The following is a 72,089-nucleotide window of genomic DNA, read 5'->3' as shown; positions in this document are numbered from 1 at the left end:
AACATGGATGAACCCTGAAGACATAATGCTGAGCGAAATAAGCCAGGCACAAAAAGAGAAATATTATATGCTACCACTAATATGAACTTTGAAAAATGTAAAACAAATGGTTTATAATGTAGAATGTAGGGGAACTAGCAGTAGAGAGCAATTAAGGAAGGGGGAACAATAATCCAAGAAGAACAGATAAGCTATTTAACGTTCTGGGGATGCCCAGGAATGACTATGGTCTGTTAATTTCTGATGGATGTAGTAGGAACAAGTTCACTGAAATGTTGCTATATTATGTAACTTTCTTGGGGTAAAGTAGGAACATGTTGGAAGTTTATGGTTCATACTTCTGTGTCTCCAAAATACCTAGCAAAGTAACCAGCACGTATCAGGGTGTTAATAGATACTTGAAATGGACAGAAAGCAAGTGCATAGACATGTGCATTGAAAAAAGTAAATTATCACCCACAGAAATCTGGAACTCTGTGGAATCTTTCAGTTTCCTTTTCCTGGAATTCTTGGTAAAATAAACACTAGAAAATCTATAAACACCTGCCAGCTTTCATACAATTCAAGTAAAAATACCAGGAAAACAGTCAGAATTTGGATGACAACTCTCATATTTATGTGGTTGCCAAAAGGCATACCTGACACCAGCACAGAGATGAACCCCCACTTATCAAACACATGCAGAGCATCCTCAAAGAAAAAGGGAAAAAGTTACCTGAAAATAAACATATGGATACCTATTGAGGGTGTAAACCTCGGAGTCAAATAACTTCAAGCGGCAGAGAGATTCCAAACGAGCGAGCCGAGAGAATCACTCTGTGTGGGCACTCTTACGCACACTTTAGACAACCTTTTTAGGTTCTAAAGAATTGGGTGTAGCTGGTGGTGATACCTGAAAGCTATCAAACGACAACCCAGAACCCATTGAATCTCTGAAGACAGTTGTATAAAAATGTAGCTTATGAGGGGTTCACAGTGGGATTGGGATGCCATAATGACCAAACTCCAACTTTGTCCTAGTTTATGGAATGGATGTGTAGAAAAGTAGGGGAAGGAACAAACAGACAAAGGGTACCCAGTGTTCTTTTTTACTTCAAGTTGCTCTTTTTCACTCATAATTATTATTTGATTCTTGTTATGTTTGTGTGTGTGCTAATGAAGGTGGTCAGGGATTGATTTGGTTGATGAATGTACAACTATGTAAGGCTACGTAAACAGATCGAAAGTACAATTTGTGTGATATGACTGTGCGTTGTAGGTGAATACTATCTCAATAAATGATGATTAAAAAATAAAATGTGAGCGTGACAAAGAACATCACAGAACTTCCCAGAGATTTTCCCTGTGATAGGTGGCAATGGACAGTTATGTCCTTTAAAAAGCCTTTGGTTCATGGTAGGGGTATGAGTCTCACTTTGGTTGCCAGAATGATTCAAACCCAAATGTGAAATGCATAAAAACAATGGCAACTTCCCAAATCTTCATCTCTGCCTTTTGTTAGATCACCCTTTAGAATTCAATAACTCTGTTATTCAATAACTTTACAGCATCCTAAACATACAATGGAGAAACATGGTGTATATTCTTGAATATATAAGCCATAAGAGAAGAGGAAAGTAGTGCTTCTTATACAGCTATCCTTGGGCCATCATCTTGATGATGCCTTAATTTGGACATTTTCATGGCCTTATGACTGTAAGCTTCTAAGATAATAAATCCACATTGTTAAAAGCTAGCCCATTTCTGTTATATTGCATTTCAGCAGCCTGGAAGACTAAAACACTAATCAAAATATAGTTGAGCCAACCTCCTACGTAAGTTCATGAGCTACAAAAACATGAGAAAGTGCTAAAGGTAATCAGAAAAATGATACACAAACAAAAGAAGGAGGTAGAAATTTTAAAAAAGGACCAAATTTAAATTCTGGAGATTAAAAGTACAATAATTTAAATTAAAAATTCAATAGAAGGGTTCAACAGCAGATTTGAACAGGCAGAGGAGAGAATCAGCAAAGTTGAAGGTAGACTAGCTGAAATTATTCCATCTAAAGAACAGAAAGAAAAAGGAATGAAAAAAGTGAGCACAGCCTAAGGGGCTTGTGGTAAAACATGAAGCATACACATTATGCGAGTCCTAGCAGGAGAAGAAAAAGAGAAAGGGACAGAAAGAATATTTGAAGAAGTAATTGTTCAAAACTTCCTAAATTTGTTGAAAGATATGAGTATGCACACCCAAGAAGATTGATGAAATCCAAATAGGATGAACTCAAAAAGATATGTAACAGGACACATTATAGTCAAACCTTCTAATACGAAAGACAAAGAAAATCCTAAAAGCAGCAAGAGAGACATGACTCAACACCTATAAGTGACACTCAGGAAGATTGTGTCAATTTCTTAAGAAATTGAGGCAAGAATGCAATGGGGTGACATATTAACAGTGCCAAAAGAAAAAACCTGCCAACCAAGAATTCTATATCTGGCAAAACTGTCATTCAAATATGTGAGGGAAATCAAGACATTGCCAGATAAATGAAAGCTGAGGGAGGGCAGGACAAGATGGTGAGGTAAGGAATCTAGTTACTCATCTAGGGCAGCTGGTAAATAGCCAGGAACTGAATGGAACAGCCACTTCAGCGACTTCTGTGATCAGTCACACATCATACACCAATGTGGAATAGGTGGAAAGGCTGAGATTGCAGCAAAAGACTGTAAGTTTCCCTGGCAAGGGGATGGTACCCTCCCCCCCTCCCAGGCATGGCAGACTGTCTTAGAGCTGGTTCCCCAAGGGAAAAAGAAACAATCTGTGCTGGGAGCAAAGAGGGCTCAACCCAGCACCAATTGCAGAATTAATTAAAAATTTGAACTGCTGAATAAAAACTCCAAGCACAGAAAAACCAGGATCAGGCACAAGGGAACCAGAAAGAATCCAACTGGCAGAGAGGAGGCAGGGCTGACAGTACAAAAAAAAGAAAGAAAGAAAGAAAGAAAGAAAGAAAGAAAGAAAGAAAGAAAAAGAAAACAGAGGTTTTTGGAGTTGGAGGTATTCAAAATACTGGAAAAGGACTGGGATCCAAGAAAAGGGGGCACATGGAGATGGGTACCAAGTTGGACTCTGACTTCCAAACTTGGGGAGCTAGGGTCCAGCTCTGAAAATGGTTGTTTTGTTTTTCTTGATCTCTGATCTTTATCTTTTTACTTTTCAATAGACCATCAGAGCTCCTGTTTCAGCACTACACCATGAAAGGGCAGAATTAAGAATTAAAGGTGTCTGAGAGTAACTATTCAGGTGAAAGAGATAATAGCTTAAACAGCATATCTTTAAATAGCCCATAACAGGACTGAGAAAACTTGGGGGCTGGAGAAAGGATTTGAAAAGGTTTTTCTTTCTTCTTTCTTTTTTCTTTCCTTTTTTCTTTTTTCTTTTTTTTTCTTTTGAAATAACTGTTCTAAGTAGCTCATTACAGAGAGCCTCAGATATTTGCAATTTGCCCCCAGATCCAGGCAAGAGTGGAGATAAGATAGGTCTGAGAGACAAAGCAATGAATTTAGTGGGAGAGGAAATTCCCTAAAGGACATAACTTCCCCAAGACAAGGGGAGTGAGGCCCATTTCAAGTGGTGGCCCTCCTTGAGGGAACCCAGACCCCAAGAGCAGGAAAATAGAAACCAGCTTGAATCAGCCATGCCCCTGGCAGGGACAGGGTCTGAAGAGAATTAAAGGCACCTGTGGCACCTCTTTACACCATTGGAAAGTTTCAGACCGACAAGTGCCACCTGATGGACAGGATAAGAAAAGCACTGAGTCTAGAGGCTTCACAGGAGGGTCTCAAAACCTGTGGGGTCTCATTCTCAGGATAATTTCACACCCTCTTCCTGAGACCTGGGCCTCTCTGTACTGGGAAAATCTGATTCAAGTTGATCATATCTGGGGAGACCCTCTCACAAAAAAGTTACATAGAGGCAGGGCAAGAACCAGAAAACCAAGAGATGAAAAATTCTGATCAACTGAACAGAAGCTTGGTTAGAGGTTTAGAATAAGTTGAACTGCATGCCAAAGAACAGATAGAGAACAAAGCCAACCAGATAGACACAGAATAGATACAGAACAAAACCAAAACCCTAGGTAAAAGAGGGAAAACGAACTCCAAAATAAACTAATCAAGAAAATCAGTGCCTAGACAGCTAAAAATAGTGAGCCATACTAGGAAACATTAAAATATAGACTGGCCTAAGGAATGAACTAACATTTTGACTGAGATATGGGAATTGAAGCAACTAATTAATAATCAAAATAGAGCCTAAATCAATTCAAAAATCAAATCAATGAACTCAGCAGAGAGATGGCAAAAGAAATGAAAGATATAAAGAAGAATTTAGGTGAAAATAAAGAAGAACTTAGGCGAACATAAAGAAGAACTTGAAAGTTTGAAAAAACAAATAGCAGAACTTATGGGAATGAAAGGCACAGTAGAAGAGATGAAAAACAAAGGAGACATACAAGACCAGATTTGAAGAGGCAGAAGAAAGGATAAGTGAACTAGAAGACAGGACATCTGAAATCCTACACACATAGGAAAAGATAGGGAAAAGAATGGAAAAATATGAGCAGGATCTTTGGGAACTGAATGACAACATGAAACACACTAATATATGTGTTATGGGTTTCCCAGAAGGAGAAGAGAAGGGAAAGGGGGCAGAAAGAACAATAGAAGAAATACTCACTGAAAATTTCCCAATTCTTATGAAAGACAGAAAATTACAGATTCAAGAAATGTAGCTTACCCCAAACATAATAGATCCCAATAGACCCACTCCAAGACACTTACTGAACATATTGTCCAATGTCAAAGACAGAGAATTCTGAAAGCAGCAACAGAAAAGCAATCCATCACATACAAGGGAAGCGCAATAAAACCATGTACAGATTTCTCCACAGAAACGATGGAGGCAAGAAGGGAGTGGTATGATATATTTAAGATACTGAAAGAAAACAAATGCCAGACAAGAATTCTATATCTGGCAAAACTGTCTTTCAAAAATGAGGGAGAGATTAAAATATTTTCAAACAGACACTGAGAGATTTTCTGAGTAAGAGACCTGCACTTCAGGGAATACTAAAGGGAGTGCTATAGGCTGATAGGAAAAGATAGGAGAGGAAGAGGTTTGGAGAACAGTGTAGAAATGAAGACTATAGGGAAGGGTAAAAGATATGACATACAAAAACCAAAAGAAAAAATTGTAGAAGAAAATACTTCCCTTACAGTAATAACACTAAATGTTAATGGATTAAACTCCCCAATAAGAAGACATAGGTTGGCATAATGGATTAAAAACAAGACCCATCTATATGCTGTCTATGAGAAACTCACTGTTCCAGTTTGCTAATGCTGCCAGAATGCAAAACACCAGAAATGGATTGGCTTTTATAAAAGGAGGTTTATTTGGTTACACATTACAGTCTTAAGGCCATTAAGTGTCCAAGTGAAAGCATCAACAATCAGATACCTTCACTGGAGTCTGGAAAACCTCTGTTAGCTGGGAAGACAAGTGGTTGACATCTGCTCTGGAGTTCTGGTTTCAAAATGGCTTTCTCCAAGGACATTCCTCTCTAGGCTGCAGCAGTGAGCTCCTTCTATCTGAGTTTCTTATAGAGGACTACAGTGATTTAATTAAGAGCCACCCTGAATAGACATGGTCATATCTCCATGGAAATTATCCAATCAAACATTTCACTCACAGTTGATTGAGTCACATCTCCATGGAAACATTCAATCAAGGGATTCCAACCTAATCAACACTAATACATCTTCCCCCACAGGATTGCATCAAAGAACATGGCAGTTTGGGTGACATAATGCATCCAAACTGGCACACTCACTTAACACACAAGGACAAAAATAGGCTGAAAGTGAAAGGTTGGAAAAGATATTTCACACAAACAATGACAAGAAAAAAAATGGGAGTAGCTATATTAATATCAGACAATTTAGACTTCAAGTGTAAAATGATTAACAGAGACAAAGAAGGGCACTATTAATAAAAGAGACAATTCATCAAGAAAACATAACATTAATAAATATTTATGCACTAAGCCACAGTGCCCCAAAGTACATGAGGCAAACACTGACAACACTAAAGGGAGAAGTAGATACCTTTACAATAATGGATTGAACACCTAGAGAGAAGATCAATAAGGAAACAGTGATGTTGAATTATATGACAGATGAATTAGACTTGACAGACATTTGTAGAACACTACACCCCGCAACAGCAGTATACAAATTTTTCTCAAGTGCTCATGGATCATTCTCTAGGATAGACCATAAGTTGGGTCACAAAGCAAGTCTCGACAATTTTTTAAAAATTGATATTATACAAAACACCTTCTTGGATCATAATAAGGAAAGATCTAAACAGAGAAAACTACAAGAAACTGCTAAAAGAAATGAAACAGGACCTTTAAAAAATGGAAGAACATACCATGTTCATGGATTGGAAGGCAAAATATAGTTAAGATGTCAATTCTACCTAAACTAGAATTCTATTGAATTCTAGATTCAATGCTATACAAATTAAAATCCCAAGAACTTACTTTGCATAAATAGAAAAACCAATAACCAAATTTGTCTTGAAGGGCAGGGTGCTCTGAATAGCCAAAAATATCTTGAGAAAGAGGAACGAAAGGGGAGGTCCCACACTACATGACTTTAAAACACATTACAAATCTACAGTGGTCAAAACAGCATGCTATTGGCATAAAGATAGCTATACTGACCAATGGAATCAAATTGAGTGTTCAGAAATACACCCTCTCATCTCTGGACAATTGATCTTTGATAAGGCAATTGAGCCAAAGAAACTGGGATAGAGCAGCACCTTCAATAAATGGTGTTTTGAGAACTGGATATCCATATCCAAAAGAATGAAAGAGGACTCCTATTTCACACCTTATACAAAAATTAGCCCAAAATGGATCATAGAGCTAAATATTAGTGCTAAGACTATAAGACCTTTAGAGGAAAATGTAGGGAAATACCTTCAAGATCTTGTGATAGGAGGTGGTTTCCTAGACCTTACACCCAAAGCACAAGCAAAGAAGAAATAGATAAATGGGATCTGCTCAAAATCAAACACTTTTGTACATCAAAGGACTTTGTCAGAAAAGTAAAAAAGAAGCCTACACAATGGGAGACAATATTTGGAAACTACATATCAGATAAGGGTTTAGTATCAAGAATATATAAAAAGATCCTACAACTCAACAACAGAAAGACAAACAACCCAATTAAAAAATGGGCAAAAGACATGGACAGACACTTTTCTGAAGACGAAATATAAATGACCAAAAAACATGAAAAAATGCTCAACTTCACTGGCTATTAGGGAAATGCAAATCAAAACCACAATGACCACCTACTAGAGTGGCTATTATCAATAAAACAGAAAATTACAAGTGCTGGAGAGAATGTGGAGAAAGAGGCACTTACTCACTGTTGGTGGGAATGTAGAATAGTGCAGTCACTCTGGAAGTCAATGTGGCTTTTCCTTAGGGAGCTAAGTATAGAATTGCCATATGATCCAGCAATTCCATTGCTAGGTATATACTCAGAGGAACTGAAAGCTAAGACATGAACAGACATTTGTAAATTGGTGTTTATAGAAGCATTATTCATGATTGCCAAGAGATGGAAACAGCCCAAATGTCCATCAACAAACAAGTGGATAAACAAACTGTGGCATATACACACAATGGATTATGCAGCTGTAAGACAGAACAAAGTCACAGAACATATAATAACATGGATGAACCTTGAGGCTGTTATGTTGAGCAAAGTTAGCCAGAAATAAAAGGACTGTATACTGTATGGTCTCACTAATATGAACTAATATTAATGAGCAAACTTTGAGAGTCAAAAACTGAAAACAAAGGTTATCATCAGATAGAGGGTAGAGATTGGGCATTTCATGCTGAAGGAGTATAGAATGTTCAACAGGATTGATTATATAGATCCAGAAATCAAAATCATAATACTGTGTGATGGTAGCACAATATTGTAAGTACACTGAACAAATACGTCTGTGAGCAAAGCTGAAAGACGGGTGCTAGGGGCAAATATAACACCAAAAGGAAAGACTGATGATAAAGACAGGGACTGTATAACTTACTGAAATCTACAGTGGTCAATGATGGTGACTAAATGTACAAATATAAAAATGTTGTTACATGTGGGAGAACAAATGAATGTCAACCTTGCAAGGTGTTGAAAATGGCATGGTATTGGGGAAAAATATAATCAAAACAAACTGGGGTCTATGGTGAAGAGTAACATTGTAATATGTTTCCATTAAATGTAACAAAGGCAATATACCAAAGTTAAATGTCTATGAGGGGGGATATAATGGAGGGGTATGGGATTTTTGGTAGTGGAGTTGTTGTCTGATATTATTATTATATTATATTGAATGGTATTTTAATTTCTTAATCTGTTTTATTATTCTTTAAAAATTTTTTGAAGTAATGAATATGTTCAAGTGCTGACTGTGGTGATGAATGCACAACTATATGATGATGCTGTGAACAATTGATTTTGCACTGTGGATGATTGTATGGTATGTGAATATATCTCTAAAATAAAAAACAAAAATGGCAGCAGGCCTCCATAGATACTGGTAGAGTTACAAATACTGCATCCCCTTAATGCTCACTTTAAAATGAAACCTATGCTAACATGACCACAGACATAGGGGACTGGTGGTTTGATGGGTTGAGCCCTCTACCATAAGTTTTACCCTTGGGAAGACGGTTGCTGCAAAGGAGAGGCTAGGCCTCCCTATGGTTGTGCCTAAGAGCCTCCTCCCGAATGCCTCTTTGTTGCTCAGATGTGGCCCTCTCTCTCTGGCTAAGCCAACTTGAAAGGTGAAATCACTGCCCTCCCCCCTACGTGGGATCAGACACCCAGGGGAGTGAATCTCCCTGGCAACGTGGAATACGACTCCCGGGGAGGAATGTAGACCCGGCATCGTGGGATGGAGAACATCTTCTTGACCAAAAGGGGGATGTGAAAGGAAATGAAATAAGCTTCAGTGGCAGAGAGATTCCAAAACGAGCCGAGAGATCACTCTGGTGGGCACTCTTACGCACACTTTAGACAACCTTTTTTAGGTTCTAAAGAATTGGGGTAGCTGGTGGTGGATACCTGAAACTATTAAACTACAACCCAGAACCCATGAATCTCGAAGACAGTTGTATAAAAATGTAGCTTATGAGGGGTGACAGTGGGATTGGGAATGCCATAAGGACCACACTCCACTTTGTCTAGTTTATGGATGGATGTGTAGAAAAGTAGGGGAAGGAAACAAACAGACAAAGGTACCCAGTGTTCTTTTTTACTTCAATTGCTCTTTTTCACTCTAATTATTATTCTTGTTATTTTTGTGTGTGTGCTAATGAAGGTGTCAGGGATTGATTTAGGTGATGAATGTACAACTATGTAATGGTACTGTAAACAACCGAAAGTACAATTTGTTTTGTATGACTGCGTGGTATGTGAATATATCTCAATAAAATGATGATTTAAAAAAAAAAAATGTCTATGAGGGGGGATATAATGGAGGGGTATGGGATTTTTGGTAGTGGAGTTGTTGTCTGATATTATTATATTATATTGAATGGTATTTTAATTTCTTAATCTGTTTTATTATTCTTTAAAAATTTTTTGAAGTAATGAATATGTTCAAGTGCTGACTGTGGTGATGAATGCACAACTATATGATGATGCTGTGAACAATTGATTTTGCACTGTGGATGATTGTATGGTATGTGAATATATCTCTATAAAATTGCAGGAAAAATATAAACAGAGGGATACAAGTGCTGGAGAAAACATGGAGAGAGAGATGTACCTATTTACTGTTGGTGGGGAAGTAGAATGGTGTAACCTATCTGGAGCAGAGTGTGGTGGTTCCACAAGAAACTAAGTATGTGGGTGCCATAAGGTCCTGCAACCTCACTGTGGGGTATTTACTTGGAAGATCTGAGAGCAGGGACAAAAATGAACATTTGCACACTGGTGGTTATTGGGGCAGTACTCATGATTTGCAATGGATGTTGGTGGCCTAAGGGTACATCGACTGATGAACAGAGTGGTGAACTGTAGTGTATGCATGCAATAGAATATTGAGCAGCTACAAGAAGGAATGAATCTGTGGGACACACAACTAGGTGAACGGATCTTGAGGACAGCATTTTGAGTGAAGTATGCTAGAAATGAAAAGACAAACTTTATATTGCCTCACTAATATGGACTAACTATAATGTGTAAGCTCTGAGAATTGAATCTTTGAGCAAAGCTTATCAGTGGAATGCTTATTGTAATGGTTCCTAGATTGTAAGCTCTTAAGCAGCAGTCACATCTATTCCTGAGTTGCAATGGTTATCTCTAAATTCTGAAATGCTGAGCTCTTTGTGTAGAACCTGGTCAGTTTCTGGAACTTTGGGTATCTGTGTGACACCTGGAACTTAGAGCTAGAGCTCAACAGCCATGAATGTCAGTATTACCTCGTACAGCAACTGTTAAAAAGGCTGAAAAAGAGTGCATACTTCATTAGAGATATGAATGAAGCACATGTGATTAGGACTAAGGCAAATCAGGCCAAAGGGTAAAGGATGATACTGACTGTGTTTTAAAACTTCAACTTTCGTGTGAGACCAAGGGAAGAGATGTTTATTTGGTGCAGGATCTATATTTTCTGCAGCACACTAAACAATTTAACTTGTACAGTCAGTTTATTCAAACACCATAATTACATGGAACTTTGAATAAGAAGTGAAATCTGATAGGTTTGTACAGGCTAGTGTGAAATTCTGATACATCCCAAGGTAATTTGGTCAGAGAATGAGTATATATTTACAGCACCCCCCTGCTGGGGAACTGGGGGAAAATATAGAAATGTTGGACTTCCCCACGTGGGTTATTACTGATATTCTCACAAACACTGAGGACCAGCAATTTGGTAGGATGAGCTCTCAATCTTGGGGCATGCCTTTGTGAAGCTTTTTGTTGCAAAGGAGAGGCTGAGCCTACTTATAATTGTGCCTAAGATTCTACCCCAGAGAACCTCTTTGTTGCTCAGATGTGGTCTCTCTCTCTCTCTCTCTCTCTCTCTCTCTCTCTCTCTTTCTCTGTGTGTGTGTGTGTGTGTAAGCCCACACAGCAGAAGTCACTTCCCCCCCTCTATGGGACATGACTCCCAAGGGTATAAATCTCCCTGGCAACATGAGACATGACTCCCAAGGATGAGCCTGGACCCGGCATCATGGGATTGAGAAAATCTTCTTGACCAAAAACAGGAAGTGAAATGAAACAAAACAAAGTTTCAGTGGCTGAGAGATTTCAAATGGAGTCAAGAGGTCACTCTGGAGGTTATTCTTATGTGCTATATAGATACCCCTTTTTAGTTTTTAGTGTATTGGAATAGCTAGAAGGAAAAACCTGAAGCTGTCAGACTGCAACCCAGTGGCCCTGATTCTTGAAAATTATTGCATAATTATGTGGCTTACGTGGTGTGACTGTGTGACTGTGAGGATCTCATGGCTCACAGTGTATGGACAAGTGAGTAGAAAAATGGGGACCAAAACTAAATGAAAAATAGGATGGGATGGGGGGATGGAATGTTTTGGGTGTTCCTTTTTACTTTTATTATTTATTTATTTTTTTGGAGTAAGGTTGATTCTGGTGATGAGTGCACAACTCTGTGATGGTGCTGTGAATGGTTGATGGTACACTGTGAATGATTGTAGGGTATGTGAATGTATCTCAATAAAACTATTTAAAAAGACAGAGGAAGTCATTTATCACTAAAACTGCCCTACAAGAAATACCAGGAAGAGAGGAAAGGACACTAAACAGTAACTTGAAGTCATATGAAGAAATAAAGATCCATGATAAAGGTAACTACATGGGTAAATACAATCACCAGTATTGTTGCATTCTTGGTTTGTAAATTTACTTTTCATTTCACACATGATCGAAAGTACAATGTAAGAACTACTACACTACCACTGAAAGTCCAACCCCTCCCCCACCAATATTCTCTTTCCACACCATGGGGTAACCCAGCTCCAATATGCCTAGGCCTGTACCCTTGAGCATGCATTGAGGTTCTCTTTCAGAGATCCTATAAAGGATCTGAGTTAGTACTCTTCCTCCCACCCCCTTTCCCTTCAGTTTTATGTTGAAATTTATGGGATTTGAGGAAACAATCTCTCATTAATTTATGCATTCATTCACTATTCCATTATTTCACAAATATTTATTTAGTGCCAGCTATGTGTCAGGCACTCTTCTAGCACTGGGATATATACCTGATGAGTTAGCTATATTTCCTGAACAAATTTCAGTTCTTTTCATGTAATGGCATACATAGAAAATTATCAATTTGTATTACACAGAAGGGTAAACTGGAGGGGGTAGGAACTTGCACTTGAAAAAATAGTATATCTTCCTTATGTTATAAAATCCTTATAATAAAGTCAAATACTGAAAATAAACAAAATCACAATAAAATCAAAACAGATAATTTTAATATTGAATTTGAAAGAACACTGAAATATACTCTTCTCAGTATTTTAGCATAAACTTTGAGCCTTTTAAAATCACGTTTTATGTTTGAAACAATTATAAAAAATGATTTTCAAGTCACTTTAATGATATTTTCCAAATTCCTGATGGGCACTGTGTTGGTTTGAATGTGTTATGTCCCCCAAAATGCCATTATCTTTGATGTAATCTTGTGTGGCCGAGGTATCAGTGTTGATTAGATTGTAATTCTTTGAGTATTTCTGTGGGGATGAGCCCCACCCAACCGTGGGTGATGACTCTGATTGGATAATTTACATGGACGTGTTACCCCACCCATTCAGGGTGGATCTAAATTAAATCACTGAAGCCATATAAATGATCTGACAAATAGAAGGAACTCAGTGCAGCTAAGAGTGACATTTTGAAGAGGAGCTACAGCCAAGATGGATACTTTGAAGAATGCATAGAAGCTGAGAGAGTAGCTGCAGATGAGAGACAGTTTGAAGATGGCTGTTGAAAGAAGATTCTTTCTCTGGAGGAGCTAAGAGAGGACAAACACCCCAAGAGCAACTAAGAGTGACATTTTTGAGGAACTGCAGCCTAGAGAGGAATATCCTGGGAGAAAGCCATATTGAAACCAGAACTTTGGAGCAGACACCAGTCACATGCCTTCCCAGCTAACAGAGATTTTCAGACACCATTGACCATCTTCCAGTGAAGGTACCTGATTACTGACATGTTACCTTGGACACTTTATGGCCTTAAGACTGTAACTGTGTGTGCCAGTTTGAATGTATTGTGTCCCCCAAAAGCCATTACCTTTGATGTAATCTTGTGTGGGCAGACGTTATCAGTTTTGATTAGATTTCCTTGAGTGTTTCTTTGGAGATGCACCCCACCCAGTTGTGGGTGATAACTCTGATGAGATATTTCCATGGAGGTGTGGCCCCACCCATTCAGGGTGGGCCTTGATCAGTGGAGCCCTGTAAATAAGCTGACAGGCAGAGGGAACTCAGTGCAGCTGAGAGTGAACTTTTGAAGAGGAGCTACAGCCAAGAGAGACACTTTGAAGAAAGCACAGGAGCTGCAGATGAGAGACAGTTTGAAGATGGCCATTGAAAGCAGACTCCTGCTCTGGAAAAGCTAAAAGAGGACAAATACCCCAAGTGCAAATAAGAGTAACATTTTTGGAACTGCAGCCTAGAGAGGAAAGTCCTGGAAGAAAGCCATTTTGAAACTGTACTTTGGAGCAGACACCAGCCACCTGCCTTCCAGCTAACAGAGGTTTTCTGTTGACATCATTGGCCATCCTCCAGTGAAGGTACCCAATTCCTGATGTGTTACCTTGGACACTTTATGGCCTTAAGACTGTAACTGTGTAACCAAATAAACCCCCTTTATAAAAGCCAATCCATTTCTGGTGTTTTGCATTCTGGCAGCATTAGCAAACTAGAACACTGTGTAACCAAATAAACCCCCTTTTATAAAAGCCAGTCCATTTCTGGTGTTTTGCATTCCAGCAACATCAGCAAACTAGAGCAGGCAGTAATGAAGAGAACCATTTTTTTTTCACAATTAAGTTATAAAATTTACCAACATTTCATAAACATTAAAAAATGAGCAACAGTTGTAACTGCATATAAAATTCTAACAACTCTTATCTTTCACTAATGCAATGCTAAATTTTCTTGTGTTTGCAAATGATTTTGAATCCTCTCAATACTTTTCTTATGCAAAATTTCAAAATAATGATGATGCTATAATTTGCAGAATGGATAGACTTTTTTAAAGAAGCCACCCTGCAGCTAGCTTGTACACCCTAAAAGGGAACATCAGTCTGAAATGGGCAGAAATATTGATATTTGTGGTCTGTGATTCCAGTAGTGTCCATGAGCTGCACCACCAGGAACCCTATGTGCTGGTTTTGTATATATTATGTTCCCCACAAAAAGCCATATTCTTTCATGCAGTCTTGTGGACACAGATGTATTAATGTGGATTAGGTTGGAACCTATTGGTTCAGTGTTTCCAATTGTAGGTGATAGCTCTGATTAGATAATTTTCATGGAGACATGGCCATGTTCATTCAGTATGGGCCTTGATTAGTTTCCTAGAGCCTTATATAAGCTCAGACATAAGGAACTCAGTGTTGTAGCTAAGACAGACATTTTGAAGATGGCTGTTGGAAGCTGACGCAGACATTTTGGAGAATGCCATTTTGAAATGCAACCTTGGAGCAAGCAGACACCAGCCATGTGCATTCCCAGCTAACAGAGTTTTTCCAAACACCATTGGCCATCCTCCAGTGAAGGTACCCAATTGTCAATGCATTGACTTGGACACTTTATGGCCTTAAAGACTGTAAATGTGTAACCAAATAAAGCCCCTTTTGTAAAAGCCAATCTAATTCTGGTGTTTTACATTCTGGCAGCATTAGCAAACCAGAACATCCTACTTGATACCAAACTTCTGCAAGATCTCAGCCCCAGAATAAGAAATCACTTTCACTAATGTGTACCTTCTTACTTTTCCTTTTGGCTTTGATATCTGACTTTGTCTCCCAATTCCAAGGCTTGTAATCTTTCTACAGTCCCCAGTATACAAACACAGAGTAGAGATAAAGTGACAGTACTCAGCATCAATTTCAGGGAAAACAAAATAAACCAACAAAAATATTTTCATCTCACACTTCTTAACTTTTTATGAGATCAGAATTACCCTGTTATCAATGTCATATGAAAACACAAGAAGAAAAGAAAATTACAGACCAATATTCCTTATGAATAAAGATGCAAAAATCCTAAACAAAATACTAGCAACCTGAATCCAACAGCATATTAAAAGGATTATGCACCATGACCAAGTAGGTTTCAACCAAGAATGCAACGGTGGTTCAACATAAGAAAATCAACCAATGTAATACACCACATTAATAGAATGAAGGGAAAAATCCACATGATCATCATAAAAGAAGAAACAGATAAATTTCATCAAACTCAAACCTTTTGTACATCAAAAGACATTATTGAGAAAGTGGGAAGACTGCCTACAGATGAGAGAAAATAGTTGCAAATTACGTATCTGATAAGAATATATAAAGAATATATAAATCTAGAATATATAAAGAACCCCTAAAACTCAACAACAAAAAGACAAACACATCCATTTAAAAATGGGCAAAGGAATGTGAATAGACATTGCTCCAAAGAAGATACATAAATGGCCAATGAGTACATGAACATCTTTAGTCATAAGGGAAATGTAAATCAAAACTGCAATGGGGAGAACCTAAGATGGCAGCTAGGTGAGACAGGGCAAAAGAAACACCTCTGTGAAAAATACTAGATAAAAGCCAGAAAGTGACCCAGAACACCAGTTCCAGCAATGCACCAGCCGGCCAAGGTCTGTTAAATCCACAGGGAGCATGCATTTCCACAGGGAGCATGCATTTGATGAAACTGGGAGTCTGCATTCTGAAACGAGTGAGTAAGCTGACTGAAAGTCCTGCAGCCATGCTGCAGTGTGGGGAAACCACGGGTTGGCGTTTGGAGATGGACTAGTTCTTTATAAAAACAAACAAACAAACAAAAAACCCAGGAGTGGCTGCAGATACAGCAGTGAGAACTGCACAGTGAAGCACTGCAGGAGTGAGCTGTAGCCAATGCCTCAATGTCTGGCATGGAGGATAGCCCTCCCCATACCCACTGCTGATTTTCTCAGGGACAGTGGGACAGAAGGGAGCCAAAAGGAGAAAGAAACTGCACCCCTTGCAGACATCTCCCTGGCAGCCTGGGGATGCTTCCACCCGGGGTTGGACCCACAGCCCAGAGCCGTGCCAAGAAACCCAGTGTAACAGGGAGTCTTTCCTGCAGCACCATGCACATGCCACAATATCAGCCGTGGACACCTTTAGTGCACCCACAGCTGGGAAGGTGGAGCTGTGCAAAAAGGGGGAAATTAACATGCCCCATTCAACTATCTTTAAAGCAGGCTGGGAATGTCCTGCACAGCCCAGTGGCCCAGAGCTTCCCTGGAGGCTGGCATGCACTTGTGATGTGGAAAAGCCTTCCCTCAGCAGAGCTCCTGGAAGAGCACAGTAGGGATAGGGGATCTGCTTGGAAAACCCAAGGTTCCTATGCCGATACCAAGGACTTGTGGGTCAGTGGCAGAGACCAATCTGTGGCAAGACTGAAATGAAGACTTAGACTCATGTAACAGCCTTAAATCTCTGGGAACACATGGGAGGTTTGATTATTAAAGCTGCCCTGCCTCCCTAAACACCCAGACACATGCCCCACATTCAGGGCAGACAGGACCAACGACACACCCATACTTAGTGCACCAATTGAACCCCACAAGAATCAGAGCCCCACACACCACAAAGACAAAGTTGGGGAGAACTGACTTGAGGGGAATAGGTGACTCGTGGATGCCATCTGCTGGCTAGAGAAAGTTTAGAAATCAGTATTTTTTTATATCCAGAAAGAACCCTATCAACTAAAGCAAATGCCTAGAGGCCAAAAACAACAAAAAATCTTAAAGCATATGATAAAACCAGATGATATGGAGAACCCAAACCCAAACACCTAAATCAAATTATCAGAAAAGACACTGTACTAGGCACAACTAATCAAAGACATAAAATCACACAATGAGAGCATGGCACAAGACATAAAGAACATGAAGAAGAGCATGGCACAGGATATAAAGGACATAAAGAAGACCCTAGAAGAGCATAAAGAAGAAATTGCAAGAGTAAATAGAAGTTCTAATGGAGATAAAAGGTACTGTTAAATGTTGCTATATTAGGTAACTTTCTTGGGGTAGAGTAGGAACATGTTGGAAGTAAAGCAGTTATCTTAGGTTAATTGTCTTTTTCTTATTCCCTTGTTATGGTCTCTTTGAAATGTTCTTTTATTGTATTTTTTTAAAATTAATTTTTTATTTTTTTATTTTTCTTACAGTTGATTTAAAAAAAAAAGTTAAAAAAAAAAAACAAGGAAAAAAATATGTAGATCCCCCTTGAGGAGCCTGTGGAGAATTCAGGGGTTTTGGCCTACCCCACCTCCATGGTTGCTAACATGATTACAGACATAGGGGACTGGTGGTTTGAGGGGTTGAGCCCTCTGCCACAGGATTTACCCTTGGGAAGACTGTTGCTGCAAAGGAGAGGCTAGGCCTCCCTATAATTGTGCCTAAGAGCCTCATCCCAAATGCCTCTTTGTTGCTCAGATGTGTCCCTCTCTCTCTACCTAAGCCAACTTGAAAGGTGAAATCACTGCCCTCCCCACTACGTGGGATCAGACACTCAAGGGAGTGAATCTCCCTGGCAATGTGGAATATGACACCCGAGGAGGAATATAGACCTGGCATCGTGGGATGGAGAACATCTTCTTGATCAAAAGGGGGATGTGAAAGGTAATGAAATAAGTTTCAGTGGCACAGAGATTCCAAAAAGAGCCGAGAGGTCACTCTGGTGGGCACTCTTACGCACAATTTAGACAACCCTTTTTAGGTTCTAAAGAATTGGGGTAGCTGGTGGTAGATAGCTGAAACTATCAAACTACAACCCAGAACCCATGAATCCCAAAGACAATTGTATAAAAATGTAGCTTATGAGGGGTGACAATGGGATTGGGAAAGCCATAAGGACCACACTTCCCTTTGTCTAGTTTATGGATGGATGAGTAAAGAAATAGGGGAAGGAAACAAACAGACAAAGGTACCCAGTGTTCTTTTTTACTTTAATTACTCTTTTTCACTTTAATTATTATTCTTGTTACTTTTGTGTGTGTGCTAATGAAGGTGTCAGGGATTGATTTAGGTGATGAATGTACAACTATGCAATGATACCATGAACAATCAAATGTATGATTTGTTTTGTATGACTGCATGGTATGTGGATATATCTCAGTAAAATGAAGATTTTTTAAAAAAAAGATACTGTTGGCCAAATTAAAGACTCTGGATACTCATAATACAAGATTAGAGGAAGTTGAACAACAACTCAGCCTCTTTGAGGACCACAGAACGGAAAATGAAAGAACAAAAGAAAGAATGGAGAAACAATTGAAAAAATCAAAATGGATCTCAGGGATACGATAGATAAAATAAAACATCCAAATTTAAGACTCATTGGTGTCCCAGAAGGGGAAAAGAAGGGTAAAGGTCTAGAAAGAGTATTCAAAGAAATTGTTGGGGAAAACTTCCCAAACCTTCTACACAATATAAATACACAAAGCGTAAATGCCCAGTGAACTTCAAATAGAATAAATCCAAATAAACCCACTCCAAGACATATTCTGATCACACTGTCAAATACTGAAGAGAAAGAGCAAGTTCTGAAAGCAGCAAGAGAAAAGCAATTTACCACAGACAAAGGAAACAACATAAGACTAAGTAGTGACTACTCTGCAGCCACCATGGAGGTGAGAAGGCAGTGGCATGACATATATAAAATTCTGAGAGAGAAAAATTTCCAACCAAGAATACTTTATCCAGCAAAACTCTCCCTCAAATTTGAGGGAGAGCTTAAATTTTTCACAGACAAACAAATGCTGAGAGATTTTGCTAATAAAAGACCTGCCCTACTTCAGATACTAAAGGGTGCCCTACCAACAGAGAAACAAAGAAAGGAGAGATATAGAGAAATTTAACAGACATATATAGAACATTACATCCCAAATCACCAGGACATACATTCTTCTATAGTAATCATGGATCTTTCTCCACAATAGACCATATGCTGGGATGTAAAACAAGCCTCAATAAATTTTTTTAAAAATTGAGTTTATTCAAAGAACATTCTCTGACCATGATGGAATACAAATAGAAGTCAATAACTATCAGAGACTTAGAAAATTTACAAACAACTGAGGGGCAAAAATGAGGGGGAGATGAAAACATTCCAGGATAATCAAAAGCTGAGGGACTTCATCACCAGTAGATCAGTCCTATAAGATATGCTAAAGGGAATTGAGCAGGCAGAAAGGAAGAGACACTAAACAATTGACTGAAATTACATGAAAAAAATAGAGATTTCCAGTAAAGATCACGTCATAAATATAAATACCAATACTACTGTATTTTTGATTTGTAACTCCACTATTTACTTCCTACAGGATATAAAATGCATAAACAGAAATGGTAAATCAGTGGTTTGGGACTTAATGTAAAATATGTAATTTTTGACAAGAACTACCTAAAGGTGAGGGAATGGAGTACTACAGGAACATAGTTTATGTGTCCTATTGAAGTTACGTTGGTATCAAAGAAAAACAAGATTGTTATAGATTTAAGAGGTTAAATTTAAGCCCCACAGTAAATACAAAGAAAGCATCAGAGAATATGACCATAGAGATGTAAAGTAGAGTATGGGTTATGAGAAGTGGGGAAGGGAAAATGGGGAGTTAAGAAATGAGTGTAGGGTTTCTTTTTGGGGTGAAGGGAAATTTCTAGTAATGGATGGTGGGAAGGTGATAGCATTGCACCATTCTAAATGTGATTAATCCCACTAATGGAATGCTAGGGAGGGGGTGGAGTGGGAAGATTTAGGCTGCATGTATGTTTCCACAATTGAGAAAAAAAGACAGTCTAAATAGGTAATGGCAGTTATATGCCAAGGATGATCCTGGATGGGATCTGAGGATGGAGGAGAGGAGGCTCAAAGGAACACAGTTGGGACATAAGAAATGAAAAAAAGGAAATATGGAATGTAAGCTTTGTATCAATGTTGAATTTCTTGAACTTCTTAGCTGCACTTAATGGGATTGCATAAAAGAATGTTATTGTTCATGGGAAATGTATATGTGAATTATATGGTTTGTTCAAGGATGTGTGCAGCTTGCTCTCATATGTTCAGAAGACAGAGCAATAGATGATGGATGATAGGGAAGGAGGGAGAGCAGGAGGGAAAGAAAGAAATGGTGTGACAGGATGTTAAAGTTGGTGGATCGGGGTATCAGGGGAGAGGTGACAGGGTATGCTGGAGTTCTGTGTATGGGGTTTGTATTGTTTTTGCAACTGTTCCTGTAAGGTTGATTTTATTTCAAAATAAAATTAATTTAAAAAAGAATACAGGTTATCAGCAGATGGAAAGAGGGTGGAGATTGGGCATTTGATGCTGAAGGAGTACAGAATATTCAACAGGACTGATTGTAAAGATCCAGAAATGGATAGCCCAATACTACCTGATGGTAGCACAATATTGTAAGTATAATGAACAAAGCTGAGTTGGGTATGGTTGAAAGAGGAAGGCTAGGGACATGTATGACAACAGAAGGATAAATAGAGAATAAAAGCTGAGATTATAACTTAGCGAAACCAAGAGTGGAAAATAATGGTGATTAAATGTACAAATGTAAGGAAGTTTTTCCATGAGGAAGAACAAATGAATGTCTCCATTGCAAGATGTTGAGAATGGGATGGTATTTGGAAAAAATACAATCAATGCAAACTAGGGTCTATAGTTAACACTAACAGTGTAATATTCTTCCATTAATTGTAATGAAGGCAATATACCAAAATTAAATGTTAATAAGAGGGGGATATAAGGAAGGTGTATAGGAATCTTGTTGTGGTGGTGGTTCTCTCCTTTTTATTAAAATTTTTTTTCCTCTTCTTTCTTTGCAAAAGAAATGAAAATGTTCTAAAACAGATTGTGGTAGTGAAGGCATAACTATGTGATTATACTGGGAGCCATTGATCAATCACTTAGCATGGATTGTATGATGTGTGAATAAAACACAGACGCAGGCTTGTGGAAGACAGCAGTTAGGAGAGACAGGGCAAAAAAACAAAACAAAACAAAACAAAAAACTCCACGATAAAACACTTGATAAAAGGCAGAAAGTGACCCAGAACACCAGTTCCAGTGATGCAACAGCTGGACAAGATCTGCTAAATCCACAGGGACCATGCACTTGGTGAAACCAGGAGTCTGCATTCTGAAAAATGTGAGTAAGCCTGCTGAACAACCAGCAGCCATGCTGCAGTCTGGGGAAGCTGTGGGTTGGTGGTTGGAGTCAGGCTAGTTTTAAAAACCCAAAAGTGGCTGCAGATATGACAGCAAGACCTGCACAATGAAGCACAGCAGGAACTGCAACCCCACAACTGGTTGGCTCTCCTCAGCATCTGGCATGAATGATAGCTTTTTGCGCACCCACTGCTAATTGTCTCAGAGTGATGAAGGCAGAGGTAAGCCAAAAGGTGAAAATAACCATACCCCTTATAGCAGTCTTCCTGGCAGGCTGAGAATGCTCCTACCTGTGGCCAGAGCTGCAGCACAGAGCTGTGCCAAAAAACCCAGTGTGATGCAAAGTGTTTCCAGCAACACGTGCACATGCCACAATATCTGCCATGGACGATAACCTTTCATGCTCCCACAGCTAATTGTCCCAGAGCTGGGAAGGTGGAGCTGTGCAAAAAGGGGGAAATTAACACACCTCATACAGCCATGCTTTCAGCAGGCTGGGAATGCCCCTACATGGCACTGTGACTCAAAACTTTCCTTGGGGGGTGGCACTCTTCTGTGACATAGCACAGCCTTCCTTCAGCAGAGGCCCTAGGAGGGCACAGATTGGAAGAGGGACCCACTCAGAAGTCCCAGGGACCACATGCCAATAGCAAGGACTTGTAGGTCAGCCGCAGAGACAAACTGTGGTGAGACTAAACTGAAGGTTTAGACTCTTTCAACAGCTGTATATCTCCAGGAACACCTGGGAGGTTTGATTATTAAAGCCACCCTCCCTCCCTAATGGCTCAGACACAAGCCCCACATTCAGGGCAGGCAGCACCAACTACACATGCAAACTTGGTGCACCAATTGGACCCCCACAAGATTCAGACCCCCACTCACCACAAAGACAAAGTTGGAGAGAACTGGCTTGAGGGGAATAGGTGGCTTGCCAATGCCACCTGCTGGTTAGTTAGAGAAAATGTACAACATAAAGTTGTAGATCTGACAAATTAGAGGCAAGTGTTTCAATAATCCTACATATCCTAAAAAAACCCTATCAAGAGAAGCAAATGCCAAGAGACCAAAAACAACAGAAAATTTTAAAGCATATGAAAATACCAGACAATACGGATAACCCAAATCCAAACACCTAAATCAAAAGATCAGAGGAGACACAGTAATTGGAGCAACTGATCAAAGAACTAAAGACAAACAACAAGAGCATGGCACAGGATATAAAGGACATGAAGAAGACCCTAGAAGAGCATAAAGAAGAAATTGCAAGAGTAAATAAAAAAATAGATGATCTTATGGAAATAAAAGAAACTGTCAATGAAATTAAAAAGATTCTGAATACTCATCATACAAGACTAGAGGAAGCTGAACAGTGAATCAGCAACCTCGAGGGTGACAGAATGGAAAATGAAAGAACAAAAGAAAGAACGGGGGGAGGGGGGACAAAAAATTGAAATGGACCTCAGGGATATGGTAGATAAAATAAAACACCCAGAGGCGGGGCAAGATGGCAGACTGGTGAGCTGTATGTTTTAGTTACTCCTCCAGGAAAGTAGGTAAAAAGCCAGGAACTGCGTGGACTGGACACCACAGAGCAATCTGTCTTTGGGCATACTTCATACAACACTCATGAAAACGTGGAACTGCTGAGACCAGCGAAATCTGTAAGTTTTTGCGGCCAGGGGACCCGCGCCCCTCCCTGCCAGGCTCAGTCCCGGGGGAGGAGGGGCTGTCAGCTCCAGGAAGGAGAAGGGAGAATTGCAGTGGCTGCTCTTATCAGAAACTCATTCTACTGATTCAAACTCCAACCATAGATAGACTGAGACCAGACACCAGAGACTCTGAGAGCAGCCAGCCCAGCAGAGAGGAGACAGGCATAGAAAAAAAACAACACGAAAAACTCCAAAATAAAAGCAGAGGATTTTTGGAGTTCTGGTGAACACAGAAAGGGGAAGGGCGGAGATCAGGCCTTGAGGCGCATATGCAAATCCCGAAGCAAGGCTGATCTCTCTGCCCTGTGCACCTTTCCTTAATGGCCCTGGTTGCTTTGTCTATTAGCATTTCAATAACCCATTAGATCTCTGAGGAGGGCCGTTTTTTTTTTTTTTTGTTTTTTTTTGTTTTTTTTTTAAATCCTTTTTGCTTTTTCTAAAACAATTACTCTAAGAAGCTCAATACAGAAAGCTTCAAAGAATTGAAATTTGGGCACGTCAAGTCAAGAGCAGAACTAAGAGAGCTCTGAGACAAAAGGCAATAATCCAGTGGCTGAGAAAATTCACTAAACAACACAACTTCCCAAGAAAAGGGGGGTGTCCGCTCACAGCCACCATCCTGGTGGACAGGAAACACTCCTGCCCATTGCCAGCCCCATAGCCCAGAGCTGCCCCAGACAACCCAGTGTGACGGAAGTGCTTCAAATAACAGGCACACACCACAAAACTGGGCGTGGACATTAGCCTTCCCTGCAACCTCAGCTGAATGTCCCAGAGCTGGGAAGGGGGAGCAGTGTGAATTAACAGAGCCCCATTCAGCCATCATTTGAGCAGACTGGGAGCCTCCCAACACAGCCCAGCAGCCCAGAACTGCCCTGGGGGGACGGCACTCACCTGTGACATAGCACAGTCATCCCTCAACAGAGGACCCGGGGTGCACAGCCTGGAAGAGGGGCCCACTTGCAAGTCTCAGGAGCCATACGCCAATACCAAAGACTTGTGGGTCAGTGGCAGAGACAAACTGTGGCAGGACTGAACTGAAGGATTAGACTATTGCAGTAGCTTTAAAACTCTAGGATCATTAGGGAGATTTGATTGTTAGGGCCACCCCCCCTCCCCGACTGCCCAGAAACACGCCCCACATACAGGGCAGGCAACACCAACTACACACGCAAGCTTGGTACACCAATTGGGCCCCACAAGACTCACTCCCCCACTCACCAAAAAGGCTAAGCAGGGGAGAACTGGCTTGTGGAGAACAGGTGGCTCGTGGACGCCACCTGCTGGTTAGTTAGAGAAAGTGTGCTCCACGAAGCTGTAGATCTGATAAATTAGAGATAAGGACTTCAACTGGTCTACAAACCCTAAAAGAACCCTATCAAGTTCAGCAAATGCCACGAGGCCAAAAACAACAGAAAATTATAAAGCATATGAAAAAACCAGACGATATGGATAACCCAAGCCCAAGCACCCAAATCAAAAGACCAGAAGAGACACACCTAGAGCAGCTACTCAAAGAACTAAAGATGAACAATGAGACCATAGTACAGGATATGAAGGAAATCAAGAAGACCCTAGAAGAGCATAAAGAAGACATTGCAAGACTAAATAAAAAAATGGATGATCTTATGGAAATTAAAGAAACTGTTGACCAAATTAAAAAGATTCTGGACACTCATAGTACAAGACTAGAGGAAGTTGAACAACGAATCAGTGACCTGGAAGATGACAGAATGGAAAATGAAAGCATAAAAGAAAGAATGGGGAAAAAAATTGAAAAACTCGAAATGGACCTCAGGGATATGATAGATAATATGAAACGTCCGAATATAAGACTCATTGGTGTCCCAGAAGGGGAAGAAAAGGGTAAAGGTCTAGGAAGAGTATTCAAAGAAATTGTTGGGGAAAACTTCCCAAATCTTCTAAACAACATAAATACACAAATCATAAATGCTCAGCGAACTCCAAATAGAATAAATCCAAAAAAACCCACTCCGAGACATATACTGATCACACTGTCAAACATAGAAGAGAAGGAGCAAGTTCTGAAAGCAGCAAGAGAAAAGCAATTCACCACATACAAAGGAAACAGCATAAGACTAAGTAGTGACTACTCAGCAGCCACCATGGAGGCGAGAAGGCAGTGGCACGATATATTTAAAATTCTGAGTGAGAGGAATTTCCAGCCAAGAATACTTTATCCAGCAAAGCTCTCCTTCAAATTTGAGGGAGAGCTTAAATTTTTCACAGACAAAGAAATGCTGAGAGAATTTGCTAACAAGAGACCTGCCCTACTGGAGATACTAAAGGGAGCCCTACAGACAGAGAAACAAAGACAGGACAGAGAGACTTGGAGAAAGGTTCAGTACTAAAGAGATTCGGTATGGGTACAATAAAGGATATTAATAGAGAGAGGGAAAAATATGGCAAACATAATCCAAAGGATAAGATGGCCGATTCAAGAAATGCCTTCACGGTTTTAACGTTGAATATAAATGGATTAAACTCCCCAATTAAAAGATATAGATTCGCAGAATGGATCAAAAAAAATGAACCATCAATATGTTGCATACAAGAGACTCATCTTAGACACAGGGACACAAAGAAACTGAAAGTGAAAGGATGGAAAAAAATATTTCATGCAAGCTACAGCCAAAAGAAAGCAGGTGTAGCAATATTAATCTCAGATAAAATAGACTTCAAATGCAGGGATGTTTTGAGAGACAAAGAAGGCCACTACATACTAATAAAAGGGGCAATTCAGCAAGAAGAAATAACAATCGTAAATGTCTATGCACCCAATCAAGGTGCCACAAAATACATGAGAGAAACATTGGCAAAACTAAAGGAAGCAATTGATGTTTCCACAATAATTGTGGGAGACTTCAACACATCACTCTCTCCTATAGATAGATCAACTAGACAGAAGACCAATAAGGAAATTGAAAACCTAAACAATCTGATAAATGAATTAGATTTAACAGACATCTACAGGACATTACATCCCAAATCACCAGGATACACATACTTTTCTAGTGCTCACGGAACTTTCTCCAGAATAGATCATATGCTGGGACATAAAACAAGCCTCAATAAATTTAAAAAGATTGAAATTATTCAAAGCACATTCTCTGACCACAATGGAATACAATTAGAAGTCAATAACCATCAGAGACTTAGAAAATTCACAAATACCTGGAGGTTAAACAACACACTCCTAAACAATCAGTGGGTTAAAGAAGAAATAGCAAGAGAAATTGCTAAATATATAGAGACGAATGAAAATGAGAACACAACATACCAAAACCTATGGGATGCAGCAAAAGCAGTGCTAAGGGGGAAATTTATAGCACTAAATGCATATATTAAAAAGGAAGAAAGAGCCAAAATCAAAGAACTAATGGATCAACTGAAGAAGCTAGAAAATGAACAGCAAACCAATCCTAAACCAAGTACAAGAAAAGAAATAACAAGGATTAAAGCAGAAATAAATGACATAGAGAACAAAAAAACAATAGAAAGGATAGATATCACCAAAAGTTGGTTCTTTGAGAAGATCAACAAGATTGACAAGCCCCTAGCTAGACTGACAAAATCAAAAAGAGAGAAGACCCATATAAACAAAATAATGAATGAAAAAGGTGACATAACTGCAGATCCTGAAGAAATTAAAAAAATTATAAGAGGATATTATGAACAACTGTATGGCAACAAACTGGACAATGTAGAAGAAATGGACAATTTCCTGGAAACATATGAACAACCTAGACTGACCAGAGAAGAAATAGAAGACCTCAACCAACCCATCACAAGCAAAGAGATCCAATCAGTCATCAAAAATCTTCCCACAAATAAATGCCCAGGGCCAGATGGCTTCACAGGGGAATGCTACCAAACTTTCCAGAAAGAACTGACACCAATCTTACTCAAACTCTTTCAAAACATTGAAAAAAATGGAACACTACCTAACTCATTTTATGAAGCTAACATCAATCTAATACCAAAACCAGGCAAAGATGCCACAAAAAAGGAAAACTACCGGCCAATCTCCCTAATGAATATAGATGCAAAAATCCTCAACAAAATACTTGCAAATCGAATCCAAAGACACATTAAAAAAATCATACACCATGACCAAGTGGGGTTCATTCCAGGCATGCAAGGATGGTTCAACATAAGAAAAACAATCAATGTATTACAACACATTAAAAACTCGAAAGGGAAAAATCAATTGATCATCTCAATAGATGCTGAAAAAGCATTTGACAAAATCCAACATCCCTTTTTGATAAAAACACTTCAAAAGGTAGGAATTGAAGGAAACTTCCTCAACATGATAAAGAGCATATATGAAAAACCCACAGCCAGCATAGTACTCAATGGTGAGAGACTGAAAGCCTTTCATCTAAGATCAGGAACAAGACAAGGATGCCCGCTGTCACCACTGTTATTCAACATTGTGCTGGAAGTGCTAGCCAGGGCAATCCGGCAAGACAAAGAAATAAAAGGCATCCAAATTGGAAAAGAAGAAGTAAAACTGTCATTGTTTGCAGATGATATGATCTTATATCTAGAAAACCCTGAGAAATCAACGATACACCTACTAGAGCTAATAAACAAATTTAGCAAAGTAGCGGGATACAAGATTAATGCACATAAGTCAGTAATGTTTCTATATGCTAGAAATGAACAAACTGAAGAGACACTCAAGAAAAAGATACCATTTTCAATAGCAACTAAAAAAAATCAAGTACCTAGGAATAAACTTAACCAAAGATGTAAAAGACCTATACAAAGAAAACTACATAACTCTACTAAAAGAAATAGAAGGGGACCTTAAAAGATGGAAAAATATTCCATGTTCATGGATAGGAAGGCTAAATGTCATTAAGATGTCAATTCTACCCAAACTCATCTACAGATTCAATGCAATCCCAATCAAAATTCCAACAACCTACTTTGCAGACTTGGAAAAGCTAGTTATCAAATTTATTTGGAAAGGGAAGATGCCTCGAATTGCTAAAGACACTCTAAAAAAGAAAAACGAAGTGGGAGGACTTACACTCCCTGACTTTGAAGCTTATTATAAAGCCACAGTTGCCAAAACAGCATGGTACTGGCACAAAGATAGACATATAGATCAATGGAATCGAATTGAGAATTCAGAGATAGACCCTCAGATCTATGGCCGACTGATCTTTGATAAGGCCCCTAAAGTCACCGAACTGAGCCATAATGGTCTTTTCAACAAATGGGGCTGGGAGAGTTGGATATCCATATCCAAAAGAATGAAAGAGGACCCCTACCTCACCCCCTACACAAAAATTAACTCAAAATGGACCAAAGATCTCAATATAAAAGAAAGTACCATAAAACTCCTAGAAGATAATGTAGGAAAACATCTTCAAGACCTTGTATTAGGAGGCCACTTCCTAGACTTTACACCCAAAGCACAAGCAACAAAAGAGAAAATAGATAAATGGGAACTCCTCAAGCTTAGAAGTTTCTGCACCTCAAAGGAATTTCTCAAAAAGGTAAAGAGGCAGCCAACTCAATGGGAAAAAATTTTTGGAAACCATGTATCTGACAAAAGACTGATATCTTGCATATACAAAGAAATCCTACAACTCAATGACAATAGTACAGACAGCCCAATTATAAAATGGGCAAAAGATATGAAAAGGCAGTTCTCTGAAGAGGAAATACAAATGGCCAAGAAACACATGAAAAAATGTTCAGCTTCACTAGCTATTAGAGAGATGCAAATTAAGACCACAATGAGATACCATCTAACACCGGTTAGAATGGCTGCCATTAAACAAACAGGAAACTACAAATGCTGGAGGGGATGTGGAGAAATTGGAACTCTTATTCATTGTTGGTGGGACTGTATAATGGTTCAGCCACTCTGGAAGTCAGTCTGGCAGTTCCTTAGAAAACTAGATACAGAGCTACCATTCGATCCAGCGATTGCACTTCTCGGTATATACCCGGAAGATCGGAAAGCAGTGACACGAACAGATATCTGCACGCCAATGTTCATAGCAGCATTATTCACAATTGCCAAGAGATGGAAACAACCCAAATGTCCTTCAACAGATGAGTGGATAAATAAAATGTGGTATATACACACGATGGAATACTACGCGGCAGTAAGAAGGAACGATCTGGTGAAACATATGACAACATGGATGAACCTTGAAGACATAATGCTGAGCGAAATAAGCCAGGCACAAAAAGAGAAATATTATATGCTACCACTAATGTGAACTTTGAAAAATGTAAAACAAATGGTTTATAATGTAGAATGTAGGGGAACTAGCAGTAGAGAGCAATTAAGGAAGGGGGAACAATAATCCAAGAAGAACAGATAAGCTATTTAACGTTCTGGGGATGCCCAGAAATGACTATGGTCTGTTAATTTCTGATGGATGTAGTAGGAACAAGTTCACTGAAATGTTGCTATAGTATGTAACTTTCTTGGGGTAAAGTAGGAACATGTTGGAAGTTAAGCAGTTATCTTAGGTTAGTTGTCTTTTTCTTACTCCCTTGCTATGGTCTCTTTGAAATGTTTTTTTATTGTATGTTTGTTTTCTTTTTAACTCTTTTTTTCATACAGTTGATTTGAAAAAAGAAGGGAAAGTTAAAAAAAAAAAAAAAAGAAAAGAAAAAAGACAAACAAGGAAAAAAAAAAAAAAGATATAGTGCCCCCTTGAGGAGCCTGTGGAGAATGCAGAGGTATTCGCCTACCCCACCTCCGTGGTTGCTAACATGACCACAGACATAGGGGACTGGTGGTTTGATGGGTTGAGCCCTCTACCATAAGTTTTACCCTTGGGAAGACGGTTGCTGCAAAGGAGAGGCTAGGCCTCCCTGTATTTGTGCCTAAGAGTCTCCTCCTGAATGCCTCTTTGTTGCTCAGATGTGGCCCTCTCTCTCTGGCTAAGCCAACTTGAAAGGTGAAATCACTGCCCTCCCCCCTACGTGGGATCAGACACCCAGGGAAGTGAATCTCCCTGGCAACGTGGAATACGACTCCCGGGGAGGAATGTAGACCCGGCATCGTGGGATGGAGAACATCTTCTTGACCAAAAGGGGGATGTGAAAGGAAATGAAATAAGCTTCAGTGGCAGAGAGATTCCAAAACGAGCCGAGAGATCACTCTGGTGGGCACTCTTACGCACACTTTAGACAACCTTTTTTAGGTTCTAAAGAATTGGGGTAGCTGGTGGTGGATACCTGAAACTATTAAACTACAACCCAGAACCCATGAATCTCGAAGACAGTTGTATAAAAATGTAGCTTATGAGGGGTGACAGTGGGATTGGGAATGCCATAAGGACCAAACTCCACTTTGTCTAGTTTATGGATGGATGTGTAGAAAAGTAGGGGAAGCAAACAAACAGACAAAGGTACCTAGTGTTCTTTTTTACTTCAATTGCTCTTTTTCACTCTAATTATTATTCTTGTTATTTTTGTGTGTGTGCTAATGAAGGTGTCAGGGATTGATTTAGGTGATGAATGTACAACTATGTAATGGTACTGTAAACAATCGAAAGTACAATTTGTTTTGTAGGACTGCGTGGTATGTGAATATACCTTGAATTGCTAAAAACACTCTAAAAAAGAAAACAAAGTGGGAGGACTTACACTCCCTGACTTTGAAACTTATTATAAGGCTAGAGTAGTCAAAACAGCATGTTACTGGCACAAAGATAGATATATTGATCAATGGAATCAAATTGAGAATTTGGAGATAGACCCCCAGATCTACAGCCGACTGATCTTTGATAAGGCCCCCAAAGCCACTGAACTGGTCCATAACAGTGTTTTCAACAAATGAGGCTGGGAGAGTTGGATATCCATATCCAAAAGAACGAAAGAGGACCTCTTCCTCACACCCTACGCAAAAATTAACTCAAAGTGGATCAATGACCTCAATATATAAGACAGTACCATAAAACTCCTAGAAAATAATGTAGGGAGACATCTTCAAGACCTTGTTTTAGGAGGTCACTTCCTAGACCTTACACCCAAAGCACAAGCAACAAAAGAAAAAACAGATAAATGGGAATTCCTCAAACTTAGAAGTTTCTGTACCTCAAAGGAATTTGTCAAAAAGGTGAAGAGGCAGCCAACTCAATGGGGAAAAATATTTGGTAACTATGTGTCTGACAAAAAACTGATATCTTGCATATCTAAAGAAATCCTACAACTCAATGACAATAGTACAGACAGACCAATTATAAAATGGGCAAAAGATATGAAGAGATAGTTCTCTGAAGGGGAAATACAAATGGCCAAGAAACACATGAAAAAAATGTTCAGATTCATGAGCTATTAGAGAGATGCCAATTAAGACTGCAACAATGTGCCATGTCACACCAATTAGAATGGCTGCCATTAAACAAACAGGAAACTACAAATGCTGGAGAAGATGTGGAGAAATCAGAACTCTTATTCATTGTTGGTTGGACTGTATAATGGTTCAGCCACTCTGGAAGTCAATCTGGCAGTTCCTTAGAAAACTAGATATAGAGCTACCATTCGACCCAGCAATTGCACTTCTCGGTACATACCCGGAAGATCTGAAAGCAGTGACACAAACAGATATCTTCACGCCAATGTTCATAGCAGCATTATTCACAATTGCCAAGAGATGGAAAAAACCCAAATGTCCTTCGACAATGGAATACTAAGCGACGGTAAGAAGGAACAATGTCATGAAACATATGACAACATGGACGAAACTTGGAGACATAATGCCGAGTGAAATAAGCCATGTACAAAAAGAGAAATATTACATACTACCACTAATGTGAACATTGAAAAATGTAAAATAAATGGTTTATAACTTGGAATGTAGGGGACCTAGCGATAGAGAGCAATTAGTGAAGGGGGAATGATAACCCAATGAGAACAGATAAGCTATTGCGGGTAAATTTAATGTTCTGGGAATGTCCAGGAATGGCTATGGTTTGTTAATTTCTGGTGGGTATGGCAGGAACAACTTCACAGAAATGTTTCTATATTAGGTTACTTTCTTAGGGTAGAGTAGGAATATGTTGGAAGTAAAGTAGCTATTTTAGGTTAGTTATCTTTTTCTTATTCCCTCTTTTTGGTATGTTTGAAATGATTTTTTATTGTATGTTTTTTAAAAAAATTTTTTTTGATATAGTTAATAGTTAATTAAAAAAAATAAAACAATGAAAAAATATGCAGAGCCCCCCCCTGAGGAGCTGGGGGAGAATGCAGGGATGTTGGGCTTCCCCACCTCAATGGTCACTGATGTGCTCACAGACATTGGGGACTGGTGGTTTCATGGGCTGAGCCCGCTATCACAGGACTTGCCCTTGGGAAGACTATTACTGCAAAGGAGAGGCTAGACTTGCTTATAATTGTGCCTAAGTGTCTCTTCCTGAATGCCTCTTTGTTGCACAGATGTGGCCCTCTCTCTCTAGCTAAGCCAACTTGGCAGGTGAAATCACTGCCCTCCCCCTACATGGGATCTGACACCCAGGGGTGTAAATCTCCCTGGCAATGTGCTACATGACTCCCAGGGAGGAACCTAGACCCAGCATCATGGGATGGAGAATATCTTCTTGACCAAAAGGGGGATGTGAAATTAAATGAAATAAGTTTCAGTGGCTGAGAGATTCCAAAAGGAGCCAAGAGGTCACTCTGGTGGGCACTCTTATGTACAATATAGACAACCCTTTTTAGGTTCTAATGAATTGGAATAGCTAGCAGTAAATACCTGAAACTATCAAACTACAACTCAGAACCCTTGAATCTTGAAGACGATTGTATAACACTTTAGGTTATAAAGGGTGACAATGTGATTGGGAAAGCCATGTGGCTCACACTCCCCTTTGTCCAGTGTATGGATGGATGAGTAGAAAAACAGGGGCAAAAAAAAAAAAAAAAGGCACTCAGTGTTCTTTTTCACTTTAATTGTTCTTTTCCATTTTAATTTTTATTCTTATTACTTTTGTGTGTGTGGTAATGAAAATGTTCCAAAATTAATTTTGGTGATGAATGCACAACTATATAATGGTAATGTGAACAATTGATTATACACTTTGTATGACTGCATGATTTGTGAATATATCTCAATAAAATTGAATTTAAAAAAGGAAAAAATAAACAGAGAGCTACAAGAGCTGGAGAAGATGTGGAGAGATATACACCTATTTACTGTGAGTAGGGAAGTAGACTGGCACAGCCCCTCTGGATGACAGTGTGATGGTTCCACAGGAGCCTGAGTATAGGGCTGCCATATGATCCTTCAACCCCATTATGTGGTGTATACTTGGAAGAACTGAAAGCAGGGACACAAATAGACATTTGCACTGATGTTTATTGTGGCGTTATTCACGATCTGCAGTCAATCAAGGTGGCCTAAGGGTACCTTGATTGATGAATGGTGGGGTGATCTGTGGTGTATACATACAACTGAATATTGATTTGTGCAAGAAAGACTGAAGTTCTGAGGCATGCAACTAGGTGAATGAATCTTAAGGACATTATGCTGAGTGAAATAAGCCAAAAACAAAGGGACAAATATTACAAGTCCTCACTAATATAAGCTAACTATAATGAGCAAATGCTGAGAATTGAATTCAAGAGCATAGGTTATCTGGGGATAGAATGGGGGCATAGATTGGGCAATCAATGATTAAGGAGTATAGAATGTTCCATAAGGCTTATTGTAAAGGTTCTTAGATTGTAAGCTCTTACAGCAGTCACATCTATTCCTGAGTTTTAACTGTTATTTCTAAATTCTGAAATGCTGAGCTCTTTGTTTATAAGTTGGTAGTTCCCTAGAAATTTGGATAATTGTGTGACACCTGAGACTCAGAGTTAGAATTCTGCAGCCCTGAAAGTCAGCATTACTCCATACAGCAACTGATAAAAGAAAAACAGATCAGACTTCAACTAGAGATATAAATGAAATGGATTTGGTTAGAACTAAAGTAAATTAGAATACAGGGTGAAGGATGATATTGACTATATTTTGAAACTCCAACTTCTGTGTGAGACCAAAGGAAGACAGCTTTATTTGGTACAAAATTTTTGTTTTCTATAGCATACTATCTAATTTAACCAGTCTGGTCAGTTTACTTAAACAATGTAATTACATGGAAACTAGAAGAGAGAATGAGATCTTCTTATTCTGTACAGGCAAATTTAATACACCAAAATATCCCAGAATATTTTGGGCAGAAAATAAAAAAGTATTTGCAAAGTCCCCTTGAGGGACTGGGGAAAAATGTGGAACTATTAAACTTCCCCACCTGGGGAATTCCTGCTATTCTTTTAAGCAATAGTGGCTCCCAGTTTAATAAGCCAAGCCCTCGATCTAGAGGCTTGCCCTTATGAAACTTATCTCTTCAGTGGCAAAGCTAAGCCTACTTATAATTATGCCTGAGTCACCCCCAGAGAAATTCTTTTGTTGCTCAGCTGTGGCCTGTATCTCAAAGCCATCTCTGTAAATAAACCCACTACCCTCCTCCCTAAGTGGGACATGACTCCCAGGGATGAGCCTGGCCCTTGCATTGTGGGATGGAGAATGCCTTCTTGACCAAAAGGAGAAAAACACAAAAAGTTTCAAAATAAAGTTTCAGTAGCTAAGAGATTTCAAATAGAGTCGAGAGGTCATTCCGGAGGTTTCTTATGCATTATATTGATATTCCTTTTTACTTTTTAGTGTATTAGAATAGTTAGAAGGAAATACCTGAATCTGTTGAATGGTAATGCAGTAGACTTGATTCTTGGTGATGACTGTGTAACTATACAGCTTTTATCGTGTGACTGTGTGATTGTGACAATGTTATGACTGACATGACCTGGATCCAGTGTATGGGCAGATGAGTAATAAAATAAAGGCAAAAAAATAAATTAGAAAAAAAGAAGAAGATACTTGTACACCAAGGTTCATAGCATCATTATTCACAATAACCAAAAAATGGAAACAATGCAAGTGTCCATCAACAGTTGAATGGTACACAAAATGTGGTATATATATACACAATGAAATAATATTCGTCCATCAGAAGAAATGAAGTTCTAATATATGCTACAACATGGACAAACTTTGAAAATATTATGCTTATTGAAATAAGCCAGACACAAAAGATAAATATTGTATTATTCCACTTATATGAAGTATCTAGAATAGGCAAATTCATAGGGACAGAAAGAGGTTAACAGAGACTGAGGGGAAGAGGGAATGGGGAGTTATTACTTAATGGATAAAAGGTTTCTGTGTAGGGGAATGAAAAAGTTTTAGAAATATATAGGGGTGATGGTTGCACAACATCATGAATGTATTTAATGCCATTGAACCATATGCTTAAAAATAGTTAAAATGGCAAATTTGATGTTGTGTATGCTTTACCACAATAAAATTTTTTTAAAAAATGAACTTTTTTTAAAAGCATGTTTATCTCATTCAATATTCTAAACTAAATGCATTTTTTAATGTGGACTTAATGGATGGTGATTGTGAGATTTTAAGGCATGAGTCCATGCAATCAGTAATTATAAGCAAAAACATTTGCACTCTCCTGCCAATTAGAACTGAACAAGTGACTCAAGGATGCTAGTTAAGCAATAGGTTGCATCTCTCAGCCTTAACAGTTTCACACTCTGCTTCTCTGTTGCCTTAAACATGTAAGCACAGGGAATACTAACAAGTGGGAAAGCCATATATTTGCTACAATTATTAGATGAAAGAGCTGTAAGAGTTGTATTTGGAAACCGTGCCTTCTCAGATCTTATTTCTTCACACCCTCTTGGCACTCTGCAGATAACTGAAGAGACCTTGATTTGGCTGCCTTTTTTTTTTTTTTTTTTTCAGCTATCACCATTACTTAATATCTTCACTTGGATGTCTAATAAGCAACATAAATCTAACTTGTTCAGAATTGGATTGGTATTCCCTTTCCACCACATAAAATAAAAATCCCTGCTTCTACCACCTACACTCTTATCTATCTCAGTAAATAGCAAATCCATCCTTCCAAGTGCTAAGACAAAACAAAAACAAAACAAACAAAACCCTGAGAATTGTTTTGACTGTTAACAAATCCTTGTCATGTTTATCTCAAAAGATATTAAGCATCTTATTACCTGTCACTGTCTCCATTGCCAGAGTAATCCTATTAAAATGTAAAGCAGTTCCTGTCACTCCTCTGCTTAAAACCCTCCAGGGATTATACATTACTGAGGAAAAGGGAATGGACAATACTGGGGTAAGGCAAACTGTCTGTCAAAAGGACTACTCATGTACTAACTAAAAAGGTATAAAATTCAAATATTGGCTTAAAAGATCATGGAATTTTATGGGAAAATCTGGGGGAAAACTCCTATATAGGGTCTGCAAACCCCTGACCCCACCATGGAATTAATTTTCCCTTCTCTTGGAAAGCACAAATCTTTAAGAGACAATGACTGTAATCTATTCTCAAACAATCCAGGTCTGGGTGCCTCTCCCCTGACATAGGCTGAATATTTGCAAGAGAGATGAGAACCAAGAATATGAACATCTGCAACCTCCCTGTTTAAGGCCTCTTTGTGGAAATTTGTCCCCAGACATCTTCAATTTTATCAAATGAAGGTTGTGGTTGGACGTCATCAGGAAGTCACAATTTCTGCCCTTGGAAGATAGAAAAGTGTCCCTAACAGGGTCCCCCAACCTTTTGCTCCGGCAGTCACCTGTTTATCTCCGCAAGGGTAAGCAATAGTTGCAAGTTAAATCCTCTGCCACTGCCACCACCACCCTCCACTAAAAAAGACACACCAGCATCTTGGCGTTCTGCGATCTCCACTTTGTAGTAACCAAAAAGAGCAAGAGCTCCTTCTCCCAGGGAGGGTGAAAACCCAAGTTTGGTGGTCTGCATGACAGAGAACAAAGATGTGGTTTCTCTTTCCAGAGTTAAGAGTAGTGACCATGAAATCTATTTTGCTCATCTGTTCTGTCCCAGCTTCCTGGCTCCTGACCCGAGGCCTGAATGCCTGGGCCTCTGAGGAGTATGAGGGGACGGAGTGCTCTGAGTACACAGGAATTAGGGGTTCCTCGAGCACCAGCCTGGGTTCAGACCCCAGGGAAGGGCCTTTGCCAACATCGCCTTCCTCGGCCACCAGTCACAACAGCCGCCCCGTTGAGGACAGCGAGCCTACAACTACTCAAGGGAAAAGGGACTTCTCTGGGAGATGCAGAGATAGAGGCCCCAAAATAAGGGACAGCAGGAACCTATCCAATCTAAATGATAGCCTTCTTTTCAGGCACTCAGAATTAGGGGACGAAGACGCCACTCAGTCTGGGGAGCGTACTTGGGGAGACTATATCTGCGTTAGGTTTCAAGGAACAGAAAGGAACATGGAGACAAGTTTTTACCTAGGCTTCCTGGAGACTTGACTCCCCTCGTAGCTCCACAACCTAAAAGTATCAAACAAACTCAAAGTCTAGCAAATAATTGAATTTGCGACACGCGGGGGTGACAGGGCTTTTCCTTTTTCACCACCACCACTACCTCCAAGCGATCAGGGGTCAAAAAGTTTATTGGTCCGTTCCATTAATAGTTTTTGAGCGCTGCTTGGTGCCAGGTCCAGCGCTTGAGCAGAGGCTGACGCTACCCTTGTGTTTCGGGAGCTCTTACATTCTTGATCGCAAGAGATTCGTTTCCCGGGAGAATAGTTCGTTCTGGGAAAGATCTTTCCCTTTAGTTCCCTGAGTGAGAGGAGCGGTTCGGGTTAGGTGAGGGTAAATTCGAATCCTCCTGGAGCCGAGGAGCGAGGGAAGAACGAAACTGGCTCTTTCTCGAACTTTCCCCTGGGCGTTATTTGGTGATACTGTACTTGGAATGGAGAATAACCCTAAAGAAAGGTTAGGAAGAATGACTAGGAAATGTGGACATTCTAAGTGTTGCAACTTGGTAGTGTGGCCGAGCGGTCTAAGGCGCTGGATTTAGGCTCCAGTCTTTTCGGGGAAGTGGGTTCGAATCCCACCACTGCCATTGAGGTTTTGTTTCCGCATGCTCATTTGTACGTTAGGTCAACACTGTGAATTTGGGAATGAGACCAGTAGGTGAATAACTCAGCCTACCAACAGAGATCTCACTATTCGGTTGGATTCACGAGCCGCTAAAGCCTAGATGTTGATTAGCTCGTCTGAATTTTCGCCTTGAAGGCCTCAAAAGGGCAGTATTAGAGAGACTCCTAAGCTTTGGAAGTGCAGGGTTTGCTGGGTGAGAGTGAGGTTAGGGGCAGGGCGGACACAGTGAGTGAGCCTAAACGTCAATTCGAAGAAATTCAGGCATCTGAAAGTGACTCTGTGGTTTCCGCTAATGACTGCGCTTCGAATATCCACTGTGTTTTCTGCGGGATATTGTCTCCTATTGTTTCACCTCCCTCCCCTTCCTCGGGGTTCACCATAAGGACAAGTATAGGGAGATGGGTAATCAGAACGAATCACCAAGGGAAGCTCAGGGAGACGATGTTAAAGAAGATGTCATCCTCAGGCTTGAGACAGCCAAGGCCTTGACTTGTATCTAGCTTGTAAAAGTTAAACTTTTGAGCTCTTAAAGGGACATTATCACTTTTTGACCCTCCTGCTCCATACAAGTATCAGGAGGGTGCGTTCCACAGGATTTGCTCGTCCACCACATTCAGGTTTGAACCAAAACATTTTCCTTTCCTTATAGCGTTGGGAAGGAATTACCGGTTCATTTCTGTAGACGGTGAAGAAACGACTGGCCAGTGTCCCAAAGAAGTCAACCTCGGCGTTAGTGACATTTTGAACCGGATAATTCTTTGCTGTGGGGGAGCTGTCCTGAGCATTGTAGGATGGTAAGCAGCATCCCTAGCTTTTACCCGTTAGATGCCAGTAGTATCTCTCCTTCATAGTCGTGACAAATATGTCTCCAGACATCGCGAAATGTCCCTTAGGGAGGCGAAGTCATCCTTGAAGACTGATGTGTGTGTATGTGTGTGTATGTGTATGTATGCGTGTGTAACTGTTGTTTCTCAATACGTGTCTTGTCTTTTCAGTCTTTTGTGTCTTTCAAAGGGCAAAAGTTTTGATATTTGATGAAATACAGTTAGTGATATTTTTCTTTTGTGGATCATGTTTTTACTGTATCTAAGAAATCCGTCTCCAACACAAGTTAACAGACTTTTTCCTAAAAATTTTATAATTTTGAGTTGTACATTTAGATTCATGAATTGTTGTGATTTACTTTTTGTATATGACATGAAGTAAGAATGGAAATTCAAAAATTTTTCTAACATAATTTATTGAAAAGACTAACTTTTGCTACTGAATTGCCTTTGAAACTTTGTCAACAATCATTCAACCATATATGGGTAGTTCTGTCTCTGTGCTCCTGTTCTTTAGATCTATTTTTTTTAAATATCTTAATGGAAATATTTTTTATTTCGTGATTGTAACAGCTTTATAATAAGTTAAAGTCAAGTACAGTAAGTTCTCCAACTTTGTTCGTCTTTTCAAAGTTATTTTGGGTATGCTATGTCTTTGAATTTCCACGTGAATTTTGGAATCGGCTTGTCAATTTCTACAAAAAGAAACCTGTTTGAATTTTTATTGGGATTGTATTGAATCTATGAATCAATTTAAGGATAACCGATATCTTAACAACATTGAGTCTTCCAATTTATAAACATGAAATACTTCTCCCTGTATTTAAGTTTTCTTTCATTTCCCTCAGCAATTTTTTTCCAGTGGACAAGTCTTGCACAAACTTTACCCCTAACTATTCCATATTTATTAATTATATTGTAAATTGAATTGCTTTTTTAAATTTCAAGTTCTGGCTGTTCATTACCAGCAAATGAAAATACAATTAATTTTTAATACTAATCTTATACCCTGCAACTTTGCTAAACTCCCTTATTGGTTCTTGAAGCTTTCTGCAGATTACATAAGACCTTCTAAATAGACTTTCATACTTTTGAGAATAAAAGACAGCTTTAGTCCTTCCTTTATACCTGGATGTATTTTATTCCATTTTCTTGCATTATTGAATGGGCAAAAATCCCCCATACAATGTTGAATAAAAGTGGTGAAAGTGGATATCCTTGCTTGCTTCTAATTTTAAAGAAAAGCATTCAGTCTTTCATTAGGTGTTACATTAGCTGGAAGTTTTTCATGGCTGCCCTTTATCAGGTTGAAGAAGTCTCATTCTCTTCTAATTTGCTGGGAGTTTGTATCAGGAAAGAATATCAAATTTTATCAAATATTTTGTTAGCATCTTTTGATATGATCATGTGATTTTTTCATATGATCATGATGAAAATGTGATGTTAACATGATGAATTACATAAGTGATTTTGAATATTAAACCAACTTTATTTTCCTGGGACAGATCACATGATCCTACTATATTATTGTATACATTGTTGGATTCAACTTCTTACATTTTGTTAAGATTTTTTTTTTACTTCTATGTTCTTGAAAGATATTGGTTGGTAGTTTCCTTCACTTGTAGTACTTTTGTCTGTTTTTGTTTTGTTTTTTTCTGATTAGTATTTTATTCTGTATAGTATTTGAACACAAGGAGTTGATGCCATGAAAAATTAAGTTTGTTTAGATGGAATATAAGACATTTAATTTCAGAATGCCTAAAATTTAAATTCTGATCTACTCCAGAGAGAATTATGTAGATCTTCAAGTAGCCTAAGCCCAGAGACTTAGGTACTTTCTGGTCTAATTTGCAAATACTTTTTATTCTCTGCCCAAATTACTCTGGGTTGTATCAGAGCTTCATGCTAACCCTGTACAAACCTCTAACCTAGTGTTTCTCTAAATTAGAGTCCTAGGACTCTACCTGAATTATGGAACAACTTTTTAATGTTACAAAAGAAGAGGAAGAAGAAGTTGGGTTTGGGGAGAGACCCTGATCATCAATATTACAGATTTATTTTATATTACTTTCTATTTCAGTTTTCACTCACAACACTTGGGAAGCCATGTCAGCACCCTCCACACACACACACGCACACATTTTACCAATTTTGTGATTAACAAACAAAAGAAAGTCTAATTGGAATTAGAACTGTCTCATCCATCTCTGTAGTTAGAAACATGCCATTAATACCCAATGCCACTGTTTTCCACTAACTCATATGTAATTTACAATAAAATATTTTAAGTTTCCTGTTATGTTTAAGTTGCATCAAATTAAGGTTAAGCATAAGTGTCAAATTTTAGGAGCAGAAAATTACATGAACAAGCACTGTTAGTGATAGATGCTTTTTGAAATCCATTAATTAATTAATCTATTAATTACTGATTTTTTAAAAAATGTTTATGGGAACATATTTAAATGCCACTTAGAAAATCCTTAACTTAAGGTCAAGCCATTGATTTATTTAAATATAGGTATATCCTGACCTATATCATGAGAGTTTCCATGGAAGATCACCACTGGTCAAATTGTGCCAAATAAATTTAGTAGTTATATGATTGACCTAACCAGTATCATTAAGAATTGACTAGGGAGTGAGATCTTGTTGGTTTATACACGTTAGCATGAAGCCCTGATACAACCCAGAGTAATTTGGGCAGAGTATAAAAAGTGTTTGCAAAGCCCCCTTGAGGGACTTGGGGAATATGTGGAAATATTAAACTTTCCCAGCTGGGGAATTCCTGACATTCTCACAAGCATTGGGGGCTACCAGTTTAGTAGACCAAGATCTCAATATTGGGGCTTGCCTTTATGAAGCTTGTTACTGCAAAAGAGAGGCTAAGCCTACTCATAATTGTACCTGAGAGTCACCCCCACAGAGCCTCTTTTGCTGCTCAGATGTGGCCTGTCTCTCTAAGCCAACTCAGCAGGTAAACTCACTGCCTTCCCCCCAGAGTAGGACGTGACACCTAAGGGTGTGAATCTCCCTGGCAGCATGGGACATGACTCCCAGGGATGAGCCTGGACCCTGCATCATGGGATTGAGAAAAACTTCTTGACCAAAAAGGGGAGGAGAAATGAAATAAAATAAAGTTTCAGTGGCTTTGAGATTTCAAATGGAGTTGAGAGGTCGTTCTGGAGGTAATTCTTATCCATTATATAGATAGCCCTTCTTAGTTTTTAGTTTATTAGAATAGTTAGAGGGAACTTGCAGAAACTGTTGAATTGCAATCCAGTATCCTTGATTCTTGAAGACAATTGCATAACTATATAGCTTATATGGTATGACCATGTGATTGTGAAAACCTTATGGCTCACACTCCCTTTACCCAGTTTATGGATAAATGAGTGGAAAAATGGGGACAAAAAGTAAATGAATGATAGGGGGGAGGATGGGTAGGATGTGCTGGGTCTTCTTTTACTTTTATTTTTATTCTTATCTTTATTTTTATATTTTGGAGTAATAAAAATGTTCAACAATTGATTGTGGTGATGAATGCACAACTATATGACAGGACTGTGAACAACTGTGTTTACACTTTGGATGTTTATATGGTATGTGAATATATTTCAATAAAATTTAAAAAAAAAGAAAAAGAAAAAATGGAAGGGAAAACCCAAGACATTGCAGGCGAATATTTTCACTTTCACAGGAATTTAGAGTAAAAGTTCAAGGTAATTTTTTTTGCCATTCACAGCAAAATAATATAGAATAAACATCAAATTAATTCAGCTTATAATGAGAGAACATTGTGAAATGGTTGATTTATCTAGGTCTTTAATCTGAGTAATATTAAGAAGATATCATCTGTAGCATGTATACTATATACTGAACACCATACTAGACATGTTACTCCTTTAATCTTCAAAGCAACTCTGCTGCAAGGTAGGTATTTTTGTTATTCCCATTTTTCAGATTAGTAAACTAAATTCACATAGGTAAAAATTGCTGGGATTTGAATCAACATGTGTCTGATTCCAGAGCCCTTCCACTTTCCACTGCATCATGTAAAACAAATGTCAGCAGTCTCTATTGATTAACTTAGATTCACTTGGGGAACAATTGTTCCCCCAAAGGTGAGATTTGTAAAAGGCACAGGCTCTTTTCAATGAAACTTTTTCCTCCTTATCAATTAAGTTTCCTAAAATTAACTGTATGTTTTTAAATCATCTTTAATGAAAACATGCTAGTTAAATAGGAAAATGAAAAAGCATCTACAAGTCAGATATGACTGAATGCATTTAATGCTTTTATTTGTGAAAACGTTATTATTCCAAATTTAAAAAATGTGAAGATGTTATTTCCTCCCTGATGGTTAACAAGTTTGAGGATTGATAACCAAGGATAATTGGTAACCATAAAATATCTCAATAATACTCATGAATTACTCCGTGTGAAACGAAAAATAGCTGCATGAAATGAAGCAAATATATTGAGCTATTAGAGTTCTTCAAACAAATACACATTAACCTAGCAATCAAATGCAACAGTAAATGAAATGCAAATATGTTATTAGAGTAAAACCTCCAGGAGTTTGGATAAACCAGGAGAAGGACAATGAACTCACACTCTTTCATAACCCTATCGTTCTACTCAAGTGCATGCACACACACACATATAAGCAAATGCATGAGCATGCAGAAACACACCCCCACACTTCCACCCTTGTAACACATGGGTGCAGTACCCAGTTGGAGCTGTTCTATCTAGTTATAGCTACTCCATTCACACCCAAGGCCTGATTACCTCCTGCCTCCTTCTCATGCCATTAGCACTCCACAGGTACCCTCCCCTCCCCAACCTTCCTACCCCATGCCTAGGTCTCTTAAATACCTGGGGAATACAGGGTATCCCAGGAGGTCTTGAGGTCTGCAGATTGCATTACCTTCATGCCAGGTTATGGAGAAAGGGCAGAAATGGAAAACAACAAAGGATTCAGATCATGCTGAGGGCTTCTGATCACACAGAGGATAGAAACGGAGAATTTCTATAGCCAGCTTCCTGTCATCTCCAGAATACCTTAAGGGCAGTGGCCTTGACAGATGGTAGGCCCCCAGTTAACCTGGATCATCTTTTCAGTAGAGGGCATACGAGATAGTTGACCACTATAGTCAAAGACCAGCTGCATTAGGAGAAAGGGGTTCTGCCTTGGGGCCTATAAAGGAAATAAGAGGAGAGGTTGGGGCCTATAAAAGAAATAAAAGGCTAGCTGTGAGTATCCATTGGCCCATCTGGTCTTTGACTGTCTGCCCACTTCCATGCATATCACCCACCACCTCACTTGTAGGATGTTGGCCACAAAAGAGGTTATCTCCTCCTCCACGATGGACACAAGGTTCAGGCAAATCATGTAAATCTACCAGGCAGGCAAGATGTCCCAGCTGCAGCAACTGGGTCTCTGCCTGCTTCAGTCTCTGCTCCAGTTCTTGGTACTGTACTCTTTTTAGGTATATGGAGCTTTGGCCTGTCCTGATCCTCTTGTAGCTCTCTACTTGCTCCTGCAGGCCTTGTTGCATGTGGTACATGTCCTCATGATCCTGCCAGTGTAGAGTGGAAAACTCGGTGAGAATAGGGTATGGAAAGCAAATTGGCCACCAACTGGTTTGTGGAAAAAAAAAAAAAAAGAACTTCTAAATTTATTTTATTATGTATTTAAGCACAATTGGCCATGCTAATGTTAGCAATACCCAACTGCAGGCAAGATTACTTGAGAACTAGGCAGAAAACTTGAGCATCCTACCTTCACTCTCTCTACATTCACCTCGTCTATTTTTCTTTTCAAAACAACATCCCTACCAGTTATTAAGATCTCCTGCCATGTATCAGAATAAACTGCATTAAAGATGGCAATGGTACCTATGATATATATACATTATTGATAGCACTATCAAAGCTAAACCTGAATAAAAACTTTCTTCTCTCTTGCTTTGTCTGGTTTTGATATCAGAGTAATGCTGACCTCATAGAAAGAGTTGGGAATTTTCACTTCCTCTTCAATTTTTGTTTTGGATTAGATAGTGTAAAATTGGTATTATTTCTCCCTTAAATGTGTGATAGAATTCACCAGTGAAGCTGTCTGAGTCTGGTAAATAAGTCCCACAGTACAAATGCCCCCTAACTAAGGCCCCAGTAGGACTGGAACTCATACCTTAGTTCCTGCCCTCATGCACTAACCCTTGAGTTACTGCACCTCATTATTGTATTCTTTTAAGAGACACTTTCATTTTGTTGATCCACAGCCAACAAAGATGACAGAATAAAGAAAGAGAAGATATTTGGCTTGAGTACTGCAACTCACCTTCTTAAGGCCATCACACCAGAAACCAAGGCCCCGGACCCAACAAGGAACCACACAAGCCACCTGGGCAGCTGGGTCTAGACAAAGCCTCCATTCCTGCTCTCGCCTCCTCCATTGTGATTTTTCCTGTATCACGCTGGAGAAACATGGACCCACTACAATCATGTTGTCTCTTCTGACCCAGAAAGTCTCTAAGGTGGTGTCAATGGCTCTGAGACCAGCTCCCCACTGCCAACAGTCCCCGAGTTCCTAAGCAGGAGCTCTGGAAAGAGCCCAGATGTCTAGGAGTTGCACCTCTGTCTCATCTCTTCTATAAGCACTGAACATAATCTCAGAGAAGCCAATGCTTTTAGAATATGTAGAATAAGTTGACCTCTGAGAGTTAGATGAATAACTCAGGATTCATGGAATGATGAACTGGAAAACTAAATTTCAGTTGTCATTTTGTGTAAGTATTTGCTCCTAGAGCTAAGACCCACCAGCCTAGACCTCACCTGGTTTGCATGTGTGTGGGGGGGTGTGGGGTGGGTTTGTTGGAATGGGCAGGGGAATGTCAGGAGTATTTTAGTCATAGTGATGAACAAAAAGACAAATATGCTTTCACTCATGAAACCTTAATTTTAGTGGGCAGACAGACAGTAGACAAGATAAAAATAAAATAAGCAAATATATGTTAGAGACTTTTAAGAACTAAGAAGAAAACAATAAATAAGGAGGAGACTATAAATTAAGGGGGATTAAAATTTTAGTGTTGCCAATAAAAACTCACTGATCAAATGATCTTTTGGTAAAAGGTTAAAGGAAGTCAGGGAATTGGCCATGCAGCTATGGGGGAAGAGCAATCCAGACAGAAGGAATAGCAAAAGCAAAGACCTGGAGGCAGGAACATGGCTGGTGAGTTAGTGGCAAGAGTGAGTGAACAAAAGGGAAAATAATAGAAGAGAAGATCAAAGAGACAACAAGAGATTATAGGTCATAGTGACAACTCTAGCTTTTTTCTTAGTGAAATGATAAAGCATTGAAGGTTTTGAGCTGAGGAGCGATGTGATTTTAAGTGGATCACTCTGTTGGGATGGGAATAGACTGTAGCCAGGCATAAGTAGAAATAAGTTTTAACTGCAATAATCCAGGTGAAAGATGATAGTAACTTGGGTTACGGGGTGGAGAAGTGGGGTTGGTGAGTAGTAGTCAAGTTCTGGTTATATTTTAAATGTAAAGCTGATAGGATTTGCTGGAGATTTGGGGTGAGAAATGAAGGAAGTCAAGGCTGACTCCATTGATTTTGGCCTGAAAAACGACAAGAATGAGGGTACCATTAACTGAAACAGAAGACCACAAGAGGGGTAGGTTGAGAGAGGGTACTTTGGCCATTTGCCTATTTGATTTTAACTCCTTCTGTACTGTGCTTTATATTAGGGTCTGGGGAAAGTAAATTCGCTAAAAGCTCAGCTATTCCTTGAACGCTTCTTCCGCGGTGCCTGAGTTTATCACCTCCAGGACACAATGCTTAGAACAAAACTGAGATGGAAAGAAAAGGTAGCCACCAGCAGAAGGAACAAGAGAAGTGTGGCTTTCTATCCGGTAGCGTGGCCGAGCGGTCTAAGGCGCTGGATTAAGGCTCCAGTCTCTTCGGGGGCGTGGGTTCGAATCCCACCGCTGCCAGGTGCGGATTTTGCAGTTGCAGAACCAGGGTTGTAAAATTGGAGTAAACAGTGCATTGGGACAGAGGTGAACCTTAACGAGAATGAATTTACTTGTTTGGTGGGCACCCCACACAGCTCCAGCGGGCACCTGTCTTCTACCCGGATGGGACTCCAAGAAATCTTGCCGAAGTGTTACATTTTGATAACTTCAAAGGTGAAATTCAACGAAAGAGTAATGTTGGGTAGAAAGAGAAGTTTTAAGTTCTAAGCGGCCAGGAAGAAGCTACTGTCTCATGCAGCTGGAGGAGTGAAGTACCGGTTTGGGGAGGACAGAGGGTTTTCCTTTTTGACATCTTTTTCTCATAAATGGAAACTCACAGTGGCTTCGCGGGCAGCTGGACACTAGCCAAGAGTGAACTTCAAGAGGCAACTTGGTTGGCAAGAGCACAAGGTGCAGACCCTGTTCTGCAACGTTCACAACCGTGACTTCAAAGTAGGTTCCTCAGGTCCTAGGCTCGCCATTGACCTGCTTGATCCGGGACGTTTCTGCCTCTCCGCCTCCAGCCCCTTTTCCTGGTCTCCCAATGCCGCGTCTCTTTTCCCCTCCTGGTCTTTCTCTACCAGGAAGCGAAAAGGAGGGAAAAGCAGAGCAAGATTGTTTGGAGATGCCCTCAAAGAATCCCTGACCTTTCGATTTGAACTCCTGCTAGATTTTCTCACGTTTTGAGCTATTAGTACAGTGTCCTCCCGGATCTCTGCGTGAGGTTCTGGGGTTCCGTAAGGTGGATGTCAGGATTTGGCGTTCACCACAACCTGAATTGAAACTGTCTCTTCCGGGTGGTCGGACAGAAGAGCGTACCTTTAGGCGAAGATCAGAAACCTCACTTAAGGAGGTGGTGAAGGAACGGAGGTGGCCTGTGACCTTAAAAGCGGCAATTAGAGACGCTTCCAAGTTCTTTGGTCTAGGGGTATGAGTATGGTTGTCCCACTTTTGCGTAGGGATACAAGGCCTTGCTCTCGGGAGGTTCACTTTTTAGCATCCAAAGAATTTATTTTCTCAAACAAATGGTGACACAACGCAAAATAAGACTTTCTAGCGTGCCTATAACATGTGAGAAGTAAAAGTGCCATGCTAAAGCACAGACTGCTGTATCTGACAAGGTGGTTTGAGTAATTAGAACTGTGTTTCAGCCTTTAGGGCCGCAGGTTCGAGTCCTGCTGGTAAGGGATTGTTTACACTTTCACGTAAGTACCTATTTTCTTTACATCAATGCAAAAAAGCCTTTGCAATTTCTCTTATGTATTAAAAAGTGAGTAAAAAATACTGCGATGAACAGTTGAATGTTCTGAAAAGAAACAGTAGCTGTAGGACTTACAGGGAGCCTACAATCTAACTAGATACATAAACCACTGATCACCCAAAGGAAACAATATGTAATTTTCCCTTTTCTATTAAATACAGAGAAAAAGGGATCATTGTCCCCTTATGAAATCCCTCTCAAATATTGGGATGAATAAAAATCATTTCTGAGTTAAAAGAACTAGAACTTCTTAGAGGAATGGCTGATTTCAGGCTTGGGGCAGTAAGCATATATGATGAGCCTGGCAAGACAGCAAAAATTTAGCAGGGGCCAACAAGAGGTTTCCATTATCCAAAGACAGAAAAAACAAAAAACAAAAAACAGAAAACTAATCACCAAGAAGAATAATGATGGTAGTTGGTAAACATACATGGAATATATTAATATAAAATGATTTCTTAATGAAGAAAGAAAAACAAACAACTCATTGATCATCAGTGGGGATAGCCAGGTCACAATCTACCTAATCTGAAATTTGGCAATTAATGGGTAAGAACCAAGCATTGGCCCTACCTGTCTTGTATAAATTCTATTTCGGGGTACTCCAATAGCTTTAGTTGACGAGTTAAAGTTTCTTGAAGAAGATAATTAGCCAATAAATATATATAGATATGAAGATATATCTATCTATCTATGTAGAGATAGATATAAAGAATTAGAAACCACAATTTAACAACTCCCTAAAATTGATTCATTCAGTGATTATAGTGATTATATTACCAGGTAATGCTAGCAAGTTGGGGAATTTTACAATGAACAGATCAGGAATCCCCATGTGAACTCATCAATCAATATTAGTATCTAAGATTGGAAAATCTTTTCTGAAGTGATGTAAAATATATGAAGTAAACATGATGGACAACTTGAGAAGAATTTTTGTCAAAATTATAATCTGAATTTAATCAATATAAGATTACAAAATATATATAATAATATTAACTAATATTATACTTCATGCCCTGTTTTAAAAATTGAGAGAGCAGAATATGTTAAATGAAACCATAAAAGAAGCAAAGAGAGTAGTAATACACAATGAGCGGCATTATGCAAAAAACTAATACAATTAGTTAAAATTGTTGCAGATATGGAGAGGGAGAAGGATGAGGCTGTTGGATGATAGAGACATAAAACACATAACAAGGAAATATACTGTGGAAATTTGTTTCCATACAGCTTACAACAAAAAATTTATTAAATGACAAAAAGGGAAAATGAGGAAAGTTTCAGGATATACCATCCATTGAGGTGCTACAAAAGAACTAAAGGAAATATTATAATACATTATAATATACACCATAAATTTTTGTAGTTATGAACGAACATTTTCACATTAGAGAACCATAAAAAGAATATATCATGCTATATTATGCTTTGATTTGTATTAAGATATATCAAGCCAAAAGAAAGAAAAACAAAGAGAGAAAAAAAAGGAAGAGAGGAAACGTTTTCACGGATGTAATGCCAGAATGATGCTTATAAAAATTTGATATTTCCTGAATTTTATAATAAATTCTAAGTAATATCTATAAGACAGGAGCTGTCTCCCTCTCTTGCCGGAAAGAGACTCCTGGTGCCCCAAGCAGAGAGCGGCAGCCAAAGCCCCCAAGAACAGGGCGAGCTGAGGACTTGGGCGGAAGCAAGGCTCCCAGAGGCAGCGCCCCTCTGTGTGCCTCGGCCACCCGTCAGCCCCTCCCAGCGTCAGCCCCTGCCTGGGCGGGTTCTGAACTTTCGCCACCAGCCCCGCTCGCCACCGCCCACACTCCCGCTCCCTGAAGCCCTCTCGCTTGGCTGCCCTGTCTCCGAAGACTGCCGTGGTTTCGCCTTCGGCACCGCAGAGGGCTGCCATCCCCCAGCTGTGGAGGTGGACGTGGGATGGAGGAGGTCACAGAGTCAGCACCAGAGGAACTTGAAAGCCGCCGCGCCGGGACGCCTGGCATTTGCCGAGCACGGCCAGCACCCAGGTGGGGGGAAGTTCTGCGCCTGCCGCGGGGGCCAGCCGCGGCGGCAGGTGACCGCGGGGCTTTTCCAAGCCAGCTTCCAAGGGCCAGAGCGCGGCTCCCTCGCACAGTGTTCCGGGACCTTGGCCTCGGTCCTCTCAACAGAGGCGTATCCCCGACGTGCCCAGCCTGCGCCCTTCGATAGCTCAGCTGGAAGAGCGGAGGACTGTAGACGGCACAGCTGTGGACATCCTTAGGTCGCTGGTTCGATTCCGGCTCGAAGGAAGTGCCCGACTCTTTTGAGCAGGCAACCCTACCTGGCACCCCTCGCCCTACACCACTCCGCCTCTCCCTGAACCCACCACTGCATGCCGCCTGGGGCTAAGCTACCGGACACACTTCGCCCAGCAACAGCCTCCCTCTGCCGCAACCCACCACTGCATCCTGCCTGGGACACTTCAAACCCAGGACTGACCTCCAGGAACCTTCCCGGTGTCTGCTGTTCCACAGCGCAAGTACTCTGGCCCCCGCTACCAGCAGCCAAAAGCCACCAGCCACCTGCCACCTGCACGCACACCCCACTGAGTCCTCAGGGGCGACCACCGCCTATTCACCCGCACTCCCACTTTTAAGCATGCATGGCCCCAGGGCGCCTGCCACCGCGCACTACTCTTTCTCCGCCAGGCGGCCAAGGGTGCTTCATCCGGCTCAAGTCCCAGAGAATAAGCCAAAAGCTCGTCCTCACCGTCCACAGGGACCTGGGTGGCATCCTTTAGGACACTCGCCCTTTCACTGGGTCATCCTAGACTGTCTCTGTATCAAGTTGCCTCTACCACGCAGTCTCATCTCCAGCCGCCGCCGGCACCGCCACCAAACACTCGCCATCTGTCTGTCTGTCTGTCTGTCTGTCTGTCTCTCTCTCTCTCTCATCCTCCCTCCCTCCCTCCCTCCCTCCCTCTCTATCTATACCTCTAACTCTCTCGCTACTTATGCCTCTGCCTCTACCTCTACCTCTATCTCTAACTCTACCTCTATCCCTAATTCTGTCTTTCTCTACCTCTACCTCTATCTGTAGCACCCCAGTCTTCGGAACGTATGTGGACAGGAACCTACTAAACCTGTTCCCCTCTCACTTGTTTTATGTCCCTGTGTTACCGCGCCGACATCCTTAGAAACTCTCAGATGTTGCCAGACCTGCTCATCTACCGAAGCGGTCAGTGGCCTGAGGAACAACCTGTAGGGCTGTCGGTGGTCCCTGCATATCCTTGTGATTATTTCCGGTGGCCTCTTCCGGTTGCCAGTCAGCGTGAGCAGGAGCGGAAGGGGCGCCACCTCCCACCCCGCTCCCTCCACCCCCAGCAGGCGCTCCCTGACAGGTGACGCCCTAGTCTTCCTCTTGCCGACCCTGGTTGGGGTGGGGGGTGGGGTTGGGGAATGGGGTAGAGGTCATGGGTTTGGGGGAGGCTCAAGCTCCTCTGGCAGGAGCAGCACTGATTCCCCAAGTCCCCTTGGTTGGTGGCAAATCCCACTGCGCCTTTCGGCGACTGAGCCCGACAGATGCGTTGTAGAGCGGGAGAGGTGGATAGCCTGGCAAGCGGCCAGCGTGGATGGGCAGGGCACTTGGTTCCAAGGCTCCGCGACGTGGAGAGCCCGGTGAACGCAGCAACACTGACCGCCCTGAGGTAGCGCTGCTTGGTCGACTGGCCAGAATTGCGACCGGTCGACTACATCTGTCAGGCATCATGAAGGCAGAGTTGGAGAGCGCCCGAGGAGGACCCTACAGAGCCCGGGTCAAGGAGTCAGGAACAGGATGGGTGCTGGGGATTGGGCTGAGTTTGTTGGGGGTGGGTGTCTGCAGAGGCGGGTTTGGGGCTCAGGAAAGAGGACGAGGGGGTGCACATTCATCCAAGCCCTGGCTCTGAAGGGAATACACCAGGAACTCTGGAGAAGTCCATGGGAAAGAGGAGTGGGGAGGGAGGCTGCTCTCCCGCTGGAAACGCGGTCCTCTGAGGTCCTCTCTTTTCGGCAGTACTTTCTCCTGACACTGAAACGGCTGACCGCCTTTCCCACGTGTTCACCCCTCTGGGCAAGCAGCTCGTCTTCCTGTCGCCGTGTGTCCGCCATCCCTTTGTCTGCTTCCTCCTTCGACGGGACTCCGAAGGAGATGGGCTGAACAGCAGCCTCTTAACTCTCCAGTGGACTCCGAGGGCAGGTGCTGGAGGCCCAGGCTGGGGGCGGCAGTGAGGATGCCTGCCCTCTGCGGCCACAGAGAGAAACTGTGGCCTGGAATCTCCGTGTCTACGGAGCCCAGCGCTGCAGGACACGAGTGGAGGCGTCGTCCCATGTTGCCCATTGCCCATGTGCTGGGTCCCTCGGAAAAGGGCTTTGGCTTTGATGCTTTGGGACCCTGTGCACAGGGGGGCCAGCGGGCTGCGGTGAGCGGAACCACTGAGTCCCGATGCGAGGCTGACACATCGTCCCTGGGGCGGGACGGATCACCGCAGGAGGAGACCGAGAGGAACTCCCCCGGGGCCGCGGACCTCCAGACCTGGCGCCAGGGCGCTGTCAGGCGTTAGGCTCGGGTGAAGAAGGTCCCTCCGGCCAGGTGGCCACAGCGGCGGAGGAGGCGGCTTGCCAGCCCGTGAGCTGGAATTCCAGGCCAACGTCAGACCGGACGTGAAACTTTTCCGTAAGTCAGGGGTCCGTGGCAAGGAGTCCAGGCATGAGAACTGGCTCCTGGACACCTAGGAGCTCCGTGCGCACGTGCCTGTTGCTGGAAGCCGGATCACTCGCACCCACTGGGGAATCGGCTGCCTCCCGCCAGGGATCCCTGAGAAGCAGAAGGAGGAAGGCGACGATGGCCTCCACACCCTAACACGCCGAGGTGGGCACCCGCCTGGGGCAGCCGGGGGTGTGGCAGGTGCGAGCCGTGGGCCGCCTCTCTGCCACGAGGGCCTGTCTCCCTCTGTTGCTGGGAAGAGAGCCCCGGGGCCCCAAGCAGAGAGCGGCTGCCAAAGCCCCCAGGAACGGGGCGAGCTGAGGACTTGGGCGGAAGCAAGGCTCCCAGAGGCAGCGCCCCTCTGTGTGCCTCGGCCGCCCGTCAGCCCCTCCCAGCGTCAGCCCCTGCCTGGGCGGGTTCTGAACTTTTACCACCAGCCGCGCTCGCCACCGCCCACACTCCCGCTCCCTGAAGCTCTCTCGCTTGGCTGCCCTGTCTCCGAAGACTGCCGCGGTTTCGCCTTCGGCACCGCAGAGGGCTGCCATCCCCCAGCTGTGGAGGTGGACGTGGGATGGAGGAGGTCACAGAGTCAGCACCAGAGGAACTTGAAAGCCGCCGCGCCGGGACGCCTGGCATTTGCCGAGCACGGCCAGCACCCAGGTGGGGGGAAGTTCTGCGCCTGCCGCGGGGGCCAGCCGCGGCGGCAGGTGACCGCGGGGCTTTTCCAAGCCAGCTTCCAAGGGCCAGAGCGCGGCTCCCTCGCACAGTGTTCCGGGACCTTGGCCTCGGTCCTCTCAACAGAGGCGTATCCCCGACGTGCCCAGCCTGCGCCCTTCGATAGCTCAGCTGGTAGAGCGGAGGACTGTAGATGGCACAGCTGTGGACATCCTTAGGTCGCTGGTTCGATTCCGGCTCGAAGGAAGTGCCCGACTCTTTTGAGCAGGCAACCCTACCTGGCACCCCTCGCCCTGCACTACTCCCCCTCTCCCTGAACCCACCACTGCATGCCGCCTGGGGCTAAGCTACCGGACACCCTTCGCCCAGCAACAGCCTCCCTCTGCCGCAACCCACCACTGCATCCTGCGTGGGACACTTCAAACCCAGGACTGACCTCCAGGAACCTCCCCCGTGTCTGCTGTTCCACAGCGCAAGTACCCTGGCCCCCGCTACCAGCAGCCAAAAGCCACCAGCCACCTGCCACCTGCACGCACACCCCACTGAGTCCTCAGGGGCGACCACCGCCTATTCACCCGCACTCCCACTTTTAAGCATGCATGGCCCCAGGGCGCCTGCCACCGCGCACTACTCTTTCTCCGCCAGGCGGCCAAGGGTGCTTCATCCGGCTCAAGTCCCAGAGAATAAGCCAAAAGCTCGTCCTCACCGTCCACAGGGACCTGGGTGGCATCCTTTAGGACACTCGCCCTTTCACTGGGTCATCCTAGACTGTCTCTGTATCAAGTTGCCTCTACCGCGCAGTCTCATCTCCAGCCGCCGCCGGCACCGCCACCAAACACTCGCCATCTGTCTGTCTGTCTGTCTGTCTGTCTCTCTCTCTCTCTCCCTCCCTCCCTCCCTCTCTCCCTCCCTCTCTATCTATACCTCTAACTCTCTCGCTACTTATGCCTCTACCTCTACCTCTACCTCTAAGGCTACCTCTATCTCTATCCCTAATTCTGTCTTTCTCTACCTCTACCTCTATCTGTAGCACCCCAGTCTTCGGAACGTATGTGGACAGGAACCTACTAAACCTGTTCCCCTCTCACTTGTTTTATGTCCCTGTGTTACCGCGCCGACATCCTTAGAAACTCTCAGATGTTGCCAGACCTGCTCATCTACCGAAGCGGTCAGTGGCCTGAGGAACAACCTGTAGGGCTGTCGGTGGTCCCTGCATATCCTTGTGATTATTTCCGGTGGCCTCTTCCGGTTGCCAGTCAGCGTGAGCAGGAGCGGAAGGGGCGCCACCCCCCACCCCCCTCCCTCCACCCCCAGCAGGCGCTCCCTGACAGGTGACGCCCTAGTCTTCCTCTTGCCGACCCTGGTTGGGGTGGGGGGTGGGGTTGGGGAATGGGGTAGAGGTCATGGGTTTGGGGGAGGCTCAAGCTCCTCTGGCAGGAGCAGCACTGATTCCCCAAGTCCCCTTGGTTGGTGGCAAATCCCACTGCGCCTTTCGGCGACTGAGCCCGACAGATGCGTTGTAGAGCGGGAGAGGTGGATAGCCTGGCAAGCGGCCAGCGTGGATGGGCAGGGCACTTGGTTCCAAGGCTCCGCGACGTGGAGAGCCCGGTGAACGCAGCAACACTGACCGCCCTGAGGTAGCGCTGCTTGGTCGACTGGCCAGAATTGCGACCGGTCGACTACATCTGTCAGGCATCATGAAGGCAGAGTTGGAGAGCGCCCGAGGAGGACCCTACAGAGCCCGGGTCAAGGAGTCAGGAACAGGATGGGTGCTGGGGATTGGGCTGAGTTTGTTGGGGGTGGGTGTCTGCAGAGGCGGGTTTGGGGCTCAGGAAAGAGGACGAGGGGGTGCACATTCATCCAAGCCCTGGCTCTGAAGGGAATACACCAGGAACTCTGGAGAAGTCCATGGGAAAGAGGAGTGGGGAGGGAGGCTGCTCTCCCGCTGGAAACGCGGTCCTCTGAGGTCCTCTCTTTTCGGCAGTACTTTCTCCTGACACTGAAACGGCTGACCGCCTTTCCCACGTGTTCACCCCTCTGGGCAAGCAGCTCGTCTTCCTGTCGCCGTGTGTCCGCCATCCCTTTGTCTGCTTCCTCCTTCGACGGGACTCCGAAGGAGATGGGCTGAACAGCAGCCTCTTAACTCTCCAGTGGACTCCGAGGGCAGGTGCTGGAGGCCCAGGCTGGGGGCGGCAGTGAGGATGCCTGCCCTCTGCGGCCACAGAGAGAAACTGTGGCCTGGAATCTCCGTGTCTACGGAGCCCAGCGCTGCAGGACACGAGTGGAGGCGTCGTCCCATGTTGCCCATTGCCCATGTGCTGGGTCCCTCGGAAAAGGGCTTTGGCTTTGATGCTTTGGGACCCTGTGCACAGGGGGGCCAGCGGGCTGCGGTGAGCGGAACCACTGAGTCCCGATGCGAGGCTGACACATCGTCCCTGGGGCGGGACGGATCACCGCAGGAGGAGACCGAGAGGAACTCCCCCGGGGCCGCGGACCTCCAGACCTGGCGCCAGGGCGCTGTCAGGCGTTAGGCTCGGGTGAAGAAGGTCCCTCCGGCCAGGTGGCCACAGCGGCGGAGGAGGCGGCTTGCCAGCCCGTGAGCTGGAATTCCAGGCCAACGTCAGACCGGACGTGAAACTTTTCCGTAAGTCAGGGGTCCGTGGCAAGGAGTCCAGGCATGAGAACTGGCTCCTGGACACCTAGGAGCTCCGTGCGCACGTGCCTGTTGCTGGAAGCCGGATCACTCGCACCCACTGGGGAATCGGCTGCCTCCCGCCAGGGATCCCTGAGAAGCAGAAGGAGGAAGGCGACGATGGCCTCCACACCCTAACACGCCGAGGTGGGCACCCGCCTGGGGCAGCCGGGGGTGTGGCAGGTGCGAGCCGTGGGCCGCCTCTCTGCCACGAGGGCCTGTCTCCCTCTGTTGCTGGGAAGAGAGCCCCGGGGCCCCAAGCAGAGAGCGGCTGCCAAAGCCCCCAGGAACGGGGCGAGCTGAGGACTTGGGCGGAAGCAAGGCTCCCAGAGGCAGCGCCCCTCTGTGTGCCTCGGCCGCCCGTCAGCCCCTCCCAGCGTCAGCCCCTGCCTGGGCGGGTTCTGAACTTTTACCACCAGCCGCGCTCGCCACCGCCCACACTCCCGCTCCCTGAAGCTCTCTCGCTTGGCTGCCCTGTCTCCGAAGACTGCCGCGGTTTCGCCTTCGGCACCGCAGAGGGCTGCCATCCCCCAGCTGTGGAGGTGGACGTGGGATGGAGGAGGTCACAGAGTCAGCACCAGAGGAACTTGAAAGCCGCCGCGCCGGGACGCCTGGCATTTGCCGAGCACGGCCAGCACCCAGGTGGGGGGAAGTTCTGCGCCTGCCGCGGGGGCCAGCCGCGGCGGCAGGTGACCGCGGGGCTTTTCCAAGCCAGCTTCCAAGGGCCAGAGCGCGGCTCCCTCGCACAGTGTTCCGGGACCTTGGCCTCGGTCCTCTCAACAGAGGCGTATCCCCGACGTGCCCAGCCTGCGCCCTTCGATAGCTCAGCTGGTAGAGCGGAGGACTGTAGATGGCACAGCTGTGGACATCCTTAGGTCGCTGGTTCGATTCCGGCTCGAAGGAAGTGCCCGACTCTTTTGAGCAGGCAACCCTACCTGGCACCCCTCGCCCTGCACTACTCCCCCTCTCCCTGAACCCACCACTGCATGCCGCCTGGGGCTAAGCTACCGGACACCCTTCGCCCAGCAACAGCCTCCCTCTGCCGCAACCCACCACTGCATCCTGCGTGGGACACTTCAAACCCAGGACTGACCTCCAGGAACCTCCCCCGTGTCTGCTGTTCCACAGCGCAAGTACCCTGGCCCCCGCTACCAGCAGCCAAAAGCCACCAGCCACCTGCCACCTGCACGCACACCCCACTGAGTCCTCAGGGGCGACCACCGCCTATTCACCCGCACTCCCACTTTTAAGCATGCATGGCCCCAGGGCGCCTGCCACCGCGCACTACTCTTTCTCCGCCAGGCGGCCAAGGGTGCTTCATCCGGCTCAAGTCCCAGAGAATAAGCCAAAAGCTCGTCCTCACCGTCCACAGGGACCTGGGTGGCATCCTTTAGGACACTCGCCCTTTCACTGGGTCATCCTAGACTGTCTCTGTATCAAGTTGCCTCTACCGCGCAGTCTCATCTCCAGCCGCCGCCGGCACCGCCACCAAACACTCGCCATCTGTCTGTCTGTCTGTCTGTCTGTCTCTCTCTCTCTCTCCCTCCCTCCCTCCCTCTCTCCCTCCCTCTCTATCTATACCTCTAACTCTCTCGCTACTTATGCCTCTACCTCTACCTCTACCTCTAAGGCTACCTCTATCTCTATCCCTAATTCTGTCTTTCTCTACCTCTACCTCTATCTGTAGCACCCCAGTCTTCGGAACGTATGTGGACAGGAACCTACTAAACCTGTTCCCCTCTCACTTGTTTTATGTCCCTGTGTTACCGCGCCGACATCCTTAGAAACTCTCAGATGTTGCCAGACCTGCTCATCTACCGAAGCGGTCAGTGGCCTGAGGAACAACCTGTAGGGCTGTCGGTGGTCCCTGCATATCCTTGTGATTATTTCCGGTGGCCTCTTCCGGTTGCCAGTCAGCGTGAGCAGGAGCGGAAGGGGCGCCACCCCCCACCCCCCTCCCTCCACCCCCAGCAGGCGCTCCCTGACAGGTGACGCCCTAGTCTTCCTCTTGCCGACCCTGGTTGGGGTGGGGGGTGGGGTTGGGGAATGGGGTAGAGGTCATGGGTTTGGGGGAGGCTCAAGCTCCTCTGGCAGGAGCAGCACTGATTCCCCAAGTCCCCTTGGTTGGTGGCAAATCCCACTGCGCCTTTCGGCGACTGAGCCCGACAGATGCGTTGTAGAGCGGGAGAGGTGGATAGCCTGGCAAGCGGCCAGCGTGGATGGGCAGGGCACTTGGTTCCAAGGCTCCGCGACGTGGAGAGCCCGGTGAACGCAGCAACACTGACCGCCCTGAGGTAGCGCTGCTTGGTCGACTGGCCAGAATTGCGACCGGTCGACTACATCTGTCAGGCATCATGAAGGCAGAGTTGGAGAGCGCCCGAGGAGGACCCTACAGAGCCCGGGTCAAGGAGTCAGGAACAGGATGGGTGCTGGGGATTGGGCTGAGTTTGTTGGGGGTGGGTGTCTGCAGAGGCGGGTTTGGGGCTCAGGAAAGAGGACGAGGGGGTGCACATTCATCCAAGCCCTGGCTCTGAAGGGAATACACCAGGAACTCTGGAGAAGTCCATGGGAAAGAGGAGTGGGGAGGGAGGCTGCTCTCCCGCTGGAAACGCGGTCCTCTGAGGTCCTCTCTTTTCGGCAGTACTTTCTCCTGACACTGAAACGGCTGACCGCCTTTCCCACGTGTTCACCCCTCTGGGCAAGCAGCTCGTCTTCCTGTCGCCGTGTGTCCGCCATCCCTTTGTCTGCTTCCTCCTTCGACGAGACTCCGAAGGAGATGGGCTGAACAGCAGCCTCTTAACTCTCCAGTGGGCTCCGAGGGCAGGTGCTGGAGGCCCAGGCTGGGGGCGGCAGTGAGGATGCCTGCCCTCTGCGGCCACAGAGAGAAACTGTGGCCTGGAATCTCCGTGTCTACGGAGCCCAGCGCTGCAGGACACGAGTGGAGGCGTCGTCCCATGTTGCCCATTGCCCATGTGCTGGGTCCCTCGGAAAAGGGCTTTGGCTTTGATGCTTTGGGACCCTGGCACAGGGGGGCCAGCGGGCTGCGGTGAGCGGAACCACTGAGTCCCGATGCGAGGCTGACACATCGTCCCTGGGGCGGGACGGATCACCGCAGGAGGAGACCGAGAGGAACTCCCCCGGGGCCGCGGACCTCCAGACCTGGCGCCAGGGCGCTGTCAGGCGTTAGGCTCGGGTGAAGAAGGTCCCTCCGGCCAGGTGGCCACAGCGGCGGAGGAGGCGGCTTGCCAGCCCGTGAGCTGGAATTCCAGGCCAACGTCAGACCGGACGTGAAACCGTTCCGTAAGTCAGGGGTCCGTAGCAAGGAGTCCAGGCAGGAGAACTGGCTCCTGGACACCTAGGAGCTCCGTGCGCACGTGCCTGTTGCTGGAAGCCGGATCACTCGCACCCACTGGGGAATCGGCTGCCTCCCGCCAGGGATCCCTGAGAAGCAGAAGGAGGAAGGCGACGATGGCCTCCACACCCTAACACGCCGAGGTGGGCACCCGCCTGGGGCAGCCGGGGGTGTGGCAGGTGCGAGCCGTGGGCCGCCTCTCTGCCACGAGGGCCTGTCTCCCTCTGTTGCTGGGAAGAGAGCCCCGGGGCCCCAAGCAGAGAGCGGCTGCCAAAGCCCCCAGGAACGGGGCGAGCTGAGGACTTGGGCGGAAGCAAGGCTCCCAGAGGCAGCGCCCCTCTGTGTGCCTCGGCCGCCCGTCAGCCCCTCCCAGCGTCAGCCCCTGCCTGGGCGGGTTCTGAACTTTCGCCACCAGCCCCGCTCGCCACCGCCCACACTCCCGCTCCCTGAAGCCCTCTCGCTTGGCTGCCCTGTCTCCGAAGACTGCCGTGGTTTCGCCTTCGGCACCGCAGAGGGCTGCCATCCCCCAGCTGTGGAGGTGGACGTGGGATGGAGGAGGTCACAGAGTCAGCACCAGAGGAACTTGAAAGCCGCCGCGCCGGGACGCCTGGCATTTGCGGAGCACGGCCAGCACCCAGGTGGGGAAGTTTTGCGCCTGCCACGGGGCGTTTCCAAGCAAGCTTTCCACGGCCAGAGTGCCGCTCCCTCGCAGAGTGTTCCGGGACCTTGGCCTCGGTCCTCTCAAGAGAGGCGTATCCCCAAGATACCCAGGCTGAACCCTTCGATAGCTCAGCTGGTGGGCCGGAGGTCTGTAGACTGTACATCTGTGGACATCCTTAGGTCGCTGGTTCGATTCCTGCTCGAAGCATGTGCCCGAGTCTTTTGAGTAGGCAACCCTATCTTGTCCCCTTCCCTCCACCTCCTCCCCGTGACACTACCACTGTATCCCGCCTGGGTGTGCCCTAACTGCCACTCTTTGCCCATAGGTAGCGTTCCTCTGCCTGACACTATCACTGCATCCTGCCTGGGGGTGCTCAAACCATGCCAGCCCTTCAGGAACCTCCCCTGCCTGTGCTATTACACTGAACAAGTACCCTGGCTCAGGTTTTCAGCAGTGGAAATCCACCTGCCACCTGCAGACCTATCCCAGTGAGTCCTCATGCATGCCCTCGACCTACTTACCCGAAGTGCCTGTGTTTAGCACGCCTGACCCCAGCTAGCCTGCCCTTACTGACTTCTCCTTCTCCTCCAGTTTTCCAGGAGTGATTCTGTGGTACTTGAGTAATCACTCAAGTGCTTCTCCTCTCCCTGGCCAGGGATCTGGATGGCATCCTTTAGGATGCTCCTCTATTCACTGGATCATCCTAGAATGTCTCTGAGTCAAGTTGCCTCTTCCTTGCTCTCTCCTCTCCAGCCCCCCCCCCCCCACCAGAGCAAACACACACTCTCGCCATCTCTCTCAGTCTCTCTTTCTGTCTGTCTGTCTGTCTCTCTTCCTGGAGAGAATCATCTGTAAATGTGTGGATGTATACCTACTAAACTTGTTCCTTTCTCACTTGTTTTATATCCTTGTCAAACCACCCTGACACCGTGAGAACCTGTCATACGTTTCCAATCCTGCGCCTCAGCCAAAGCGAGCAGTGGCCTGGTGAAGAGCCCGCAGGGCTGTTGGTGGCCTCTGAAAATCCTGGTGATTATTTCTGGTGTCCTCTTCAGGTTCCCTTTCAGTGTGAGGAGTGATTGAAGGGGTGCCCTGAAGTCTTCACTGTTTTTCTGTTGCTTGTATCCATATTATTCCTCTCTGTGGTTATCAGCATTGGTAACTGATATTTCACATTGAGTTTTTTACCCTTATTGAGTGGATTTGATTAGGAATCGTGTCTTTAATTAACTCTCCTCCATAACTGCACCATGCTAATACCAGTAGTAAAAATCATGAGGTCTAAGACTCTTTAAAATGCCTGCTTGTGAATTAAATGCATAAACAAGAAAGGTGAATCTTGGGTTCAACTGCTATATTTTCTATTCAGCATTTATTAAAAGAATGTAGGTAATTATGTAGTTTCTTTTTCTAAGTGGCCCATGAGATTTATAAGATCTTCATCTCCAGGTTTTATCTCCTGGTTCCTTATTGTGCAAACACTTACCTTTGGATTTTGAGGTTACTGATCCCTTTTTTAAATATCTCAATCTGGTGAAGCTAAAATTATTGAGCACATTGCAGATAAACAAGGTATTCCTATAAGAGTAGTAGTTGGGGCCCAGGAGGCTGACCTGCTAGTATCCACAAAAAATAACAAGGTGACTCAGCTTCCTGAGGGTCATAAAACACCCCTTTTTTACAAGGCAGAAGAACAGCATTGGAGAAGCCACACCTGGTATGAAAGCTTGAGAAGACATGCAGTTTCTTACTAGGCATGGCTCTTTTTTTTCTAAAGCACTTTTCCCATTTTTGTAGTCTCCCTTTCTCTCTATTTCAGAGATTAGGGCTGGATTTTGAGTAACGTGACTGTAGGTGAAGTCATGCCTCTGTTACTTGTAGTGCTATCCTACCTTCACTAAGAGGTCAACACTGTTATAGAAAATGGGAAGTACTCTTCTTTTTCCTGATGGGGTTTTCCTTTGCACCTTAATAATTTTACTGAAAATTTTGGATGCCTTAAAGGGTCACCTTTGAAGCAAACAGCTCAGTCAATTTTATTTCCCCATCCCCACTCCTATCCAAATACTCTAATTCAGTGAAAACTATCACATTTTCTGGATTTACAAACAAGATGGTAACAATGTGTCCACTCTGCTTGGATCCCTCAGCTTCCTTATTTGTCAAATTCCTTCTCATACTTTGTTATTCATCTCAGGATCATCTTTTATCAGAATGTTTTCCGTGCTCCCCAGGAGCTAGTTTGCTGTGTTTCTCTTCCTCTTTTCCTCTTTGATGATCCTTGTTTACTTTTCCTTTCTATCTAACAAACTGAATTGATGTTATGCTTTAGAATCTTCATTATCAATGAGCTCCTTGTGATCTGGGACAACGTATTATTCATCTTATTATCACCAGCGCTTTTCACAGTGCCTTGCACAAAATAGGCATCCAGCAAATGTTGAATTATTTACTGGCCATAGGGCATTTCAACTTCAGCTCATGGAAGATGAAGCCTCTGAATGAATCAAGGACCTGCTTTATTGGAAGACAGAAAGACCCAAAGTTTCTTCTAAGAATACATCCCATGGGTAAGAAATTACATGTAAAGAGCCCAGTGTTTTCTGTGATGAAAAGCAAGTGAAGAAGCTTCTGGAAATTACACAGTAGGGTATTCAAATCAGCCCTATCATTGAGGAAAACTTGAAAATTGGAAAAATATATGAAAACATCTGCTTGATGACATCGGAGAAATAATAAAGCTGAGAAGAGTTATTTAGATAAGATATGGAAGAAGTAGAACTTGAGAGTGATAATAACTAGAAAATCCCCACATGTGTGGAAATAATTCATTTTATGAAGCCACTGTGAATTTTATATCAAAATTAGACAAAAGTATTAAAAGAAAGCTAATATAGGACAACCTCATTCATGAACATGGCTTCAAAAATTCTAAACAAAAATCAGCAAACCAAATATAAATACATATACTTAGAGCAATATATAAAAATTGTAACATATGAGACAAAATTGGAGCTATTGGATAAAAGATTGATTTAATATGAGAAAATCAGTCCATGCAATTCATCACATTAAGAGACAAAAGGATAAAAATATAAGACTATCTTAATAGATGCAGAATGTGTATTTAATAACTCAACATCTTTCAACAATGATTAGCACACTAGGAATAGAAGGCAATTTACTTAATCTGATAAAGTGTATCTACAAAAACAAGTCCCACTGTTGTATGTCTCACCAACCAACATAATGTAGCTATATTTTTGTTTGAGATTGAAACAAGAAAAGGATGCCATATTTGTTCCTATTGCACTTCTAGTCAACATTATACTGAGGGTTTCCATGAGAAGGAATAAAATATAGAAATGGTTGTGTAAAAAGTAAATTAAAAGGAATATACAGATATATTATTAGAAATAATAAATGACTTTAACAAAGTTACAGGATAAAAGATCAATATGTAAAGGTCAATTATATTTCTATATGCCATCATCAGGCAGTTAGAATGTGAAATTTTAAAAGATAACCTTTACAATAGCATCAAACACTGAAATACCTAGGAATGCATCTTTCTGAATGTATAAAATATCCAAGTAAAAATTACAAAATATTTTTGGGGAATTCAAGCAGAGCTACCAAAATGGAAAAAGACTGTCCATATTTGTGGACTGGAAAGCTCAATACTGTAAAAATGTTCAAGCTTTTCAAATTAATCTATGATTAAAAATCCAATCAAATTTCCCCCAATTTGGGGGTGGGCAACTTGACAACACAATTCTAAAGTATATATGGAAATGCAAAGGGTCAAAAAATAGTTAATACACTCTCAATAGAGAAAAAGTATGGAGGACTTGCTGTGCCAGAAACCAATAATTATTATAAAGACACAATAATTAAGACTGGCAGGATGCAGGATAGACAAATATACCAATGGAACATGTAGAATCTAGAAATAGACCTACACTTGGCCACTGATTCATGACAAAGATTACACTGAAGTGCAGTAGGGGAGAGAATTGTCTTTTCAATAAATGATGCTGTGTTAGTTGGCTAATTCTATAGCAAAAAATGAGTCTTGAGGCACAATATACAACATCTGCAAAAAACAATTAATTATAAATCTAGTTTTGAAATGTAAAATATTAAAGCTTATTGAAAAAAAGAGAGACTACCTTGACCTAAAGTTAGGCAAATATTTATTAAACATGACATAAAAAACAAATTTTTGTTGTGGTAATATACTTAACAACATTTCCCAATTTAACCACTTTCAAGTATACAAATTCAGTGGTGTTAAATACATTTACAATGTTATGCTTCCATCATCACCATCCATTACTAAAACTTTTCTGTCACCCCACAGAAAATTTTTACCCCTATTAAGCATTAACTTCCCACTCCCCACCCCCATCTTGCCCCTTGCAACTTGTAATCTACTTTCTGTCTCTATGACTTTGTATATTCTAGTTATTTCAAATAAGTAAGATCATACAATATTTGTTCTTTATGTCTGGCTTATTTCACCCATTATGATGTTTTCAAGTTTTACCCATGTTGCAGCATGCATCAGGTATTCATTCCTTTTAGATGACTGAAAAAATATTCCATTTATGTTGTATTAGTCAGGGTTCTCTAGGGAAACAGAACTGACAGGAGACATATAATAATGAGATTTTTATAAAAATTGTCTCATGACTCTGGGGATGGGCAAGTCCAAATACTGTAGGGCAGGCTGCAAGCTGTGAACTCCAATAGAGGTCCTTGACGAATTCTTGGGGAGAAACTGGCTGGTTGAAGTAGAGATGGAAATTCTCTCTTTGGACTGCTGAAAGCATCACTTCTCCTTTTGAAGCTTTCAACTGGATGAGACACTTCATTGTTGAAACAATCTCCTCAGTTGATTGTAGATGTAATCAGCCCTAGATGCAATCAACTTACTGATGATTTAAGTCCATGAAATATCCTCACAGTAACCATCAGGCCAATGCTTCCTTGACCAAACATCTGGACACCATAACCTGGCCAAGCTGACGTGTGAACTTAACCTTATGTATATAGCACTTTTGTTTACCCACTCATCTGTTTATCGGCACCTAGGTTGCTTCCACCTTTTGGATATTGTAAATAATGCTGCTATGAACAGACGTCTGTCCGAGTCCCTGCTTTCAATTCTTTTGGGTATGTACCTAGAAGTGGAATTGTTGGTTCTACACTTAACTTTCTGAGAAACTACCAAACATTATCCCACAGTGGCTGTACCATTACATTTTCAACAATGCATGAGGATTCCTATTTCTCTACATCTTCACCAATACTTGTTTTTTTTTTTATATTTTATTTTTAATAATGGGCAATTTATTGTGTGTGATGTGGTATCTCATTGTGGTTTTGATTTGTATTTCCTTAATGGCTAATGATGTTAAGCATCTTTTCATGTGTTTATTGGCCATTAGTAAATTTTATTAGTCAGGGCTCTCCAGAGAAACAGAACTGACAGAACACATACACACATATATATACCTGCAATTATTAACAGATTTATTCTGTGAATTGGCTCATGTGGGTATCAGTTTTGGGAGGCCTGAATTCTTTAGCACACGTGGTAAGCTGGAAACTCTGATGAATGTGAAGTTGAATTTCCTGGGAGAAGCTGACAGGCTGAGGTAGAGACAGATGTTCTTTCTGACTTCTGAAATCCACAGTTCTGGCTTTAAGACCTCCAACTGATTAGATAAGGAGACTCCACTTATTGCAGAGGGCAATCTCCTTTATTGATTATAGATGCAACCACCTGTAGATGGAGTCAACTAACTAAAGAAGCACACCCATTTACAAAAAACATTCACAGGGGCAACAAGGCCAGAGTTTGCTTGACCTGATAACTGCATACCATAAACTAGCCAGGTTGATGCATGAAATTAACCATCACATATATCTTCCTTGGAGAAATGTATATTCAAATCTTTGGACCATTTTAAAACTGATTTTGTCGTTGTTAAGTTGTAGGAGTTCTTTAAATATTCTGAATATTTAGCCATTATCAGATGTATGGTTTCCAAATATTTTTTCCCATTCTGTAGCTGTTCACTTTCTTGAGAATGCTCACTGATGCACAAAAGTTTTAAATTTTGATAAAGTCTAATTTATTTTTTCTTTTGTTGCTCATACTTTTGGTATAAAGTGTAAAAAACCGTTGTTTTATACAGTGTCCTGAAGATATTACCCCATGTTTTCTCTTTTATTTTTTAATATAAATGGTCATACAAAATAATTTGTTTTTCTTTGTCACCTTCTACTTAAGAGAGACACAAACTATTTCACTATCTTTAACAAATTCTCAGACTACTGCTGTCAAGAAATTTGAAATGACACGGAACACATTTCTTGACTATCATGGGGCCAAAGGCAGTGTCCATATTTCACATATTAAAGAACTAACATATCTTAAAATGACATAAAAAGTCATAACGCATAGCTATTACCCCATTTAGTCAAAAGTCAGAAGGAATTGCATTGTTTGCTGGGTATTTAAAGTTATGTGAGGTCATTGAAACCCTGTAAGTAATTTTAGTATGATAAGGCAATTACAAACTCAAGCATCACTTCTAAAATCCAAGATGTGATAATCAAGGCTGGAAACATTGGTATTTTTCCACCTTTAGATTATGTGGTTAGATATTAGAACCTTAATTTTTTTTTAACAAACTAGAAAATACAGTTACTATACATGATTGCCCCAGTCAATAACATGGTGTCAAAAATAAAAGATGCCAGGATGCATACTTTTGCTTCTAACTTGTTTCAATTCTTCATCCATGTTAAGTATGGTAACTGTGGATTCCCTTGAGTGCTATCAAATCAAGAAAGCAATATCTTTCACCTGTACTTGACGTTGTCTTGCAATTGGCATTACCTATAGAATGGAGATTTTTTTTATTTGATAAATAAAGAAATTTTAAAATTGAAAAAAAATGTCATATAATACAATAGGAAGTAAGTCCAAAAAGGGAGGGGTTTTGTCTGAATTTTTCACTGAAGTATTCTCCACTCCTAGAAACTGCCTAAAATATAGTAGATGCTCAATAATTGTCTGAAGTAGCTGCTCAATAATTGTTTAATGCTGAATAATGACACAAGCAGAGATTTAGCTTGCTTTAGACCTATTTTGAACTGTCTGGACCTCAGAAACTATATAATTTTAAACATAATTAAAGCTCTCAGTTTAGCTCCCCTGTATCTCTTTTTCCCATGAAGGAAAAAGGAAAAGAATTTTGCTTAAGTATGCATTGATGATCCTGACTTCCTTCACTCAAAACATTAAACAAACAAACAAAAAATTGTGAAACAATGATAGCTTCTTCTTTTTTTTTTAATCTTCATTTTATTGAGATATATTCACATACCACGCAGTCATACAAAACAAATCGTACTTTCGATTGTTTACAGTACCATTACATAGTGGTACATTCATCACCCAAATCAATCCCTGGCACCTTCATTAGCACACACACAAACATAACAAGAATAATAATTAGAGTGAAAAAGAGCAATTGAAGTAAAAAAGAACACTGGGTACCTTTGTCTGTTTGTTTCCTTCCCCTATTTTTCTACTCATCCATCCATAAACTAGACAAAGTGGAGTGTGGTCCTTATGGCTTTCCCAATCCCATTGTCACCCCTCATAAGCTACATTTTTATACAACTGTCTTCGAGATTCATGGGTTCTGGGTTGTAGTTTGATAGTTTCAGGTATCCACCACCAGCTACCCCAATTCTTTAGAACCTAAAAAAGGTTATCTAAAGTGTGCATAAGAGTGCCCACCAGAGTGACCTCTCGGCTCCTTTTGGAATCTCTCTGCCACTGAAGCTTATTTCATTTCCTTTCACATCCCCCTTTTGGTCAAGAAGATGTTCTCCGTCCCACGATGCCAGGTCTACATTCCTCCCCGGGAGTCATATTCCACGTTGCCAGGGAGATTCACTCCCCTGGGTGTCTGATCCCACGTAGGGGGGAGGGCAGTGATTTCACCTTTCAAGTTGGCTTAGCCAGAGAGGGAGGGCCACATCTGAGCAACAAAGAGGCATTCGGGAGGAGACTCTTAGGCACAACCATAGGGAGGCCTAGCCTCTCCTTTGCAGCAACCGTCTTCCCAAGGGTAAAACCTGTGGTAGAGGGCTCAACCCATCAAACCACCAGTCCCCTATGTCTGTGGTCATGTTAGCAACCATGGAGGTGGGGTAGGCCAATACCCCTGCATTCTCCACAGGCTCCTCAAGGGGGCACTACATCTTTTTTTCCTTGTTTTTCTTTTTTTTTTTTTTTTTAACTTTCCCTTCTTTTATAAATCAACTGTATGAAAAAAAAGTTAAAAAGAAAACAAACATACAATAAAAGAACATTTCAAAGAGACCATAACAAGGGAGTAAGAAAAACACAACTAACCAAAGATAACTGCTTAGCTTCCAACATGTTCCTACTTTACCCCAAGAAAGTTACCTAATATAGCAACATTTCTGTGAACTTGTTCCTACTATATCCATCAGAAATTAACAGACCATAGTCATTCCTGGGCATCCCCAGAACGTTAAATAGCTTATCTGTTCTTCTTGGATTATTGTTCTCCCTTCCTTAATTGCTCTCTATTGCTAGTTCCCCTACATTCTACATTATAAACCATTTGTTTTACATTTTTCAAAGTTCACATTAGTGGTAGCATATAATATTTCTCTTTTTGTGCCTGGCTTATTTCACTCAGCATTATGTCTTCAAGGTTCATCCATGTTGTCATATGTTTTACGAGATCGTTCCTTCTTACTGCCGCGTAGTATTCCATTGTGTGTATACACCACATTTTATTTATCCACTCATCTGTTGAAGGACATTTGGGTTGTTTCCATCTCTTGGCAATTGTGAATAATGCTGCTATGAACATTGGCCTGCAAATATCTGTTTGTGTCACTGCTTTCCGATCTTCCGGGTATATACCGAGAAGTGCAATCGCTGGATCGAATGGTAACTCTATATCTAGTTTTCTAAGGAACTGCCAGACTGACCTCCAGAGTGGCTGAACCATTATACAGTCCCACCAACAGTGAATAAGAGTTCCAATTTCTCCACATCCCCTCCAGCATTTGTAGTTTCCTGTTTGTTTAATGGCAGCCATTCTAACCGGTGTTAGATGGTATCTCATTGTGGTCTTAATTTGCATCTCTCTAATAGCTAGTGAAGCTGAACATTTTTTCATGTGTTTCTTGGCTATTTTCATTTCCTCTTCAGAGAACTGTCTTTTCATATCTTTTGCCCATTTTATTATTGGGCCGTCTGTACTATTGTCATTGAGTTGTAGGATTTCTTTATATACGCAAGATATCAGTCTTTTGTCAGATACATGGTTTCCAAAAATTTTTTCCCATTGATTTGGCTGCCTTTTTACCTTTTTGAGAAATTCCTTTGAGGTGCAGAAACTTCTAAGCTTGAGGAGTTCCCATTTATCTATTTTCTCTTTTGTTGCTTGTGCTTTGGGTGTAAAGCCTAGGAAGTGGCCGCCTAATACAAGGTCTTGAAGATGTTTTCCTACATTATCTTCTAGGAATTTTATGGTACTTTCTTTTATATTGAGATCTTTGGTCCATTTTGAGTTAATTTTTGTGTAGGGGGTGAGGTAGCGGTCCTCTTTCATTCTTTTGGATATGGATATCCAACTCTCCCAGCCCCATTTGTTGAAAAGACCATTATGACTCAGTTCAGTGACTTTGGGGGCCTTATCAAAGATCAGTCGGCCATAGATCTGAGGGTCTATCTCTGAATTCTCAATTCGATTCCATTGATCTATATGTCTATCTTTGTGCCAGTACCATGCTGTTTTGGCAACTGTGGCTTTATAATAAGCTTCAAAGTCAGGGAGTGTAAGTCCTCCCACTTTGTTTTTCTTTTTTAGAGTGTCTTTAGCAATTCAAGGCATCTTCCCTTTCCAAATAAATTTGATAACTAGCTTTTCCAAGTCTGCAAAGTAGGTTGTTGGAATTTTGATTGGGATTGCATTGAATCTGTAGATGAGTTTGGGTAGAATTGACATCTTAATGACATTTAGCCTTCCTATCCATGAACATGGAATATTTTTCCGTCTTTTAAGTTCCCCTTCTATTTCTTTTAGTAGAGTTATGTAGTTTTCTTTGTATAGGTCTTTTACATCTTTGGTTAAGTTTATTCCTAGGTACTTGATTTTTTTAGTTGCTATTGAAAATGGTATCTTTTTCTTGAGTGTCTCTTCAGTTTGTTCATTTCTAGCATATAGAAACATTACTGACTTATGTGCATTAATCTTGTATCCCGCTACTTTGCTAAATTTGTTTATTAGCTCTAGTAGCTGTATCGTCGATTTCTCAGGGTTTTCCAGATATAAGATCATATCATGTGCAAACAATGACAGTTTTACTTCTTCTTTTCCAATTTGGATGCCTTTTATTTCTTTGTCTTGCCGGATTGCCCTGGCTAGCACTTCCAGTACAATGTTGAATAACAGTGGTGACAGCAGGCATCCTTGTCTTGTTCCTGATCTTAGAGGGAAGGCTTTCAGTCTCTCACCATTGAGTACTATGCTGGCTGTGGGTTTTTCATATATGGTCTTTATCATGTTGAGGAAGTTTCCTTCAATTCCTACCTTTTGAAGTGTTTTTATCAAAAAGGGATGTTGGATTTTGTCAAATGCTTTTTCAGCATCTATTGAGATGATCATTTGATTTTTCCCTTTTGACTTGTTAATGTGTTGTAATACATTGATTGATTTTTTTATGTTGAACCATCCTTACATGCCTGGAATAAACCCCACTTGGTCATGGTGTATGATTTTTTTAATGTGTCTTTGGATTCGATTTGCAAGTATTTTGTTGAGGATTTTTGCATCTATATTCATTAGGGAGATTGGCCGGTAGTTTTCCCTTTTTGTAGCATCTTTGCCTGGTTTTGGTATTAGATTGATGTTAGCTTCCTAAAATGAGTTAGGTAGTGTTCCATTTTCTTCAATGTTTTGAAAGAATTTGAGTAAGATTGGTGTCAGTTCTTTCTGGAAAGTTTGGTAGAATTCCCCTGTGAAGCCATCTGGCCCTGGGCATTTATTTGTGGGAAGATTTTTGATGACTGATTGGATCTCTTTGCTTGTGATGGGTTGGTTGAGGTCTTCTATTTCTTCTCTGGTCAGTCTAGGTTGTTCATATGTTTCCAGGAAATTGTCCATTTCCTCTACATTATCCAGTTTGTTGCCATACAGTTGTTCATAGTATCCTCTTATAATTTTTTAAATTTCTTTCTGTTCTGCAGTTATGTCACCTTTTTCATTCATTATTTTGTTTATATGGGTCTTCTCTCTTTTTGATTTTGTCAGTCTAGCTAGGGGCTTGTCAATCTTGTTGATCTTCTCAAAGAACCAACTTTTGGTGATATTTATCCTCTCTATTGTTTTTTTGTTCTCTGTGTCATTTATTTCTGCTTTAATCCTTGTTATTTCTTTTCTTCTACTTGGTTTAGGATTGGTTTGCTGTTCATTTTCTAGCTTCTTCA

At 42.4% G+C, this 72,089-nt stretch overlaps 5 non-coding genes across 5 annotated transcripts; all 5 read left to right on the top strand.

Annotated features, from left to right (window-relative positions):
* The first annotated feature begins 38,202 nt into the window (after window positions 1–38,202).
* Window positions 38,203–38,284, top strand: TRNAL-UAG. The gene has a single exon. It is a non-coding gene; the product is annotated as a tRNA-Leu (tRNA).
* Window positions 38,285–47,072: 8,788 nt separating this feature from the next.
* Window positions 47,073–47,154, top strand: TRNAL-AAG. Its single transcript has one exon. It is a non-coding gene; the product is annotated as a tRNA-Leu (tRNA).
* Window positions 47,155–50,628: 3,474 nt separating this feature from the next.
* Window positions 50,629–50,718, top strand: TRNAY-GUA. The gene is given in 2 exon segments: window positions 50,629–50,665; window positions 50,683–50,718. It is a non-coding gene; the product is annotated as a tRNA-Tyr (tRNA).
* A 3,265-nt stretch (window positions 50,719–53,983) lies between these two features.
* On the top strand, window positions 53,984–54,073 carry TRNAY-GUA. The gene is given in 2 exon segments: window positions 53,984–54,020; window positions 54,038–54,073. It is a non-coding gene; the product is annotated as a tRNA-Tyr (tRNA).
* A 3,259-nt stretch (window positions 54,074–57,332) lies between these two features.
* Window positions 57,333–57,422, top strand: TRNAY-GUA. The gene is given in 2 exon segments: window positions 57,333–57,369; window positions 57,387–57,422. It is a non-coding gene; the product is annotated as a tRNA-Tyr (tRNA).
* The last annotated feature ends 14,667 nt before the right edge of the window (window positions 57,423–72,089 follow it).

The sequence above is a fragment of the Choloepus didactylus genome, chromosome 4, assembly GCF_015220235.1.
Source record: "Choloepus didactylus isolate mChoDid1 chromosome 4, mChoDid1.pri, whole genome shotgun sequence".
Classification (NCBI taxonomy): domain Eukaryota; kingdom Metazoa; phylum Chordata; class Mammalia; order Pilosa; family Megalonychidae; genus Choloepus; species Choloepus didactylus.
The sequence above is the reverse complement of the archived record's forward strand: the minus strand, read 5'-3'. Positions and strand labels throughout refer to the sequence as shown.